The sequence below is a fragment of the Bos javanicus genome, chromosome 2, assembly GCF_032452875.1.
Source record: "Bos javanicus breed banteng chromosome 2, ARS-OSU_banteng_1.0, whole genome shotgun sequence".
In the NCBI taxonomy this organism is placed as follows: Eukaryota; Metazoa; Chordata; class Mammalia; order Artiodactyla; family Bovidae; genus Bos; species Bos javanicus.
This window is the reverse complement of record NC_083869.1, coordinates 122729482-122799349: the sequence shown is the minus strand read 5'-3', so window position 1 is coordinate 122799349 and position 69868 is coordinate 122729482. Positions and strand designations below refer to the sequence as shown.

Sequence of the window (69868 nt, the reverse complement as noted above, 5' to 3'; positions counted from 1 at the left end):
GAAGCAAGTCTGCCTGAGTGACCAAGGCTAGGATCATATTGGATAGAAACCTGATGCACAGAGAGGTTAGAAGCTTGCCTCAGGTCACACAGCTAGTGTGAGGCAGAGCTGGGACTCCAGCTTGGAAGTCTGGCCACACTGCCAGCACTGCCTTGGGGCAGTATCATGGTTGAGGCTCATCGGAAGGGCTGGGCCTTCCCATCACACCCACCTTACCCACTGTTGACATTCAAAACAGCCTGGTGAAATCTGGCTCCCACCCTCAGAATGGTGCCTGGTTTTCCCATCACATCAGTCTTCTTGCTGTTGCCTGGGATTTGGCTGGAAGCAGATCTTGCCTTTTCCATGATTCTTTTCAGGACCCTGATGCTGGGAAAGATTGGGGGCAGGAGGAGAATGTGGCAGCAGAGGATGAGATGATTGGATGGCATCACCAACTCGATGGACATGAGTTTGAGCAAATCCAGGAGATAGTGAAAGACAGGGAAGCCTGGAATGCTGTAGTCCATGGGGTCGCAGAGTTGAACATGACTTAGTGACTGAACAACAACAATTTCTGCCTCTGCAGAGCTGAAGGTTTAGGATAAGGGCCAGCAGGCAGAGGATGGCTTATTCTCACTCCAGCAGGGCACCCAAGGAAGCGGTGAGTGTCACTGTCAGGAGTTGTCATGGCCTATGCCTTCCATAGCCCCATTGCCCTCAACAGTCGTTATGTTTTTAGCCAGGAGATAGTTCAGTTTCTGTCTTGATATCTATTTACTTGTTTAGCCCATTCAGCATTTTGGGGTGAATAGAGAGAGGCAGGGAGTAGTGCCATGGAGAGAGGGGTGGGTGACTTACACAGGGATAGATTTAGGCTCAGCATCAGCTGCCAAATCTCAACAGTGAGACAGTTTGCCCTGTCAGATGATGAGCTCCCCATCCCTAGAAGTGTCCAAGTTATTACAAGAAAGAGGAAGCTTCCTATATTACAGGAGGGAGTTGGGCTAAAGTTATTTCCTGTGCTAATATCCTGATTCCAACATTTCTATTTCAGTTCTGTTCCTCTGAATGCCTTTATGTTGTCCCACGTCTTTTGTAAAGATTCCTAAATCCTCAGAATCTGTGGGCCTGTGAGTCTGTGAATGCATCTGTGCTCCTATAATTCTAGGACTCTGCACAAAGACGAGATGCTCAGATCTTGCAGTTTAAAGATTCTATAAAATGCATCTCTGAGCCTGTGAAAGATGCTCTAATCCCAAGATTCTGTGCATCTCAGACGCTCTGAATGGTACTAGCATATATTCCAGAATGCTCCAGCTACACAAGGGAAGTAAAGGTTCAAAGATCTTGGGCTTCTCAGACTTTTTGTTTTCCTTAGGAGATTATTCGGTGGTTTTTCTCCAGGGACCTCTCAGCACTAAAAAGTGGAGTCCCTGGGTGTTCCCATTCCATTCGCCTCCCTCTCTCATCCCTTTCTGGCTCACCCTGCTCTCTCTCTTCCAGGACCCAAAGCCCTCAGAGTGGAATGAAACATTCCAGAAGTCTCCACCCCCATGTTCACCCCCACCTCCAACTGAGCCTCCACGTGGTTAACCTGCCAGCAGAGCCACATCCCTCCCTTGACGCTAGTGCACAAACTGCTTCTCTGGATTCTCACACATGCACTCCCCCGGGGACCACCCCCCAGCTTGGAGCACCAGGGCTGAGACACCCCTCCCTGCACCCCAGGTCCTCTCCTCCTGCCCTCCCCAGCTCCCAGACGTGGGTGACAAGTGTGGGCCACACCCCTGCTGCCCTGTGGTTGGGACCTTCTCGGTGGGGGAGTTGTCACCTGTGAAAACCCAGGTGTAAGGTCACCACAGGGACGCCTGCACACGCCCCCCACATCTTGGGTAGGTTTAGCTGGTCTTAAAGCCCAGATAACAAAAACCATTAGAAAATCTTTGGGCAGATGTCATCCCAGAAGAACACTTCAGGGATTTTTTTTTTCCTCTAGTGTTAATTATGAGTAGGGACACAGTCTTTGGAAACCAAGTGGAATTTTTCTGGTTTAAGTAAGTGTTAGTCACTCAGTCGTGCCCAACTCTTTGCGACCCCATGGACTGAAGCCCACATCTCCTGTATCCATGAGATTTTCCAGGTAAGGATACTGGAGCGGGTTGCCATTTCCTTCTCCAGGGGATCTTCCCAACCCAGGGATCGAACCCAGGTCTCCTGCACTGCAGGCAGATTCTTTGCCAGCTGAGCTACAAGGGAAGCCCTTTTCTGGTGAGTTTCACTCAAAAGAAACACCTTGGGGAGCAAGAAGCCAGGAGTGCACTTTCCTTTCAGTTCTGTGTTCCCTGATCCTCTCGCCCTCTCTGCAGAGCTTGTCTCCTCTCAGTTCAGTTCAATTCAGATCAGTTGCTCAGTTGTGTCCAACTCTTTGTGACCCCATGAATCGCAGCACGCCAGGCCTCCCTGTCCATCACCAACTCCCAGAGTTCACTCAGACTCATGTCCATCGAGTCGGAGATGCCATCCAACCATCTCATCCTCTGTTGTCCCCTTCTCCTCCTGCCCGCAATCGCTCCCAGCATCAGGGTCTTTTCCAATGAGTCAACTCTTCACATGAGGTGGCCAAAGTACTGGAGTTTCAGCTTCAGCATCAGTCCTTCCAATTAACAGCCATCACTGACCTCGTTTAGGATGGACTGGTTGGGTCTCTTCTAGTCCTTATTTAATCTGGGCTCTCAGTGGGCTCTAAGCACTGGACATCCTGCCGGGTTCACTTTGGTTTTTCCGGAAAGAACTGGATCCCAGGGAGGGACACATGGGAGAAGGCAGGGAGAGGCTGGAACTGTGGAGGCTGCATCTGCAGTTGATCCTCCAGGGCAGCCCCCACCTACCCTGACCTCAGCGGGCAGGTGGGGGTCCTGGAGCCTAGAGCCTGGCAGACTTAGCCGTGGAGGAGAGAACCAGGGGTGGCTGGGGCTAAATCTCCCAAGGCCTGGGTACAGAGACCTACTTGTGAGGGAGGGGGGGTTACTGGGGTTCAGGAGGCAAGAGTGCCCGCCAACCTGCTCTGTGTGGACTGGAGGCAAGAGAGTCTCTGGCAGCTGCCTCCCCAGCCCCTCTGATCAGAGGTGAACAAGAGGAGCCTGCACCTTTCCCAGGCCAAGGCAGGACAGCCATCAGCTCAAGGACCAGAGACCAGGCTGCCTCCCTGGAGGGAGATGGCTGTGAGGCCAGAGCATCAGGGGCAGATGAGAACCGAGCAGCCTCATCACTGCCCTGGCCTGTTTCCCTCCTCCTCTCGCAGGGCTGAGGTGGCAGCTAGAGTGACGGCACAGACAGCCAGGGACAGGGCCAAGGGGAGAGAACCCAGGCAAGGCCTGGGAGCCTGAGGGAGGGGCTGACCTGGGAGAGAAGGGGGAGGAAGGGGAGATGGAGGGGGTTGTGTTAATAGCCCCCAGCCCTCACCTGTGATGGGCACTTCACACACTGTGTCTTCTTTAATCCTCACAATGGCCCTGGGAGCCTCTGTTAATGTCCCCATTTTTCAGATGAGAACACTGTGTCCATGATGATATGACAAGCCCAAGTCCTCAGCTGTTCAGTGACAGGGCCAGGTTCCCACCCAGGCCTGTCTGGCTCCAAAGCTGGTGATTTTCTTGTGCCCCAATCACCACAGACATGAAATAACCAGCACTGAAGCTTTTGAACTGCGGTGTTCGAGAAGACTCTTGAGAGTCCCTTGGACAGCAAGGAGATCCAACCAGTCCATCCTAAAGAAAATCAGTCCTGAATATTTATTGGAAGGACTGATGCTGAAGCTGAAACTCCAATACTTTGGCCACCTGATGCAAAGAGCTGAGTCATCTGAAAAGACACCAATGCTGGGAAAGATTGAAGACAGGAGGAGAAGGGGACAACAGAGGATGAGATGGCTGGATGGGATCACCGACTCAATGGACATGAGTTTGAGTAAACTCCGAGAGTTGGTGATGGACAGGGAGGCCTGATGTACTGCAGTCCATCAGGTCGCAAAGAGACAGACGTGACTGAGGGACTGAACTGAACTGAACTGAACTGAAGACAGGCTCCCTCGGGGCAGACAACAGGGCCGCAGCTGTAGGCTCCAGGAAGGGCCCTGGACTGAGAGTGTGAAACTGAGGCTCAAACAGTGGCCCATCCACTTCCTAGACGCCTTAGGTCTCTCTCAGCCTCAGTTCCTACATTTGTTAAGTGGGAGTGATGACCCTATGGCAATGCAGGAGGGTTAGAGGGAGACCTGTGTGCCTGGCACACAGCAAAACCTGAGCTGAAGCAGGATCCAAGGCTGTGCTCTGAGCTCTCTGCTGGCTCCTTTCCTGGTGACCTCTTGGTTCCTAACTCTTTTTGAATCCTTCCATCCACTCATCCACCTATCCACTTGTCTGTCCATCCACCCATCCATCCACCCATCCAACCATCCAATCACTCTCTTGCTGATTTACAGCAGGAACCTAGAACTGCATTGAGCAGGTCCTGGAGGGAGACAGTAGGAGGGATAAGACCATCCTGATGTCTGAAGGCCCTCCCAGTCCAGTGAGAATGGTCACAGGTGGAGGGACTGCTGGAGTCCCCAGGGAGCACTCTCCCTGGGAGCATCGGGGAGGACTGCAGGAAGGGGGCTAAGTTACCACCAGCCTCAACAGAGGAGGAAGGGCATTCTGGGCAGAGGCACATGTGCAGAGGAAAGGAGGCACAGGAGAGCCTGACTTATTTGAGAAAAAGCTTAGTGTGGCTGGATCCCAGTTTCAGCACTCAGGTGGGTGTGTCAGGAGGGAGCAGGAAGAAGCCGCAGCTTGAAAGGAGGCAGGGCCAGACTTGGAGAAGCCTTAAGTTCCAGGCCAAGAAGGTTGAGCTTGAGCCCACAGGCAGTAAGGAGCCACTGAAGGTTCTTGAGCTGGGGCGTGGCAGGGAAATACTCCTGTTAGAAGCACCCTCCAGCTGCAGGGCAGAAGTGAGGGGCAAACCAGAAGGCTGTGCATCTCCTGGGCCCAGTACTGCAGGGCCCTCCTCTCACAGAGGGCCTCCTGGCACACAGGGACCACAGGCTGGATAGCAGCAGTGTTAGTTGCTCAGTCATTTCCGACCCTTTGGGACCCCATGGACTGTAGCCCACCAGGCTCCACTGTCCATGGAATTCTCCAGGCAAGAATACTGGAGTGGGTTGCCATTCCCTTTTCCAAGGGATCTTCTCAAGCCAGGGATCAAACCGGTGTCTCCTGCATCACAGGCAGATTCTTTACTGTCTGAGCCACCAGGGAAGCCCAGGCTGGATAACTAGTGCTAATAGCTGGGTGGGGGAGGGGAGGTAGCAGTGCAAGGGATGGGCTGAGAAGTGGCCTGGGGTCAGTTCAACCCAGAGCCCCGCCAATGACCCAACACACAAACGCACAGCTCATACCCCCACAAAGTCCAAGGGGATCCTGGAGTCAACCCCTCCCCCAGTTCCCAGCCACCCCGAGGGTCTCATCACCAAGGGGACTGTTTCAGCCCTTCTCTCATGCGCCCCTCCCCTCCCCTTCTCAGCAGGTGAGCTCACTTCTCCGTCCAAAGAAAACCCAAGCCTCAAAATAGAAACTCCCTAGATTTCCCCAAACATTCCACCACCCCTGACACGCCCACCACCACCCTGTCAGCACTCACAGGCCCCTCCTCTTCCTCCTTCTGAAGATGGAGCTTGTCCCCTCCCTCTGCCTGGGCCCAGACCTGCTCCATGAGGCCCCTCCTGCCCCACCTCAGTCTGTCCAGGGGGAGAGGGAAGCACTGCTTTAATCTCTTTATCCATCATCTATCTGTCTGTATTTATTTCTGTCTAGCTCTGTCCCTTCACACTTGGTTCATATTCGCTAGTATTCAAGTCTCTCACCTTGTAACAAACAAACCCGAACTCCACGTCCCGGTCAGTTGCACCCCTCGCTTTCCTCTAACAGCCCAACTTGTTAAACCACTGGCCCACAATGGTTGTGTCCCACCCCACCCTCCGCAGCATGCACACACACACACTCCTGTGCCCACCACAGTCCCCATGCAGCCCCTATGACACTGCACTTGTTGAGGCCACTCTGACCTCCCTGCTGGTTCCTCCAGGAGCCACCTCTAGCCTGCAGCCACCACTTCCTGTCTGGCCTCTTCCCACCCTCAGCCCTGTCCACAGCCACACAGCAGCCAGAGGGACCCAAATCTGCCCAGGTTCCTCCCCTCCTCACACCCTGCGAGCAATTGTTCAGGGTAACATCCCAACTCCCTGGCCTGGCTCCACTGCCCCCACCACCGTTTATTGGATGGATGGGTGGATGGATGGGATGGATGGTTGGAGATGGATGGATGGATGGATGGATGCTGGATGATAGATGAATGGATAAGTGAGACATGGATGAAGGATGGATAGAGGCTGGATGGATGATGGATGGGTGGATAGATGAGCATGTCAAGGACAATACATCCTAACACTCAGAGCTGGTTCAGAACCCCCCAGATTGTGCCAAACTTTCCCTGCCCAACCAGCAGATCTTCACCCCAAGAGAAGACAAATCTCAGGATGAAGTACAGGATGAAGTACAGGATAAGCCCTACTGTTATGGAGACCTGGCCAGCCCTTTTGCCTGCTCTTTACAGCCATGACCCTATGAGGTGGGTCTCTTGGTCTAAAGCTACAGTCAAGGATATGGTGGCTCCAAGCAGCCCAGTGGGTGGCCAAACTGGACGGACACCCAGCCTGCCTGGCCCAGAGCTGTGAACATGAGCAGGGTGCCCCTGGCAGGGGCTGCTCACATGGAGCTGTGCTGAGGGTTCTTCCCAGCTGAAAGCCATGGGTCGAGGCACCCAGAATAAGCTCCTGAGGCTTGCACAGTGATGCTAATACTACCTATAATACCACCACACGCTGTTGCCACAGCTCCGAGCAATGACTCAGCCCTGAGGTCCAGGCCAGCCCCCCACCCGCCTCACTAGGTTTCACCCTGCCACAGCTCCTCGGGCTGCTACGGCTCCTCCCTACATGACAGAGGAGGAAGCTGAGGCTCGCAAGGTGCTGTGAGCTGCCCAAGGTGCCCCCATCCCGCCACCAGCAGAGACAGGCTGGACCCTGGGATCCCGTGGGCCTCCTCCATGTCTCCCAAGCTCCAGCAGCTTCTCTGACCCTCCCGGGGGTTGCCGCCCCCACCTCTCCCTGCACAATATTGATTTTGATTCAGCCCAACCCTTTGACTTGAAATGGCCTCCCTTTTTCAATTTCCCTCACCACAAGCAATAACATCCATGAAATCAAGGTTTAATGCATTAATTACTTGTGAGGTTTTTTTCTGATATTCATTAAAATAAATACATGACTGGTGAAATATAGAATATTAATGTTGGCCCATGCACTACTTGTGATCACCTCTCAGAACCCCCTCCCTGGGAGACTCCACAGCTGCTGCTGGAGAAGAGCGGAGACAGAGGAGGTGGCATCTGAGCAGTGAAGCCGGTCTGGCCTCTCCCAGCCCAGCCCAGCCCAGGACAGCGGCAGTTCTTTCTCCTGGGGAGGCCCCACCCTCACCTGCTGCCTCAGGCTGGGCCTTGGCAAAGGGAAACACCAGGACAGCTGGAGGCGGGCCTGCTGACCACCAGCCACATGAGGGAGGACCCTGGGGAAGGGACCAGAAGGTTGTGATGGCCCCAGTGGGATGCCTATGGGAGTGCTCACCACGTCCACTCCCTGCCAGTCCTGGCTCCTGGAGGAAGCCCCAGGCTTGGGACAGATTTCCTGGCTCTGCACCAAACACAGGAGAGAGGCGGGGAGGGATTGCTGTCCACAGGCCAAGGACTCCTGCCAGGAATGAAAGCAGGAAACTGCAAGGGAAAATTTGATACCAAGAGGAGGGGAAAAGCCTTCCCCACTGTGCTCACACACCCAAGCAGCAGCTGCGCCAACCATGGGGGCAGCGGGGAGGGAGGTGGCAGGCAGAGAGGCCCCAGGTGGGAGTGAAGTCTGCAGGACTGGGAAGGGAGTCTGTTCCAGCCAACACGGTAGAGGGTATATGACCAAGCTGGACGGGGGTCCAGAGGTGGAATCAGGGGAGCCAGGATCCCAGTCTAGGAAGGGGTTTCCTCCTGGAGGAAGGAAGACTCTGGGATCAAGTAGGGTAGACAGGCCGAGTTCAAGTCCCGAGCCTCTACTTGTCTCTGTAGGCCCCTTCTGGCCTCTGAGCTTCACTTTACCCAACCTGTACAATGAGGATAATCATACTTCCCTAAGTGGTTGTAAGAAATAAACAAGGTTAGCACTCTTAGGACAAGGCTTAGCCCACAGTAGGGCTTCCCTGCTGGTTCAGATGGTAAAGAATCTGCCTGCAATGCAGGAGACCTGGGTTTGATCCCTGGGTTGGAAAGATCCCCTGGAGGAGGGCATGGAAACCCACTCCAGTATTCTTGCCTAGAGAATCCTCATGGATAGAGGAGCCTAGTGGGCTACAGTCCTTGGGGTTGCAAAGAGTCTGACATGACTGAGCGACAAAGCACAGCACAGCATAGCATAGCCCATAGTAAGCACAGATATGTGCTAGCTAGTCACAGAGTTATACATGTAATTACTATTTATAGTTACACTGTAAGTGTATTATTGTACATTTATTTATATATTTATATACTGACATAATATATTTTTGTTGTTGTTGTTCAGTCACTCAGCCATGTCCAACTCTATGCAGCCCCACAGACTGCAGCCTGCCAAGTTTCCTTGTCCTTCACTAACTCCCGGAGTTTGCTCAAACTCATATAAATTGAGTCATATTATTTATATATTTATTTATTTATTATTTGCATAATTATATGACATATATTTTATGTCTTAATGTGTTATATATAAGTACATAGTTATACTATGTACATTGTGAAGTGAAGTGAAAGTCGCTCAGTCATCTTCCCGCCAGTCCTGTCTCCTGGAGGAAGCCCCAGGCTTGGGACAGATTTCCTGGCTCTGCACCAAACACAGGAGAGAAGCGAGGAAGGATTGTAGTCCATGGAATTCTCCACGCCAGAATACTGGAGTTGGTAGCCTTTCCCTTCTCCAGGGGGTCTTCCCAACCCAGGGATCGAACCCAGGTCTCCCACTGAAGAGACCTCCCATTGAAGACGGATTCTTTACCAGCTGAGCCACAAGTTAACACACCATAAATTGCAGTTTATAAATTACGTTTTATTATTATCACTAAAAGGCTAGGGGAACCAAGGGAGCAGATATGCTCTGTGTGGCCTGGATGCCTTCATTCTTTCCCACTTTCATTCAACACACAGGATTCTCAAGAGCAACTTGGAGCAACTCTGCCCCAAGAGGCAGAGTTGTGCTCATTCTAGGCCATGACTGCACAGTCACAAGCCCTCAGGTGGGTACCTTAGAAAGGACAGAGGGGCTGTAGTTGTGAGGGTGCCGGGGTTCCAAGGTCAGTTCCCAGGGACGACGTGCCTCGTGTCCGCTTGGGGCAGCCTGCGATAGCATCGGTGCAATGAAGCTCAGGGTGGTGGAGGACTGGCCATGGTCACATGGGGTCTGAGCACAGGCTGGGTGGCCACCCTGTAGACCGTCCCCCTGCAGAGCCCCCTTGCCCCATCACTGGGCCAGGCAGCCACTCACACTTTACAAGGAGGCAGGAGACACAGAAAGGATCCACTTCAGGCCCTGGGACCTGGGGAGGACGTGGAGGGTTATGCCCTGACCTATTAGCAGATTTTCATGAGGGAGGAAAGGACCATTCTTTTTTTTTTTTTCCTTTTTTTTTTTTTTTTTTTGCCATGTGGGATCTCAGTTCCCCAACCAGGGACTGAACCCATGTCCCCTGCACTGGGAATGCAGATCTTAACCACTGGACCACCAGGGAAGTCCCAGGAAAGGACTGTTCTAGATGTGAAGAGATGTGCTTCCTCCTTGAGGCCCTCAGGGGTGATCTGTGATTGAGACGGGGCTCCTGGAAGACCTGTGACTGAGACAGGGGTCCTGGACCCAAACCCCGGCGAAAATGCAGCTTCTGTCTTGAGCCCCTTGGGCCCCTCGCCCTGCACTGGGCACTCACACACTGGCTCCTTTCAGTCTTCACACCCCAGCCAGGAGGAAGTCATTCTCCCCACTTCCTAGGTGAGCAAACTGAGACTCAAACTGAGGAGCCCAAAGACAAGCAGCGCAGGAGGGACAGCACTGGGACCTGGATTGTGAGGTGTCTTGGGGCCCCCAGTCACCTCTGCCCCAGGGTCTCTAATAAACCCTTCCCCGGGCTGCAGTTATTTTTGGCTTGAGAACACATACCTGATTTAGGGACAGAAGACTTGACCACTGCCCACTGAAACAAGAGAGGGTAGGGGAACAGGAAAATGTCTCCTGGAGGGCCTCCTGCTTAGCCCCCACCCTGCCCCAACATTCAAGACTGAGCTGCCACCCCTAGTTCAGCAAAGCCCCTAGACAGGCCCTACGAGACAGGAGGTGACTCCAGCCCAGGCCCTTCTCAGGGTTCAGAGCGAGCGATAAGAATGGGAAGATAACACCCACCTCTGAGACTGACACCCACGGTCTGCCCTCCTGGGAGCCCATGTGTGCAGGAGGGGGGTGCAGTTTAAAGGGATTAGAGTAGGTGCCACTGAGTGTGACGAGTGATGGAACTGCCCCAGCTCACAGGAAGGCGCGCTGAACCCCATTCCTGGGCTGATGGTGCCATCCTGTGGCCAGCTTCCACCATAGCAGCCCCAGGTCTGCAATTCCAGCCCCAATACAATCCCTTAACTCCAAGGTCCAAAGTGATCCTTGAGATCTTCTTGCCCAGTGTCAGGGGTCCATTTCACAACTGGGCAAACTAGGTCACCCAGGTAGCAGCAAAGGCTGAGTGGATGCAGCAGGAAATAGTCCAACGGGTCTGAACAACAGCCAGACGGTACACCACCTAGAATGCTCAAGCATTTTATCTAAGCATTATATCTCCAAGATAACAGGGAGCCTGAGAAGGTTCTTGAGCAAGGGTGTATGTGTGACTGATCAAATGTTCATTGTAGGACAATCACTGCTATCAGTGTGCGGAATGGACTGAAGAACAAGGCGGGAAAGCCAGTTAAGCTGCTATGGTCCCAACCTGTGGAGGAAGAACTAGAACTTCCTTTCATCCTAGGGAATCTGAACCCCAAATAGATCCCCATTCGTGGAAAAAAAAAATATTTAAAAAGATCACTAAGAAGTTTCCATTAGAAATTGCATGTATATTTCAAAGCACCTAACGGATGATCCAAAAAAGGTAATTCAGTGAGTGATCTAAATCTGATTCTAATCCTAAATGTGCGAAGGCTGCTGTGTCCCCACCAGAGCCGTCCCCTCCCCAGGCCAACAGAGCTTGCCGGCGGCGGAGCCCCTCCCTTTCTCCCCTCCTTCCCTCCCCCACCACGCAGCCGCTGGGAGCGGGGAGGCAGCACACTCACTTGGCAGGAGGCTCTGAGCATCTCCTGCCTCCTCCCATATTAACTGCATTTGTATCTGGAACAGATGGGGTGTTGGGGCTTCCCCACCCTCTACCATTTTTCACAGCGCATTGGTTCAGGAGAAAATCGTGTAATTAAAAGAGGAGAAATGCAAAACAATCCCCTTAGCGGGCTTTGCCATCTTCCCTCCCTTGTAAATCCATTAATGAACTGTAATTACAAAGACAAACCCTTTATTGAAACCTGGTAACCAATTCACTGGGGGGCCAAGAGTCTCCTATTGTCAGCCAGGACCTGAGGAAAGAAAGAAAAAAAAAAAAACCTAATTAGTTTAGTTCTGTTTATCTATACAAAAATTTTAAAAAAATATATCAAAAATATCAGTTACAGAGTAACTTGCCGTCTGCCAAAACACTGCAGCTGCCCTGGGGAGATGCTGGTTTTCCTTCTTTCTGGGACTTGTTTATAACCTTCTGTTAATCAAACTGAAAGCAGAGAGATGGGGGGAAATTACAGAGAGGGGGCAGAATGGCAAGGGGACCTGGAGTAGCTGTGGGCAGAATTGAGATGAGCAAGCCGCAAGAGTTTGGATTTGAAAGATCTCAGGATGCCAGTCCCTGCCTTCCTTGGAGTCTGAGACGTGGTCCTTTATGAGCTCACCCCCCACCCCACCCCCATGCCCCCCATGCAGGGAAGAATGATGTGATCCACGGAGCTGTTCCAGCAGGGGTTCCATGCGTCCCTTCCCACACGAGTTGGGACTATTCATTAGTTCTGCCTGCCCTGCTCCAGGCCCCTGCCTCTCACAACCCCTCCTCCTGAAGAACCACTGCTAAGTCGCTTCAGTCTGATTCTTACAACCGACTGTAAGCTCCTCCAGGTTCCTCTGTCCATGGAATTCTCCAGGCAAGAATTGTAAGAGTGGGTTGCCCTTTCCTCTTTCAGGGGGAATCTTCCCCACCCAGGAATCAAACCCGCATCTCTTACATCTCCTACATTGGCAGGCGGGTTCTTTACCACTAGCGCCACCTGGGAAACTCGGGTTTCTGGACCTAGAGAATCCCTTGCAGCCAACTCACCCATCATAGAGGAAAAGCAGAGCCCCAAGCCTGGCCAGTCACAGCCTTGTCTCCCCCTGGCCACAATGATGGCTCAAGGGTGAGTGGAGGACCCAGTCAGATCCAAGGGGACTGAACTGTAGGAATGGCCACACACTTGGAGCGGGCAGAGGGTCAGTGCAGAGTTCATGGGCTGTCTCCAGGAGAGGACGTGCCTGGGCCTGAGGCCATGGAGATGGAGACCAGAGTCAAGAGTGGAGAGAGACCGAGGCTTGACAACATTGTGATCCCTGCACCCGCCCCCCGACCCCACCCCACCCCACCCCACCCCATCCCACTCCCTGCAGCACCTTCAGTCACTGGATCCCACCAACTCCCTTCTCGGGCTTAAGCTGCTTGGTGTGGACTTTCTGTCACTTACCGCCAGGAGCTCTAACACCCTCTTCTGCCCCAGGGTGCCTGTGGACCAGCCTTCCGGTGTTTGAGCTAAGTGCTTCTCCCTGTGTCTTACTCTCCCTCCAGGCATGGAATTCCTCAGGCAGGAATGTTGGAAACAGGAAGCAGTCCCCCTTCCCCACCCCAGCATAATGGCCATATCCTGGGCACGCACCCTTCTCCAATTGTTGCTTTCATAGAAAACCCTGAGGCTCCAGGTCCCCAAGCCACCTCAGCTCAGCCTGGACTGGGGCCAAAGCCAGGCCTGACGAAAATAGCGTCAGGCCCCCTGGTTCTAGCCTCTGAGCTGTGGCCTCCCCCAGCCTTCGTTCTGGGAACCCTCCCTGGCACTGGGTTCTGAGCCTTCTCCATGGCTGGCCCCTTCTCCAACCCCAGTCTGTTGAGGAGGCCCTTACTCCCTGCCTGGGCCCCACCAGTCCTCACCTCTGGGGTCCGACCCTGCCCCCTCTGCCCTCCAGCCTCAGGCTCTTCCACGACCAGGTTTACCCTCAGCCAGACCGTGAGCCTGCTGACTGCCAGGGCTAGGGGCGGGAGGGAGGTCACTGGGGTCTGCCAAGCACCTACTTGGGCTTGACATCTGTTATCACAAGCAGCAGAGCTCAGTATGGGCTGTTCTTGAGAAAAGGCTTACCGTCAGATAAACCAAGGAATCAGCTCTTCCGCTGACTCGGACAAGTCCCATCACACGGAACAGTCATACTGCCTCCGAGGGTCACTGCACAGATGCATCGGGGCCTCCAGCACCATCTTCAGAAGCAGTTTCTCAACTCTCCCCAAAATGTTTAAACCAGCCCGGGTCTCACTGCCTCACCCCGATAGGCAGATCAGCTGCCTGCACCCAACCCAGCTTAGGGATGTGACATGGATGTCTGGTCCGTGCCCATCCCAGCTGAGGTCTCTTCTCAGCCCAACTCACACTCCATCTGAGGATTTGTAAGAGAAACAGGAGTGCTAACTGGTAATTTATAAATCTGGTCCCTTTACCTCCTCACTTAAAACACTTCCATGGCTTCACATCCCACCACAGATGGAGCCCTTGCCCTGTCCCTGTTCCTGACTGTCCCCCGTCCCCCAGGTAGACCTGCATCCAGACCCTTGGAGGACCACATGCCTTTCTGTCTCAGGGACCTTGCACGTGCTGTTCCCTCTTCTTGACATGTTCTTCTCCACCACCCCTTTCACCTTCCTCCTAAACCACCTTCAGATCCATGCTCAAGTCCACCTCTTTCAGGACACCTCCCCACCCCTGCATGACTTGACTGGACCCTCCGTTATGAGCCCCGGTGGCATACCCTTGATCAAAGAAACATTGGCTTATCAAACAAGCATTATACATTTGGTTTAATTATTAAAGAAAAGGGTCTGTTGACTAGAAGTAAAGAAAGTACGTGTTAGTTGCTCAGTCGTGTCAGACTCTTTGCAACCCCGTGGACTGTAGCCTGCCAGGTTCCTCTGTCCATGGGAGTCTCTAGGCAAGAATACTGGAGTGGGTTGCCACTTCCTCCTCCAGGGGATCTTCCTGACCCAGGGATCAAACCCTGGGAAGACACAAGTCTCCTGTGTCTCCTTGCATTGGCACGTGAATTCTTTTCCACTGAGCCACCTGGGAAGCCCTTTGGCCTTTGAGGATGCTTAGTATATGTGGAAGGAAGGAGGGAGCAATCAGACAAGAACTGTCCCTGCAACCCCACAGCCTGACTCATGGCTCCCTTCCTCCCCCGAGCCCTCCACGCCTCCCCCGCAACATGTGGCTTTTCAGCTCCTCTCTCCCTCCCTACACAACTCACTTTCCAGATTTCCCCTGCAGGGCTTTCCCCTGCAGGCCCAGCCCTCCCACTCCCCTCAAATCCCCCTCTGCTGCCTCCTCCAGGGATTCCTGCAGAGCTGGCCACACCCATACCAAGCCCTCTGTCTGCCTACGTGATGACCACTGGGAGAAGCGTGCTGTTGCCCTGCTTACTGTTGAGGAAGCTGACATCAGAGAAAGTAGGAATTTGTTCAAGGCAAAGGGGTTGCAGGGGACTCACGCCAGGGATGTGTGACTCCAAAGACAACCACCTGCCATCACCTCCCCATGGGACATTTCCTTGAACCTTGGGGCCCAATACTTGGTCTCTGCCAGGCCAGAGAGGTTCCCCCTGGGTACTTTGCTATCTTCGTTTCTTTGATTTCATCAAGGAAGTGTTCACAGCTTTGGGTCTTTGAGTGCACACCACCTGCTTCCTTGGAGATTTCTCCTCATTTATTCCATGTTTCTGGATCATCTCTCCATCTAACAGATGAAGAACTAAGGTCCACAGGGAGACAGGGTGACTTGTGCAGGTTCATATAGGCAGAAATAAGTGTGGCTGGAATGTCACCCATGAACACGGGGACCTCGGTCTGTTTTGTTCTCTCTCTCTCTAGCACCCAGAGAAGGGCCTGGCATTGGTGCAGTACAAGTTTGCCAAGTGACTGTGTGATAGAGTGGCCACTGTTCCCAGAGGCCCCCAGGCTGGTACCCCTCCCTGCCTGGCCTCCTGAGCCTTGGCCCTCAGGCTGTTGCTCACACCAGAGGGAAGGCTGTGCTCGCCTCAGCTTCCTGCTGGGGCCAGAGGATGGGCACCTGCTAACGTAACACAGAGGGGCCAAGCTCCCTGCTGAGGAGCAGAATGCTTGCAGGGAGCCACAGTGCACCCTCTGGGGTGGCCTCCCAGCAAGTGGCACAGCCACTGGAGGCCAAGTGGCCACAGCATCTCAAGGGACACCAGTGCCAGATGGGAGCAAGGGAGGTGTTGAGGAGCTGACAGGTGTGGGTGTGTTCCTGAGGCCAGGAAGCCACCCCCAGATGGCATCAGTGATGCCAGCTCCACTCCGGATGCAAAGTGTGGGTGGGCACCACACTGAATGCCTCCTATTTTTTCCTTATTCACATCCTGCAACCTCATAACGAGGCAAGGCTAGTAGTTTTCTTCCACATTTGTAGCCTGCGGGACTCAGGTGAAAGGCTCTGCCAAGTTAGCAGGCCACAGAGGAGCCAGAAGCCAGGATGCTCCAGTCACTTCCCAGAATTGAAAGCGGAGAACCAGAAGACCAAGGCCTCACATGGGTTGGGGGGAGATGCAGGTGAGGAGACAGCCAAGTCAGGGCTTTTGCGTTGCATGAAACAGAAAGTGATTTGACCATGTTTAACTTTGCTGAGGTTCACTGGGTGTCTCATGCATGGCCAGGCAGGGACTGCAGCCAGGCCCAAGTAGGGGGCCAGTGAATGACCCCAGGTGGTAAATTAAATATGGCCACAAATTCCTTGTCCCTCTCCCCCCATGGAGAAGAGGTGAAGTTTATCTCTCCACCCTTGAACTTGAGCTAGCCTGTAACTACTTTGACCAACAAAATGCAGTGGAAGTCATACAGGGCCAATTTGGGCCTCAGAAATTTCTGGAAGCCCTGAGCTGCCATGTAAGAAGTCCAGTTCCCCTGCTGAAGAGCCCATATGGAGAAAGTAAGGCCCTGAGACTACATAGAGAGAGAGACAGACAAAGACAGGGACCCGGTCTGACAACTGTCTCCACCGAGGCAGCAGTCATGGGCGTGGGCCACACTATATGCTCCAGCCTGGTGGGGACTCATCACTGCAGCCGCAGCCAACACCAGGTGGAGCAGAAGAACCACCCAACTGAGCCCAATCAGTCAGAGAGTCACACAATAACAGGTGGTTGCTTCAAGCCACTAAGGTGGCTTGTTGACTTTGGGGTGGTTTGTTTTACAGCAACAGGTCACTGAAACAGCCTTAGACCAGAAGGCCATCAGCAACTCAGCAAATGCTACTTTTCTCCCTCCTGAGGAGGGCAACCACGAATCTCAGCCTTTCAGCACACCTGGAAGAAGAGAGACCGCCCAGCTCCAGCAGCAGCTGCCCCGTAACTAGGGTCCACACTTCGAAATTCCCAGAAGAGAGGCAGCAATTGGCCCAACTTGAGTCACGTGACCCCCTCTGACCAATTAGCTGAGTCCAGGAGCCAAGGTTATCCTGTATTCACATTACCCTGCCGCCCTGCCCCCATGGACATGCTGGGGGTGGGTTGTGGGGATAATCTCAGGAGGCAAGAAGTGTGGACTGAGCAATTGCCACAGGGGCTGTAACAAGGAGCCTCTTCAGATGAGAAAAAATCCTCATCCAGAGATTGGCACAAAAAAAGGGCTTTGCCAATTTGGCTGTGCCAAGGGTAAAAGCTGTGCAAGGCTGTATGACTTTTACATTGCTCTTAGAAGGTTGTGCTGTTTTTACCAACACACAGGTTAGTTCCTGGGTGTTGCTGGTGGTGTTGGTTCTACCTCCTTGATCTTCCTTCTAAGGAAGATCTTTCAGGATGGTCTGAGCTTCTTATAAAAGCCTTTTACAAGCTCTCAAGTATGAATCTAGTACTTATGCTAAAGGTGCTCCATTAAACAAGAATGGGTTCCAAGCTCCCCTGGGGGAGGTACAGAAATGAGACTCCATGGTGGTCAAAGACATTCCTGGTACTGTCCCTGAGGTGGAGGCTGCAACTGTCTGTGTTGGGCATGGGGCTGAGGCTGCTGACCAGGAAGCAAGAGAGAGAACTCCAAGGGAGGGTGTGGTGCGGGGCAGAGGGCAGAGGGCCAGCCCGGGCTCAGGCTGCAACCCTGCTCATCACCAACCTCACACACACACACTCACTCACTCATCCCAGGGGCTCCTGGCAACCTAAACCTCTCACCTGAGGTAACAGGGCACCCTGCCCAATGGAAGAGACGGGACTGTGTCTTTCCCACAGGCCACCACCTCCCCACCACCTGACACGGGCATAGGCTCTTTGTGTGTTGCCTGAATGAATGATGGATGGATGAATGAATGGATGGATGGATGGAGAGTCTTCTCTGGTGCCACTGCCCTTCTTCTCTGATGCCTTTTTCTCTTGATGTCTCAAAGTCCCAGATTCAAGAGCCCTGTCTCTCCAACGAGCTAGTCATCTCGTCACTCAGACACTCGGGTTTCCCATCTGTAAAATGGGAATGACTCAAGTTTGTTCTGGGTAAGGTTGCTGGGAGGATGAACAGAGATCTCATCAATGAATCTGTAACTGAAAAGTCAAGACAGACACGCGCGGGTTGGGGAGCAGTGGCCATCTTCCCTGCTGACACCATTGCTGAGTTCCTCCGAGCAAACTCATCGCCTGCCACCCCCACAAGTTCTTCCTCCTGCCGCCCAAATGACCACAAGGCCACCAGCCTCATTCAGTGCTTACGTTAAATCACATTTAATGGTTTTTCAAAAGGGAATACAGAAACCAGAAAAGAAATTCACAGCACTCACAGTCAAGAAAGAGTGAACTGAAAAAAAAAAACAAACAGGAATATATTAAGCTTTTGATTAAAAAAAAAAGCAAACGCAGTTCCTCCCACACTCACCCCTGTGTTCTCACTCATGTTCCTAGTCACATGCCTACCCTTGGGTGTACACACACACACACACACACACATGTGCGCTCCCGAACAGGCACACTCTCCCAGCACACACACTCAAACACACACTCCGCCCAGGCTCGACGGGTGAGAGAGGAAAAAGCCCAGTCCTGTCCTGGGACCCCACCTCCCAAAGCCCTCTCACTGAACTGGTAAAGCTAGACTAAACTTGGGCTCCAGGGGACACACGCAGGGCTCCGTGAGCTGCACTGCAGACAGGCGGGCTTAGACGATTCTGTTCTCCAGGATGGCCAGCCGCTTACTCACGGCTTCCAGTGGACTGGGAGTTAAGGAGAGGCGAGGGCTGACTGGAGCAGGGCGGTGACAGGGTGGCACCTGCACTCCGGACCCCGCTTCCAGGACTTTCTCTCATCCCTCCCCATAGCGTGTGCTTTCGCCAGGGTCAAAACTTACCCATCCACGGCCCACAGGAGGGTGCTTTCCAAAAACAAGCCAGCAGTTACGGCGGGTCTGGAAAGCCCAGCCCTGCCCAGGTGCAGGTTTAGGCCTGCTGGGTACCTGCCTAGTCCTGCCTGAGCCCGGGGAGCTGTGCGGGGTGCAGCCCCATCTGAGAGGAGTCTGGTGAGTAGGCAGGTCACCGAGCGCCTAAGAAAGCGGAGTCCAGAGGCACCACGTTTTCCCGAGCATATCCAGGACTCCGTGTGTGCCCAGCTTCTAGCTCTTGGTTTCTGCCTCTCCCTTGTCAGTACCAAAGCCAAGGCCAGCCTCCCGGGCCAGGATCCAGCCCGTCTTCAGCAGGAGCCTGCCCGACCCCACCACACAAGGGGCAAGGCTCTCTCCTCCCCGCCACCACAGGGCCCTCCTGACCGCTCCCTCTCCTCGCAGAGGCTTCTGGGAAAGGATATGCTTCCGGGTCAGGGCCTGCAGCAGCCCCTCCACTTTGGTCTGGAATTTCACAATGGACTCGCAAGCACACGGGTCTTCCTCTGGGGTGGGCAGAAAGTGGGGAAAGGGAAAGGAGCTGGTGAGTGGCTGCCTGCCAGGGAGGCGGGTAGTCACTGCTCAGGGCCAGAACTGGAGCGCCTTGGGGGAGTGTGGGGCCTGGGAGATGCGAGAAGGCAGAGAGACATGTAGAGTTCCTGAGACAGAGCTCCCAGGAGTGACGGAGGGGGCCATCCCTGAATGTCTTCCTGACCCCTCAAAACCCTGATAAAGAACTCCAAAACAGCCTCCCCAATGCTGACCACCTACGACGTGCAGGACGCTGTAGTCGGGGGCCCCGAGGTCATCTTGGTGACTCCTCACTCCAACTCTTTGGGTTTGTTATCAATCCCGTTTTACAAATGAAGAACTCAAGAAGGTAAACAACTTGCCCAGAGCCAGCAGCTAGTTAGTGTCAAAGCAAACATGCAAACCCAGGCCTGTCTGGGGAATCTACACTCTTTACCACTGGGAACCAGGAGAAGAAGCAGGGTTCAAATCCTGGCTCCTCCAGTTACTCAGTTGTTCCACCCCTCTGGCCTTGGTTTTCCTGTCTCTAAAATGGGGATAACAATATTCCTACCAAATAGGATTAAATGATTTCACATTTGGAGAGCACTGAGAACAGTGCCGCTTGTAAAAGAGCATTCAGTACATGTTTGCTGGCTGTAAAAAATCAGACCGAGGACAAGAGGAGAGTGAAAAAGCTGGCTTAAAACTCGACATTCAAAAAACGAAGATCATGGCATCCATTCCCATCACTTCATGGCAAATGGAGAAACAATGGAAACAGTGACAGACTTTATTTTCTTGGGCTCCAAAATCCCTGCAGATGGTGGCTGCAGCCATGAAATTAAAAGATGCTTGCTCCTTGGAAGAAAAGCTATGACCAACCTAGACAGCATAGTAAAAAGCAGAGACGTTATTTAGCTGACAAAGGTCCGTCTAGTCAAAACTATGGTTTTTCCAGTCATGTGTACATTCCAGTCACGTATGGATGTGAGAGCTGGACTATAAAGAAAGCTGAGCAGCGAAGAATTGATGCTTTTGAACTGTGGTGTTAGAGAAAACTCTTGAGAGTCCCTTAAACTGCAAGAAGATCAAACCAGTCAACCCTCAAGGAAATCAGTCCTGAATATTCATTGGAAGGACTGATGCTGAAGCTGAAACTGCAATATTTTGGCCACTTGATGTGAAGAATTGGCTCATTGGAAAAGATCCTGATGCTGGGAAAGATTGAAGGCAGGAGGAGAAGGGGATGACAGAGGATGAGATGGTTGGATGGCATCACCGACTCGATGGACATGAGTTTGTACAAACTCCAGGAGATAGTGAAAGACAGGGAAGCCTGGCGTGCTGCAGTCCATGGGGTCGCAGAGTCAGACACGACTGAGTGACTGAACTGAAAAGTCAGATTGGTCAGCCCTCCTCCCAGTTCTGCCAACTCATGATGCTATCCCAGCTCCTGTTTTCCCCATCCATATCTAGTCCAGGATGGTTACACAAACAGACACCCACACGTATCATCAGAGCCCCACCTCCTCCTCCCACTGGTGCCCTTTCTGGTCTCACTCACCCACACAGATCCTCTTCTGCAACTTCTTGCCAATCTGGTTGATGGTCTTGAAGTCAGCTGTGTAAAAATAGTGCTCTGCCACGGGCTCCGAGGCGATTTCCCTCAGCTCATCCTCCACGGCATTGCCCACACCCACAGCAAACATTTTAAAGCCTACCAAGAGGAACAAGGTGAATAATGGTGGCCATGGGGACAGGCAGCTTCCCTGACAGCTCAGTTGGTAAGGAATCCGCCTGCAATGCAGGAAACCCCGGTTCAATTCCTAGGTCAGGGAGATCCTCTGGAGAAGGGATAGGCTACCCACTCCAGTATTCTTGGGCTTCCTTTGTGGCTCAGCTGGTAAAGAATCTGCCTGCAAAGCAGAAGACCTGGGTTTGATCCCTGGATTGGGAAGATCCCCTGGAGAAGGGAAAGGCTACTCTCTCCAATATTCTGGCCTGTATAGTTTATGGGGTTGCAAAGAGTCAAACACGTCTGAGTGACTTTCACTTCACTTCACTTTCACCGTGGGGACAGGCAACCATGGCTAAATCTGGGGAATGCCCAGGCAATCAAACCCGTCACCTCCTGGTGGCAGATGCTGGAATTGCAGGCACAATGCCTGGGACAAAGACATTGAGGAAATCAACATTTACTGAGATGCTACAATATATCAGACTTGTACTGATTCCTTGTACTGAGAACTTTGTAATCTCATGTAACCCTTATAATATCCATCTACTGGTTGCTATTATTTTCATTTAATAGGTGACAAAGCTGAGACTCAGGCTTGTCCCAAAGTGGGGTTGCCTGCCAACAGATGGTATGCTCTTGGGAATATTCAACTGGAAAAGTTCCAAGCCTCACTTACCAAAAGGCCATCAGAACAATCCACTTACTCTTCTGGGGCTTCAGTTTTTTCATCAGTATAAGAAAGAGTTGGACAAACCTCATTTATATCGAACCTGGGTTTAGGGCACTCATCAGAACAGACCTAAGCTAAACTGAAACTGAGCTGTTCCATGAGCACCCCTGGCCACTGGTGGTGTTCAGGGTCCCAGCAGCACCTACCAAGGTCCTTGGCTTTCTTGGCAGCATCGTTAATGTAGTCCTGGCTCCGGCCATCAGTGAAGACAATGCCCACCTTCTGGGCACCAGGCCTAGCCCCGCTGGACACAGTGAAGGAATTGTCGATGAGGTACTTGAGGGCAGCCCCAGTCATGGTGCCCTTCTCCATGTAGGACATGTTCCGCACGGCTGCCTTGATGTCCTTCTTGGTGTGGAAGCGGCCCAGTGGGAACTCCTGGCGCACAGAGCTTGAGTACTGTACCAGCCCCACCTGGGCCAACTTGTCCGATACATCCAGCGTGTCCACAATCTGGTTGATGAACTTCTTCACCAGCTCAAAGTTCTCCGGCCGCACACTCTTGGACCCATCAATGAGGAAGACCAGGTCAGTAGCCGAACTGCCCCCGCCACCGTTGCAGACTGGAGAGGGTAGGAAGGCAGTGAGGTGAAGCTTAAGGACACAGTCATTCATCCCAGCCAGTGGCTGGGTACCCACCACACCCAACAGCTGTTCAGAACATCATCCCATTTGGGCCTCAGAACTCCCTCTGGGCAGCCTAACCTCCAGCATTGAAACTTGAAGCTCTAAACAGGGTTAAATCACACAACTCAGAAGTAGTGGCACCAAGATGTGAGTTCAAGACTATGTAACTCCTTCTACCACACTAAACCCACCATCCACAGTGGCAAAAAGAGGGACAGTGAGAAGAGAACTGCAAGCATCAAACTCTAGAAGACATCTCTTTCTTTTAAATTGGAGGATAATTGCTTTACAATGTCGTGTTAGTTTCTGCTGTACAACAGCATGAATCAGCCATATGTATACACAAGCCTCTTGAGCCTCCCTCCCACCCCTCTAGGCATCATAGGGCACTGAGCTGAGCTCCCTGTGCTCTACAGTAGCTTCCCCTGCCTGCCTGCTCAGTCACTAAGTCGTGTCCAACTTTTTATGACCCCAGAGACTGTGCAGTCCACCAGGCTCCTCTGTCCATGTGATTATCCTGGATAGAATACTAAAGGGGGTTGCCATTTCCCCCTCCAGGGGGTCTTCCCGACCCAGGGATCAAAGCTGTATCTCCTGCAGTGCCTGTATGGGCAGGCAGATTCTTTACCACTGAGCCACCCGGAAAGCCACAGCAGCTGCCCACTAGCTATCTGCTCTACACATGGGAGTGCATACATGTCAATACTACTCTCTCAATTCATCCCACCCTCTCCTTCCCCCTCTGTGTCCACAAGTCCACAGAAGATATCCATTGCAGATTGGTCCAGAGGCAAGGAGCAGGGAGGCTCGGGTGGGCTTCCTGGGGACTGGTCAAGGCCCCATCCCCTCCCCACCACCCTCCCCAGGCTGCCTGTGTCCGGCCCACTGACCATTGCAGGTCTTGCCGTCACTGTTCAGGGTGAAGCCCTCGCGGCAGGCACAGGTGTAGGAGCCCGGGGAGCTGACGCACACCTGCTCACAGTCATGGTCACCCGTGGCACACAGGTCTGACACCACTGCAGGGACGAGAGGAGACAGAAGCACACGGTCACCGGCCCTTGGATATCTCAGCCAGAATCGCCCCTCATAAGCTCAGGGTCACTCGGGCCCTCACCCAGGTGGGGTTCCAGACTCTCAACCCAGGCCAGAATCACTGCAGCCAGGCTGACATCCCTGGAGATGGTGGCATTGCTGTTAATAAACTAAAGCTTCCTGCTGAAATGATATAGGCCACAGGGGCAGGGCCTAAATCCCCTTTGTTCACTGTTGTATTCCAAATGACTAGAACAAAACACGCAGCAGTGAACACAGCACACAGAAGACGCTCAACAAATATTTGTGAAATGCCAGATTTGTGGTACTGTGCATTATGGCCTAGAATTCTCAGTTAGATTCAAGCTCTTCCTAGATCTGTTTTACACGTGGAGAAGAATCCTTGCACTGCCTCCTCCACCCCGCTAAAGGTTCTGAAATTTCTCCACCCCAATGCTCAAGCCCCCTCAGACCTTCCCACATGGCAGAAGACTGGCATCCCAACCCTCCACCCCCCAACCACCACACACACACATACACACCCCGCAGCCAAATAGCACAGGCTTTTTTAGGCCCTCCCCATGTTCCCGGCCAGGACTCTATCTCCAAAAAAAAAAAAGGTCTTTTGAGCGTCACCTCCTCCCCAAGTCCCTCAACCTCGGACTGGGTGGGAATCAGCCCAGATAAGGCCCTGGCCCCGCCCCCAATGTGGTCTCAATCTCAGTCCCCGCCTCTTATAGGCCACCTCTGCCCCCAGTTGTCCGCTCTCAGCCCTGGCCCTGCCCTGGCCCTGGCCAGACACCCGACCGCCTTTCCCTAATCTCCCTTCCCCCAGCACCACCCCCAGCCTGGCCCATCGCCTGCCCCCCGCCACCCGCGCACAGCAGAAGGCCTCCTGGAACTTCTTGGACAGCTTCTCGATGACGCTGTAGCTCTCCACGTAGTCGACGTGCTCGTCCTGCGGCTCGCTGGCGATCTGCTGCAGCGTGGCCTTGTCCACGCGGCCCACGCCGATGGCGAACAGCTCAATGCCGCCGGCCCGGGCCCGCGCAGACACGTCCCGCACGCTGTCCTGGGGCCTCCCGTCCGTCACCACGATGACCACCTGCGACGCAGAGGAGGAACGTGCGAGAGCCTGGCCTCCCTCCCCACACTGGGTGGGCCACTTGGTCCTCCAGTAGCACCACCGCCCCCCCAACACCCCAGGACGGTTGACATAAGAGGAGATTGACCCGGAGGGGCGGAGTGGCAAGCCCCAGTCACACAGCTATTCGGTGGCAGGTGGATATGACTGCCGCCACCACCAATATCAGGCCCGAGAAAAAGAACTCGAATAGTGGGAGAGGAGAAAGGTTTCTTCTGAGTGAGAGGCGTGGCTAGGTGCTCTTCCGTCTGACTAGGGCTTCTGGGTGTCTCCTCCTCCATCAGACAGCTCTGTGACCTCTGAGGGCAGAGCCACCTCCACTCCGTCAGCCTGGGGGTGCTTGCGAGGGCAGGGCCAAACCTCTGTACTCAACTCCATGCAGTTCTACCTTTTGGCCACCAGAGGGAGGCAGACGCTAAAGAGTGGAAGTTTTTCCTCTCTTCTGCCCATCTTCCCTTGTATACCCTGGGAGAGAGGTGGTACCCATATAGATGCCCACGGAATGAAGGAAGATGCTGCCTTTTCTCCCTCCGTTCCTCAAGATACTAACTTCCCTAGGAAGAAAACACTTCCCCTCCCACAAGTCCCCTGTGTGCTGTATCTGGGAAAGGGCCACAAGAATGGACCCTGGTGCCGAGGCTGGCCCTCACCCACCCCCTGTCCAGCCTGCCCTAAGTCGGGTCCTCCAAACTGCTCTGTAGGAGTCTGGGACTCAGCGTCCAGCCCCTTTGGCTGCTTTTCTGCTTCTGACCTGAGTCTGCTTCTGATTCCTGAGTCTCCTCCTCCTGGCCTGGATGCCCGACCCCCTGTCTTGGTGACCTGACAGGCCTGGGTTGGAAATACAGCTCACCTTCCTGAGCCCATGTTTCTTTATCTGGAGAAAGGGGGTGTGGTGAGGCCCCCTGAGATGATTCTTGATAAGAAGCCAGAGGGAGCAGCACTATTTTTAGTATCCCTACCCTGGGTTCCCTGGGGAGCGGCCTTGTACAATCTCCTCCCCTCCAGAGGCCGAGGCTCCTGGCCCTGAAAACCTAGCTGTATCTCTTCATTGCTGCAGGCTGCCACGTTCCTGTGAGCCCCTACCTTGCTAATGTCGGGGGACCTGGGGCGACCACCCTCTGCATCGCTTAAGGCCTTGGTGATGGCGAACTGGATGGCCAGACCCGTCATGGTGCCCGTGGACAGTGGCTGGATGCGGCGCACAGCCTGCAGCAGCTCAGCCTTGGAGCTGTGGGCCCGCAGCGGGAACTCCTGCTTCACGGAGCTGGCGTAGTTGACCAGGCCCACGCGGGTGGCATTGGGCCCCACATCCAGTGACTCGATGACCTGGGACAGGAACACCTTCACCTTCTCAAACTCCACGGGCCGCACGCTGCGTGAGCTGTCGACGACGAACACCAGGTCGGTGGGCCGGGTCCGGCAGAGGTGCCCTGGGAGGGGGCAGAGGTCGGGAGGATGGAGCGGAGATACTTAAGACGAAGGAACAGGGCATCAGGGGCTACTTAGGTCCAGACCTGAGGCCTCAGGCAGACTAGACCAGACATGAATCAGCCTGGCTGGGTCCTGCTGTCAGCATGGGGACTCAGGCAAGCAACTTGCCAGAGGCCCCCAGCTCAGCCCATAGGAAAGACAAAGGTTCAAATGGCACCTTCACCTCTCTGAGCCTCAGTTTCCTGTCTGTACAATGGACAGGCGATCCCTTCCTTACAGAATCCTTTGAGGGCAAGCAAAAATATGTGTAAGGTGCCAACTCAAGGCTGGGCATGTAGGGTTCTCAGAGGCAGCAAAGGAGAAGATAGCCTTCACGTCTCAGGTTTCAGCCCAGAGTGTAAACAAGAGATTCTCTTTGCCCTGCCTGGGCAGGAGGGAACTGAGGGTCGGCCCTCCGGCGGGCACAGCCTTGAAAACCAGTGCAACACCCGTCAACGTGGGCTCTTTCATCTGAGCGTCAAAGAGAATCAGCAAAGCGCACCCAGTTGGCCCCAGTCCCGCAGAGCCTGCTGGCTGGTCTCTAAGAACAGGAAAAACAGCAGGAGTTCCTCGTGGCCACCTTGGCAGTCTGATCAAGTGGGCCCCCAAGACACACCCCCAGGGAGCGATGTCTTTCCAGACAGCCTGGGAGGCAGCACCATGTGCTGGGAGGGACACAGAGCCCAAGTGGGGTAGACGGAGTCCGAGTCCTAGCTCTGTGGCCTTGGGCAGATGATTGCAGCTTTGAAGTTCGCTTTTCTCATCTGCCTGGAGGGGAGGATAGGCTTAATGCTTGATGTTATCACTGGCCTGGCCCTGCAGCCAGTACAGAAGTCTGCACTCTGTCCACCACTAAATCTGGGCTGCTCCCAAGCAGGGATGCAGGAAGCGTCAAGAAAGACAAGGTGTGTGGACAGTCCTATCTCCCAGCCATGGTGCCCCAGGCCGGGACATCAGAAGTCCTCAAGGGACCTCAGAAATCACCTTGCAACTTGGTTTCCTGGTTGCCACTAGCTGAGGCTACAAATGGGTAAACTGAGGCCCAGAGATGGAGAGGGCATTGGCCACACCATGGGACAGTGGACCAGGAGCCATGAGGCTCTGAGGCTTGCTCACTCACTGTGTGGTTTTAGATAGATCCTCCTCTCTCTGGCCTCAATTTCCCCATCTGCACAGGAGGAGCTGGGCATCCTAGGACTCTGTCCTCACAACTGAAACTCAGTGGTACAGCTCATGGACAGCCCAGTCCAGAATATGCTGGAAGCGCTGGTGGAAGGGGGAATGTCATCTTGCCACCCCTCCTCCCTCAGATCTGCAGTCATCAGAGAGTCGTGAGCTCAGCCCTGGGCCTGGTTGCAGCCCCAGGTGACAGAAGGCTGTGCGGTCAGTGACCCAGAAAACCAAGACCATCCCTGCAGGGTGCCTGGTCCCTGAGGACAGCCTGGGAGCTGCAAAGCCGAGAGACAGGCTCAGAGAAGCCTTCTCATGCCCGCTCCACACAGAACAGACAGGGTCAGCCCACCCTGGTCCTTGTGTTTGTCACCATCTCTATCTGTTCCTGCGTCAGCCCTGTGGGGCACCCCTGCCTGCCCGCCCCCGCCCATGCTGGATCCAATTTAGCCTCTGTCTGTCTCAGTGCCCGGTATCCCCCACCTCACATGGGGCCCCCTCACCTCTGGACAGTGGGGCGAGGCCAAGGGCGCATGGGGCCTGGAACAGCAGCAGCAGCAGGCCACAGAGCATGAGGCGGGGGCCACTGAGTGCCCTCATGGTTCTGGCACGCAGGCAGTAGCAGCACAGTCGTGGGGGCCAGTGGGGGCCAGGTCTTATCCACCTTGATGCCTGCTGGCCCAGCCTCCCAGTCAGGCGGGCCCCCAACTAACGTGGGGTCAGCCCCCTTGGAGGGCGGGGCCAGGCTGAATGGAGGTGTGTGTGCCAGGGAGGGAGGGAAGGAGTCTCCCCGCCTGGGCTCCGGAGGCCCCTCTGACCACAAGGGCTCCTTTGCCTGCAGAAGCTGCAGCTGGAATCCAGGAAATATCAGGTGGGTGGAGGGTGGCTCCTCCGGGCCCAGAGCCTGCACTGGCCTGAAGCTGCCAGACTGAGCCCAGGTAAACCTGAGTCCAACAGCCTCACACCCCAGCCCTGCCCGGCGCCCTCATCCTGCGCCAACACTCTTCTCCCACCTACAACTCCAGCCCCAGTTTCCCACCTCCAACCTTGGCTGTCCTGTCTGCTGGCTCTCCACCCACACCCTGTTCTCCAGCCTCACCTGGATCTGAGTGCTCCTCAAGCCTTTGTCCACGCAGGACCATCTGCCCATGTTGCCCCCTCCTCCTGATCACTCTCTGCCTAACAATCTTTCAGAGTCATATCGGAGCGAACAGGTACATGAGCCCCTTGTAAGAGCTGGGCAGGCTTCTGTGGTGGTTCAAATGGTAAAGGATCTGCTTACAATGCAGAAACCTGGGCTCAATCCCTGGGTTGGGAAGATGCCCTAGAGAGGGTGGGGCAACCCATGCCAGTATTCTTGCCTGGAGAATCCCCATGGACAGAGGAGCCTGGTGGCCTATACAGTCCATGGGGTTGCAAAGAGTCAGAGACGACTGATCGACCAAGCACAGCACACTAGGAGCAGGGCAGTAGGGAAGATGGTCGAGAGCACAGACTTAGGAGCCAGATGACTTGGGCGTGCTCTCTACTTGCTGTGTGACTGTGGACAGGTTGCTTCACCTCTCTGTGCCTCATCTGAAAGGTGGGGATGCTAATGGTGCCCACCTCCCAGGGCAAGCAGTCTTACATGAACCATCTCATCGAATTCTCTGGATAACCCTTTGAGGCAACCAATATTATTACCCCCATTTCCAAGATGAGGAACTGAAAACCAGAGTTTTGAAGTAACTTGTCTTAAGTGCAGCTGAGTGTCAATGCCAGAAGAGGGCCCCGGGCCAGAGCTCTCAGGCACCCTGCTTGCATGGGGGAAGCCTGGTGGAGGTGCCTTCTCCATGCCCATCTCTCTCCCCGCTGCCCTGGGTTAGGACCCCTTCCCTGTGCTTCTGTACCTTGTCCGTCTAACCCGTGAGTGGCTAAGTGTCTGGTTGATTCATCTCTGCATCTGGGCCCAGTCCGGGGTCTTCACAGACGAGGCAAAACTAAAGACTTATAAATAAAGGAGTATAACCAGGAAGGGTCCCCATCATTGCATATAGGTCCAGTTCAGTTCAGTTGCTCAGTCATGTCTGACTCTTTGGGACCCCAGAGACTGCAGCACACCAGGCCTCCCTATCCATCACCAACTCCCAGAACTTGCTCAAACTCATGTCCATTGAGTCTGTGATCCCAACCAATCATCTCATCCTCTGTCATCCCCTTCTCCTCCTGCCTTCAATCTTTCTCAGCATCAGGGTCTTTTCCAATGAGTCAGCTCTTCCCATCAGGTGGCCAAATTATCAGAGCTTCAACTTCAGCATCAGTCCTCCAATGAATAGTCAGGACCAACTTCCTTAGAATTGACTGGTTGGATCTCCTTGCAGTCCAAGAGACCCTCAAGAGTTTTCTCCAACACCACTGTTCAAAAGCATCAATTCTTCAGCCCTCAGCCTTCTTCACACTCCAACTCTCACATCCATACATGACCACAAGAAAAACCATAGCCTTGACTAGACAGACCTTTGTTGGCAAAGTAATGTCTCTGCTTTTGAATATGCTATCTAGGTTGGTCATAACTTTCCTTCCAAGAAGTAAGTGTCTTTTAATTTCATGGCTGCAGTCACCATCTGCAGTGATTTTGGAGCCCAGAAAAATAAAGTCTGACACTGTTTCCACTGTTTCCCCATCTATTTCCCATGAAGTGATGGGACCAGATGCCATGATCTTCGTTTTCTGAATGTTGAGCTTTAAGCCAACTTTTTCACTCTCCACTTTCACTGTCATCAAGAGGCTTTTTAGTTCCTCTTCACTTTCTGCCATAAGGGTGGTGTCATCTGCATATCTGAGGTTATTGATAATTCTCCCCACAATCTTGATTCCAGCTTGTGCTTCTTCCAGCCCAGCGTTTCTCATGATGTACTCTGCATAGAAGTTAAATAAGCAGGGTGATAATATACAGCCTTGACGTACTCCTTTTCCTCTATAAATTACACCTCCATAAAAGGAAATGTACGGACATTTTTTTTAAAGTGATTGCCAGGCACAGCTGATCCAACCAACACTGTCACAACCTTCAGGAATAATGAAGGTGACAGTCCCTTGTACGTGTGACGTGGCACACTCACTCACTACGTCACTCTGTGTCTTTTGCTCCCCCAGCAAACCTGTGGGGTCATCAGGCCCAACTCTGGTAGCCCATTTGTCAGATGAGAAAACAGGCGCAGAGAGGTTCTTGACTTGCCTGAAGCCACCCAGCCTCTTTGGAGACAGAGCCAAGCTTAGAAATCAGGTCTCATTCCCTTTCGCCCCTGTTTTAGAGAACGAGGACGTTAAATCCTCTGGCTTTTCATTTTAGTTTCATTTTTTCACAATTCACCACCTCCTGCAATCAGTTCAAGCTGACTTCTTGTCTCTCTGCAACTTGTAAGTCTGCTTCTGTCCTCCCGAGATGCCGCAGGCCATGGTCATTGCGGCCCATATCACTTCCCAAAATTGTGTTATGAATGTAGGACCTGCTCCCCTACTTCCACCCCGACCCTGCTCCAGAGGATATCAGCTCCCTGCCTGCGGGGGTCTTATCTGTCACCAGTGAACTCCCCAGGCCTGGCCTGGTGCCTATCACAGATCTCTGGTGAGCAAATCAAGAAATGAATGAAAAGAAGCAACTGAAGAACTGGGTCTATTTCCATGTTAACCAGCAAAGGTCAGACAGGGCAGGGCGATGGTGACCGATGGCGAGTGTCCCCCACCACTGCCATCCTGAAGGTGGACGAGCAGAACGTGAGCTGGAGTCTCCTCGCCCCCCACCGCCCCTCTCCCAATGGACAGGGTACAAAGCCCTCTTGGCCGGGGCCGCGGCTGGGCCCATGAAACAGCTCTTTCAGCTCCGTCGCTGAATGGCAGGTCTATGGGCTGCTTGGAGGAACACAAGCGCCTTCTCTGTGTCACTTTGCTCATTAGTGAAGCCACAGAAATATGCTACAGGTAGGTTTTCAGGGACGGAGATGGGTTTCCCCCAAAGGGGCACCTTTAACATTCCATAGCAGGAGCTTGGGGAGGGGGAGGAGACCTGGATGTTAAATATATACATTGAGGACAGAAACTAAATATTTGTGTTTTTAAAATGTGAAACATTTTACCCCAGGAATCAGAATGGGGAGCAGTGTGTCCGGTCTTGGCCTAGGAGAAACAGTGCTTTGAGGCGCCTTCCCCGAGGCTGCTCCTGAAGTCAGACAGGCAGCCCGTGGAGGGCTCCCCCGTTCCCTCTCCTTGTTTTCACACACCTCGGGTTTCCAGAGACTTAAAGCCTTCAGTGTTTTATCTGAGAGAGAGAGGTCCACCGAGAGGCCTCTGGGCAGAGTGTGGGCCAGGGGAAGGCTGGCAGGACTCCCCATCCTGTGCCCCAGGCTCAGTTCTTTTCCTGAAGAGCAAACCTGGGTGTCTCTAGATGCAGTGCAGTCTGTGGGTGCCTGTCCCCTTCCTCCTTCCAAACCATTATCACCATTTACTGGATCTGCATTTGTTGTTGTTCAGTCACCCAGTCGTGTCTGTCTCTTTGCGACCCCACGGACTGCAGCATGCCAGGCTTCCTTGTCCATCACCACCTCCCGGAGCTTGCTCAAACTCATGTCCGTTGAATTGGTGATGCCATCCAACCATTTCATCCTCTGTGGTCCCCTTCTCTTCCTGTCTTCAATCTTTCCCAGCATCAGGATATTTCCCAATGAGAGATGGCTCTTCGCATCAGGTGGCCAAAGTATTGGGAGTTTCAGCTTCAGCATCAGTCCTTCCAATGAATACTCAGGCTTGATTTCATTTAGGATTGACTGGTTTGATCTCCTTGATATCCAAGAGACTCTCAAGAGTCTTCTCCAACACCATAGCTCGAAAGCATCAATTCTTCGGCACGTATACCTTTACTATTATTTTTTTTTTTAATGAATCGTTCTAACTTTAAAGCAACTCACTTTTGGGCAAAAATTTCTCCTCCTAATTTGAAATGGTAGCCATGAAATCATTGGTTTGATGTACAGATTACATGTTTATTCCAATATGCCTTCAAATAAATTCAAAACGAATTAAACTTAACTTTTTCATCTACATGTCACGGAAAATTATCTTGATTTCTGTCACTGGTGCTCATGCCAGATATTAAGGAATCCTATGAAGGGAAAAAACTCTTGGCATCAGACAGAGCTGGGCTTGAGGCTCTGTTCTGTTACCTGCCAGTTGTCTTGACATTAGATGAGTCCCCCCACTGTTCTGCCCTTCGTCTATGAAGCTGGGCTCTCAACGCCAGTGTCAGAGGATGGTGGAGAAGGAAAGGTATTGAAGGCCACATCCGTGCTTATGGTTCTCAGAGTGCCTTCTTGTATTAGTCAGCAGAGAACAGGCTAAGTGACAGTAACAAGCAAGCACTCAGGTCACAATCAGTTCAGTTCAGTTCACTTAGTTGTGTCTGACTCTTTTCGACCCCATGGACTACAGCACACCAGGCCTCCCTGTCCATCACCAACTCCCGGAGCTTGCTCAAACTCACGTCCATTGAGTCAATGATGCCATCCATCCAACTCATCCTCTGTCAACCCCTTCTCCTCCTACCTTCAATCTTTCCCAGCATCAGGGTTTTTCAAATGAGTCAGTTCTTCGCATCAGGTGGCCAAAGTATTGGAGTTTCAGCTTCAGGATCAGTCCTTCCAATAAATATTCAGGACTGATCTCCTTTAGGAGGGACTGGCTGGATCTCCTTGCTGTCCAAGATGGGCCCTCTGCAAAGCTGCCACCAGCTTGCTAACCCATCAAGTCCAAGCCTTTTGTCTCCAGCCACACGGACAAGAGAGAGAAAAGGAGCGGACATCACCGGATTCTGCCTGGGGATGGAGTGACTCCAGTGGTGGAAAGTGAGTATCTAGTGAGCAGGACACTCTCTGTCACTCTTCTCAAGGCAAAATACCTTGTGATGGTCTTGTATTGCCTCTAGATGAATATTCAGACCTAGCTGGGCATTTAAGGTCCTTCAAAATCCAGACAGTTGCCAGTCTCTCTCCCTGAACCCTGCCTTCCCCATCTTTTCTCTGCCACAGAACGAGTCACTCCCTCCCCTATCTTCTCTCAACACACTTGTTTTTTTTTAACATTTACTTTTATTTATTTGACTGCCCCAGGTCTCAGTTGTGGGATTTTTTACTTGCAACATGGAAACTTTTAGTTGGCAATGTTTGGGATCTAGTTGCCCCACCAGGGATCGAACCCAGGCCCACTGCATGGGGAGCTCCAAGCCCCAGCCCCTGGAACACCAGGGAAGTTCCCTCCCTGCACATTTTTATTAGCTTCTATCCCAGTTTCTGCCTCCCTCCTGCTCTCACTGTACTCCCTGGGACCACCTCCCAAAAAAACGACCTACACCCAAGTCTATGTCTCAGGATCTGTGGTGTGGGGTGGGCAGGGGGGAGGCGGGGGGGGGGTACTTAAGCAAAGTAAAGGCAAAGCTTTGGGGCCCACCTAGGGGTGGGGAAGAAGAGAACCTCCAAGCGGTGGGACAAGTGAAGGCCAGAAAGGGACATGTCCCTACAGGACCCCAAGGGCAACTGGGATCTGTGGAGTGCTGAGCACAATTCTCATTCATATGCTCTTGCAAGTCACTCTCTGTTTTGTATTTCCTTCAGTTGCTCCCAAGCTATCCAGACAGTTTGTATAAGATAGTTCAGAAGAGGATACAGATTCCCAGGCTCCATTCCAGACCCAGGGAACCTGTATTTCTAAGCTTTCCAGGTAGTTCTGCTATAATTAAAGCACCAATCTCACCCAGCCTCCAATAAGAAACATAAATTCTCTCTCTGTCCCTGGGAAGCTGATATCCAGCCTATGGTGTTCAGCCTCTTGGACAGGGAGCTTAGAGATTCCCCCAAAGTATTGTCCATCCAGCTAAGAGAGCAAGTGAGCCTGTCTCCCCCATGTACCATGTTCTGCAACCTGAAGATCATGGTCACACCCCTACTGAGTCAATTCTTCTCTAAAGAAAACTTCATTTCCTACAACCATCCTTTACAACACATGGATCTCAGCACATGGTGCCAGCTCCCAGTGGTCTCTTTCCCTCTTAAAAAATCGGAGCTCTGAATGTAATGTAATGCTTTAGCTAGCAGAACAGAATATATTTTCTCCCTCATTTTCCGAAGTATCTAACCTCTCTCTTGGCTGCCTGAAATCCCTGCTGTTTTCCCTCAAAGCAGAGCATCTGGAGACCTGAGAAGAGCATTTGAGGATGTGCAAACAGTGGTTGGCTCACCTGTTCCACCCCTTCAGTCTCAAAACTCTGACTCTACCCTGACCAAGACTTCAGACATGCAAGATCGTTGGTGCAGCTGCCACTTAGACAGTGAAGAGGAAAAATAAAACTTCCTCCAAACTGGGAAGGAGTGCTACATTCTTTTCCCTTTGCTGTGTAACAAATTACCACAAAATTAGCAGCTTGAACATAGCAAACAAAGTTCCTCACAGTTCCTAAAGGTCACAAGTCTGGGTTCCCAGTCCCTCACGAGGCTGAAGTCCAGCTGAAGTCAAGACTAGGCCTTATTCTTCTTTTCTGGATCTCAGGATCCTCTTTCAAACAGTGTGGCTGGCAGGATTCAGTTCCTTGCGGTTGTCAGACTGAACCTCCCCCCTCCGCTCCCCTACCCCGGCCTTGTTCAGGCTGCTACCCAAGAGACACTCAGCTTCCAGGAACCACCTGCCGTTCCTTGTTATGTGGGCTCCCCCAAGGCCTCTTACTGTTCACGTCTCTCCCATGCCGAACCCCCTCTTCCAGAAGAGCTCAGTCCCTTTTAAGAGATCAGACTGATCCAGTCTGGCTCACCCAGAATAATCTCCCTTTCTTAAAGTCAACTTGCCAGATAAGATAACCCTAAGCCAGGAGTGACTGATTAGAATCCCAGAATGCACCCACACTCGAGGGGAGAGAACTAGACAAGGTCGTAGGTCATTGGAGGCTTCTTAGAATTCTACCCACCTTAGGTGGTATATGTGGGCATAGAACAGGGGGAGAGAAAAACTTCCCTGGTGGCCCAGTGTTTAAGAATCCACCTGCCAAGGCAAGGGACACAGGTCCAATCCCTACCTAGTCTGGGATGATCCCACATGTGGCAGGGCAGTTAAGCCCGCAAGCCACAACTACTGAACCCACACACGGCAACTACTGAAACCTGTGTGCCTAGCTCCCGTGCTCCACAACAAGAGGAGCCGCTGCAACGAGAGGCCTGTGCACCCTAACTAAAGAGCAGTCCCTGCTTGCCACAGCTAGAGAAAAGTGCGTGCACAGCAATGAAGACCCAGTTCGGTTCAGTTCAGTGGCTCAGTCGTGTCAGACTCTTTGCGATCCCATGAACCTCAGCACACCAGGCCTCCCTGTCCATCACCAACTCCTGGAGTTACTCAAATTTATGTCCATTGAGTCGGTGATGCCATCCAACCATCTCATCCTCTGTTGTCCCCTTCTCCGCCTGCCTTGGAAAAGATCTTTCCCAGCATCAGGATCTTTTCCAATGAGTCAGCTCTTCGCATCAGGTGGCCAAAGTATTGGAGTTTCAGCTTCAGCATCAATCCTTCCAATGAACATTCAGGACTGATTTTCTTTAGGATGGACTGGTTGGATCTCCTTGCAGTCCAAGGGACTCTCAAGAGTCTTCTCCAACACCACAGTTCAAAAGCATCAATTCTTCGGCGCTCAGCTTTCTTCACAGTCCAACTCTCATATCCATACATGACCACAAGAAAAACCATAGCCTTGACTAGACAGACCTTTGTTGGCAAAGTAATGTCTCTGCTTTTTAATATGCTATCTAGGTTGGTCATAACTTTCCTTCCAAGGAGTAAGTGTCTTTTAATTTCATGGCTGCAGTCACCATCTGCAGTGATTTTGGAGCCCAGAAAAAAAAAGTCTGACACTGTTTCCACTGTTTCTCCATCTATTTCCCATGAAGTGATGGGATCAGATGCCATGATCTTAGTTTTCTGAATGTTGAGCTTTAAGCCAACTTTTTCACTCTCCTTTCACTTTCATCAAGAGGCTCTTTAGCTCTTCTTCACTTTCTGCCATAAGGGTGGTGTCATCTGCATATCTGAGGTTATTGATATTTCTCCCAGCAATCTTGATTCCAGCTTGTGCTTCATCCAGCCCAGCATTTCTTATGATATACTCTGCATAGAAGTTAAATAAGCAGGGTGACAATATACAGCCTTGACGAACTCCTTTTCGTATTTGGAACCAGTCTGTTGTTCCATGTCCAGTTCTAACTGTTGCTTCCTGACCTGCATACAGATTTCTCAAGAGGCAGGTCAGGTGGTCTGGTATTCCCATCTCTTTCAGAATTTTCCACAGTTTGTTGTGATCCACACAGTCAAAGAGTTTGGCATAGTCAATAAAGCAGAAATAGATGTTTTTCTGGAACTCTCTTGCTTTTTCAATGATGTTGGCAAAATGTTGGCAATTTGATCTCTGGTTCCTCTGCCTTTTCTAAAACCAGCTTGAACATCTGGAAGCTCATGGTTCACATATTGTTGAAGCCTGGCTTGAAGAATTTTGTGCATTACTTTGCTAGCATGTGAGATGTGAGATGAGTGCAATTGTGCGGTAGTTTGAGAGAAGGGAATGGCAAACCACTTCAGTATTCCTGCCTTGAGAACCCCATGGACAGTATGAAGACCCAGCTTAGCTAAAAAAAATAATTTGATTAATTAATTTTCAAAAAAAAAAAAAAACAAAGAAGGGGCAGGGGATTGACAAGTAAATATGAAATTTTTATAATACAAGTGAATCTATAAAACAGAAAGAGACTCAGACATAGAAAATAAACTTATGGTTACCAAAGGGTGGGGAAGGGATTAGGAGTATAGGATTAAAAGATACACACTTGTATATAATGTAGATAAACAACAAAGATTTACTGCATAATAATACTCAATACTTTGTAATAACTCATAAGGGAAAATAATCTGAAAAAATTAAATGTATAGATCACTTTGCTGTACACCTGAAGCTAACACAATATTGTAAATCAACTATACTTAAAAAAAAATGTGATTCAAAAATGAACAGAGGAAGTGAATACATATTTTTTTCAAAGAAGACATCCAAGTGGCCAGCAGATACATAAAAGATGCTCAACACCACTATCAGAGAAATGCAAATCAAACCATAAGTTATCTCTTCACACCTGTTAAAGTGGTCATCATTAAAAAGACAAGGTAAACCAAACATCCGTGAGAATGTGGAAGAAGAAGGATCTTTGTTCCCTGTTGGTGGAAGAGTACATCATTTCAGCCACTATGTAAAGCAGGATGACGTTTCCTCAGAAAATTAAAAATTGATTTGGAACCTTATATTCCAGGAATGCCACATTTAGACCTATATCTAATAAAAATATAAAAGTGAAAGCCGCTTAGTCATGTCCGACTCTTTGCAAACCCATGGACTATACAGTCCATGGAATTCTTGAGGCCAGAATACTGGAGTGGGTAGCCTTTCCCTTCTCCAGAGGATCTTCCCAACCCAGGGATCAAACCCAGGTCTCCCGCATTGCAGGCTGATTCTTTACCATCTGAGCCACAAGGGAAGCCCAAAAAATATAAAAAGCAGATCTTGAAAGAAATACAGCACTTTTCAGTTCAGGCAAAGTTGCTTCAGGGTCAGTATGGGGAGGTGAAATTGAAAAGTAGCTCAGTCGTGTCCGACTCTCTGCGACCCCATAGACCATACAGTCCATGGAATTCTCCAGGCTGGAATACTGGAGTGGGCAGCATTTCCCTTCTCCAGGGAATCTTCCCAACCCAGAGATCGAACCCAGTCTCCCTCATTGCAGGTGGATTCTTTACCAGCTGAGTCACAAGGAAAGGACTAGGTGTTAATTACAGCAAATCTGCACTCGGTGCTTACTGAGTCTTCATGCCCTTCCCTCTGCAGTGCCTTCAGTGATGAAGGGTGTTGGGGAAGCAACCCGTGGAATCTGATCGCCTGAGAGCAAGGTCTGGCCCTGTTCTTACAGAGTGACCACAGAGGGCCACAGAGGAATGTTACAGTGTCAAGGTTGTTCCACCTCAGCCTCTGTGCACGCATGCATGCTAGTAGCTTCTTTCCAACCCTATGGACTGTAGCACATCAGGCTCCTCTGTCCATGAGATTCTTCAGGCAAGAATACTGGAGTGGGTTGCCATGCCCTCCTCCTCCAGATGATCTTCCTGACCCATCTGCTGCATCTTCTGAATTACAGTTGGATTCTTTACCCATAAGCCACGTGGGAAGCCCACAGCCTCTGTAAGGATGCCCAATGCCAGGAACATCTGAACCTTTCCGTCCCACTCTCCCCTTATGACACTTGACATCACTTCTTGGGACAGAGGAGCTGGGAAGGTGCACAGTGACATTCCTTTCCCTCCACAGTTCCACCTGTAGCCCCTTAGAATACCTTGGCTTTTCCCCATGCCCTCGGACTAGAATTCAGCTCCACCTCCATATAAAGTGTCAGCAGCTTGGCCCTGGCAAGAGGGACAAGGCTGAACAACTTGCGGTGTCTGTCGTAAGTTGTGAGTTCTCAGAGGGGAGACTTCCAGACTGGAACCACCCTCTGACCTGTGATCAGCATCTCCAGGTCTTTGCTTAGGCTGTCCCCCAACCTGGCCTGTCCCCCCAGCATGTGGGCAGAGGAAGCTTCAAGGTCAATGTCCTGCTTGACCACCTGGACCAGGGAGGAGCAGGGAAACTGTTTACCAGATGGACTCTGTTTATTTAAGCCTGCAGCTCCCCTGTGTTGGCCGCTCCCTGCCAAGCCCACTGCCTGTTGAAACGCCCTTGCTGGCTAAGGAGGCCACTTCCTCCTGGAGTCCCAGGGGAGAGGTTGGAATGTGAGTGCTGGCTCCAGAGAGCCCGTCCAGGAGGGCAGGGGCCACAGAGACCCACAGAAGCTGCCTTGCACACGCAGAATAGGTACTCGCACACCACCCAGACTCAGCATCCTTAAGCCTGGGAGCTACTCACCTTGTGAGTTAAGACTATTTCATTATAAGCTGGAGATTTCTTTTTTTTCCCCTCTCTCTCTTTTTGTTGTTGTTTTATTTTTGGCCATGCCACATAGCATGCAGGATCTTAGTTCCCTGACCAGGGGTTGAGCCCATGCTCCCTGCAGTAGAAGTACAGAGTCTTAACCACTGGACTGCCAGAGAAGTCCCCAAATTGAAAATTTCATGGCCAGATTGGGCATGAATTGCTGGTCTCCCCCAGATCTCCCCACAATATGGAGAAGTTGCCCATAAGCAGGGCAGAGCTCCTTCATCGGCCGTGGGGGCGTCACCCGTTCCCACCACCCCAGGCTGTTGCAGTGTCGCTGTGTTGCGCTTCCAGCTTCCAGCCCCTTCAGGTCACAGCCCCTGTGTATGGGAACCACTGTCTCCCACATGTCATCCGACCAAGTGCTGTCTTGGTCTCAGGCCCTACAAGCAGTCAGGAAGGCTGGAAGCCAGAGGCTGGATAGGGCAAGGGGGCAAGTGCTTATCACATGAGAGCATGCCCTGGGAGGCCACGGGCCAACATTACGTCCTGCTGATGGGTTAACACCTCTGTGAACCCTGTTGAAATGGTATATATGAGCTTATTTGCAAAGCAGAGAAAGAGAAACAGATGTAGAGAATAAGTGTATGGATACCAAGGGGGAGAGGGATTGGGCGGGAGGAACTGGGAGGTTGGGATTGACACATATACACTATTGATGCTCTGTAAAAAACAGACATCCCTCCTAAGGGAATCAGTCCTGAATATTCATCAGAAGGACTGATGCTGAAACTGAAACTCCAGTGATTTGGCCACCTGATGCAAAGAACTGACTCATTTGAAAAGACCCTGATGCTGGGAAAGATTGAAGGCAGTAGAAGAAGGGGATGACAGAGGATGAGATGGTTGGATGGCACCACCAACTCAGTGGACATGAGTTTAAGCAAGCTCCGGGAGTTGGTGATGGACAGGGAGGCCTGGAGTGCTGCAGTCTGCGGGGTCACAAAGAGTCGGACACGACTGAGCGACTACTGATCTGAACTGATGAAATAGACAGATGATGGGGATATACTGTAAAGCACAGGGAACTCTACTTTGTGGCCCTAAATGAGAGGGAAATCCAGATGGGAGGGAATACATGGGTATGTGTGGCTGATTCATTTGTCTGTACAGTAGAAAGGAACACAACACGGTAAAGCAGCTACAGTGCAATAAAAATTAATTTAAAAAACAGCCCTGATGACACTGCACCCCCATGACATCCCACTCACGTGTCCACGGGTGGCACTCTTATCCTAAACCCCTCCTCCTCCACACTCCTGCCTCCAGACCTGTAGGTACAGTTGCCCCCGAGCACCTCCCCTCACGTGGTCCCCCCAGGCAACTCACATGCAAACAAAGCTGATTGCACCTCCTTTTGTCCACTCTCAGGTGTCCTCAGCTCAGAGCTGGGCAGCACCATCCCAAAGGCTCTCCAGACCTGGGCACCAATCTCATTACCCTCCTCTTCCTCACTTCTGCCTCACTTGGGTCCTGCTTCCCAAATGTCTCATGAATCTATCCAGCCCCATAGCGAATCCATGCTTGAGTTTGTGCCCCCAACATACCTCACCTGGGCCACCTCCCTGTCACCTTCTGTCTGGGTTCTGCACCCACAACAGACCCCCAGCCTCTACCATAAGCAGCGCAGGGCTCTGGAGCCAGGCCTGAACTCAGTGCCAGGCATACAAGGGTAATTATGCCTCTGTCCCCATCTTCAAAGGACTTTCCAAGGTCATCCTCAGGCCATCATTCTGATCACCGGCAAGGTGGCCGAGGTGGGCCAGGAAGGACCAGATGGAGAAGCTCAGTCTCCATCAGGCGTGTCAGAGTCAAAGCCCAGCTCCAGCCCTCAACTGCTGGTGACTTTGACGGTGACATTGGACTTGCCCGCCTTGAGCCTCAGGAAGCAGCATCGTGCGGCGCCTGCTCGTGAGGCCAGTGGGAGAGTCGCAAAGACGACACGCTAAGCAGCCCACTCCGTGACTGTTCCTGCCACCGTCACAGCCCTGAGAAACGGGTGTTCCCTCCCTTCAGCCACAGGGCTTGATTTTGTCGGCCCTCCTCCCCTCCAAGAGACAGCCCGTCTGGGCGGCCCTCACCTGCCCAGCCCACACGCAGCCCCTCTTTCCTGGGGCCAGCTCTTTTCCGGGCATCTAGCTCAAATAGGCCCTCTCAGTGGGTTACCCGACCCCGTCAAAGGATCCCTGTACAAGCCTCAAACGGGGCATTGATGGGGCTGCGGTGAGGACTGCCCAGTGATGGCAGGCTGGCTTGGCTTGGCCCGGGCCACATGACTTCCCCAAACCCAGCTATTTCCTGTTCCTCGGGCCAGCGGCCCCCACCCCCCACCATAGCCGCCTGGCCACAGGGCACAATTCCACTACACATCTCTGCCAGTTCCTTGGCTTCAGGCCAGGGGTGGGAGTGGGAAGGAGGATGAGAGTGTCATCTCAGCGTTTGTCCTCAGGACACACGGCCACTGCCCCTTGACAACTTTTTGATGAAGACACAAGGCTGGAGGCAAAGCCAGTCCCCTCCTCCTGTGACCTCTGCCCCCATTTACCACTTGCTGGGGGTTTCTTGGGGCGGGGGGGTGGTTCTCTTCATATGAATCTTCATAAGAAGCAGGAGCTCACACAGACTGCGTCCCCAACCCCTAAACCTGCACTTGCAAGTAGAGTAAAAAGGCACCCAGTCTAACTCCTGACTGCCGTGTGGCCTCAGGAAAGTCACTTGATGTCTCTGGGCCTCATGTGTGAACAAACGGGAGGTTGCTGTCCATCTCCATTAGAGTCTCGCCTTATCAGTTGTTCGGGCATTAGATAAAGAGCAGGTAAAATCCATGAAGAAACCTGCCAATCTCAAGAAAAGCTGACAACTCCAACAGATTGACAGCACAGCTCAAATTCCCTTCTCTCTTTCCCTATAGGGGGACATTGCCAGCCTTTTTATGGGTCCCAGAATTTGGTCTCTTCCTTCCTAAAACCCAAGTCTGATCCTGTAACTCCCCTGCCCAAAACCCCTCAAAGAGTCCCGTATCCCAGGATAAGCCCACACTCCTGGCCATGGCATTCAAGGTTCTGTTAGGTCTCCTTTGGTGCTGGTGACAGAGCCCAACTCGGACTGCCTTATGCTGTCTGCCAGCTTCACTCTCAGGCAACTCAGCCTGAAAGGAAGAAGGCTAGAGGTGGGAAAAAAGAGAGTATTAAAGATTTTGATTCCTGGATCCAACCACGCCTGAAGCTGAAATTCCCTTGGATTTTCATTTATGTGAGCCAAGAAACATCACGACCACCATTTATTTCTGATTGCTATTTTCAGTAAATTTGGTTCACTAAATTTTCTGTTACTTGCAACCATCTCCTTCCTGTAAGTGCCCTTCTTGGCTGAAGTTAGCCAGGGTGGGCTTGCAGCCACAGAACCCTGATGTACACAAAGGCTCTGCATGACCCAGGCCCCAAGACACTGCCAACCTCCTCCTTACTAGCAGCCACACTGGGCTGCCTCCCCCAGGTCCTCTCCCCGCTCCACAAGGCCTTCTACACTCTGCCACTTCAGTCCAGAACATCCTTCCCCACTGTGCTCACTGCTGTCCTTTCTTCCTTCAGCTCAGTGAAACCTCTTCCAAGAAGTCTCCTCTGGCTGACAGGGTCCCTCAGACTTTCCCCATGATGGTGTTATAATAATTACAGGCTATTTACAATCATTTATGCTTCTGCCTCCTCTTACCCGACTGAAGGGTAACTGGAGGCTACTCAGATCCGCTGTGGTCACCCCAGTGCCCAGCATGGGACCTGGCTCCAGGTGGGTGCTGTCCAGGTGAGTGCAGTTCCTACCATGTCTGGGAAACCTGAGGGTGTTTACAGGGTCCATGGTTTGTGATCAGAAACAGTGCCAGGTCATGACACTCCCTACCTGGACATTGGCCCTGTGAGTTTCTGGACTGAAAGAACAGTGTGTGTGTGTGTGTTGGAGTGATGAAGGTTGACTTTCCAACCCTGGCCACACACTATATTTTAGGAACCACATGAGCCAAAGAGAAGCGTGTTGCTGCTTTATTAAAACTTCTTCCCCATCACACAAAGCAGTAGCACAAGGGGTGTTGGTGGGGAGCCCCTTGCACAGCCCTCTCCCTCTGCACCCCCTCACAGACCCCAGAGAACCTGCTTCTGTGGCCTTCTCTCCACCTTTGGGTCTGTGCCCTCAGAAATCCTGGCCCCCAGGGAGGCAGACAGAAGAGGTGGTACAGGTACCAAAACCTTCCCTATGGCCCCACCAACATAAGCCCCCAGGGCTGGGTCTGTGCCCACAAAGGGTTGGCCTGTTTTGACTGAACTAACCTGTGGATTTAGTCCAACAAATGCATTTGCCTGATTTCAGGGCTGAATTTCTGCTTGACCCAAGTGTCAGGCAGAGCTGGGTGGCCTCAGCTGACTGGCGGTGGACAGGCTGCAGGATGGGCCGAAAGTGCATTACTAGAGATGACCGCGGTTGAGGACACCTGTTTCCCAGGACCCATGGCTATGTGACCACACTGGCCGTGAGTGACTGGTTGTTGAGGATGACTACTCTTTAGCAAACCTATTGTGTGTCTGTAGAGGCTGTTTGATGATTAAAACAATGGCTACTTCCTGTTTTGGCAAATGCTTGACTGCATTTTCATTTGAATGAACAATTATTCAGGACTCACAAGGACTGAATTGACCACAGCAGGCAGTTGGGTTATTGGACGAGATTGAATTGAATGGTTTGGGGGCTAATTTGAGTTTTTTTTATTATTGGATGTCATCACTAAATTAACTGAGGGTTGGCTAACTTAATCATTGTTTAAGCAACTATTGGAAGGAATTGGACATATGTATTTGGTGGGGAGGACCAACTCATGATTACTTGACTAAATTGCTCTGTGAATTGACAACTATTTACAAATCAATGCAATGGACTTTGTTGTTTGACCACATTATTTTCACCGAACTGACAAGTGTGTTTTTGATTTGTCAGCCCCTTAGTAAAACTGGTCAAGTTGAGAGTTACATAACCAAACTCACTGACTTTAGAAAGACCAGTCATGTAGACCAGTGTCAGAGCCGATCGAAAGAAGCCAAGGGCTGTTGGACTGAATTTTCGAGACCCAAGGAATCATTCAGCCTAAAAGGGTTGACCCATTGTGAGCATCTCCCAGGCCCCACAGGAAAAGCAGGCCAGCGAGGGGGACACAAGCGGATGGTCCTGAAGTCAGCCAGGTGGTTCACCCAGGCCACGGGGGCCAAAGCAAAGAAGCGGATTGCGAGGCAGCTCCGCCCCTCCCAGCACCAGGGCTGGGGCCTGGCGAGCATCACACCTCTGAGTACGGGGGTGGTGCTGGGCCCCCTTCCGGAACCTTGTATGGCAGAGACACGGCTTCCTCATAAGATGGCAGGACCACCTGGGAGAGACAGAGAGACGAGGACTGAGAATTGACCAGTTGGGACCACCATCCCAACCCGGGGTCAAGGGGCTCCAACCCCCAGCTCTGACAAGATGATGAAAATGATGATGAGGGTGACGACTATCATGCTTTGGGTACTAACTATGTGCTGGGCAGTACACGAACAAGACAGGTGCAGACGGACTTGTTTCTGCCTGTGCAGCACCTAGCCCCCTTGTTCTGAGAGCAGTACACCGTGTTCCCTGGGAAAACATTCTCAGCCCGTGTGCTTTCAGAAGAACTGATCATCCTTCTGACCTAAGGGAGTGGATATGAGACCTGCAGTGGTCACTCAAAGTAGGATTTCATCCTCCCCGGCAATCCATCACTGGTTTGGGGATAGGCTTGTGACCCAGGCTGGCCCAATCAGACATGCTCCTGGAATGTCTTTCTTTTTTGGGGGGTTACTTAGAGGGTGGGATGTCAGTCTAGGGCTATTGGCAGCTGTTTTGTCACCATGCAGATAGGGATGTCTAAAAATAAAATTTCTGGACATCAGGCCTCAGCTGTACCTGAACCAGACCTAAACACTGGACTTTCAAGTTCTATAAGCTAATAAATTCCCTATTTTTTTTTAACATAAGTAAGATTAAGCTGGGTGTCTAACACTAGCAACCCAAAAAAAAGTCTTAACCAATACAATCCCCATTTTACAGATGAGGAAAGTGAGCCTCCAATAATTTAAAGCAGCTGCAATTTTGCATCATTTCTCCAATCATCTGCTTCTTAGTGCACTTCACCCTTCTTCCTGGAAGATCCCTTCCCCTTTCTCAGCTAACTTGTACCAACTGACAGTCTAAGATTTGGTCAGGTGCCACCTCCTCCAGGAAGCCTTCCCTGAAACCCCAGATGAGGCTAGGTGCCTCCTCTGTGCTCCCATTGCCCCTGTGCTTCACAGCAAGTTGTAATTGAATCTCCATGTCTAGGTTCACTCTGGACTATGCTCTCCTCCAGGACAGGGTGGCATCTTAATTTTCTCTACATCCCAAGGGTTGGATGTGAGGCCAAGAAAGAGTAAGAGGCAGACAATGTTTAATGCATGAATGAATGAATTGAATCCTAGACAATCAGAGCAGAAAGGGATCTTCACACTTCTTCTGGTCCAGCTCTTATCTTACAAGTGGAGAGACTGAAACCGAGCAGGGCAGAGAGACCTGCCCCCAGTGACACAGTGGGGGCAGACCTGGGCCCTGACTGCCCAGCAGGCTCACCTTCTGTAGCATCTTGGAACCACTCCTCTCCTCAGCCGAGTTCGTGCACTTCATCAGTCTGTAGCATCTCCACACACACTTGAACATGTAGACCTGGAAAAAAGGCCCAGGTCAGGCTATGCTTCATGATCCCCTTCTCACCACCCCAGCAGGCCTGGGACAGATGCTACCTGCTTCCTGTGGAACCCCAGTTGACCCCCCAAAGCCACATTCAACTGCTGCTGCTCAGACGCCTCTTCTGGCTGGAGGGGGCCTCACCTGCCAGTCTCAGCTATCCAAGGTGCTTTCCTTTTCACTGCCCCACAGACTCAGCACAGGGAGGTTTCTGGAGGCTTCTGAGCTACCCTCCAGCCACTCTGGCAACACTCCTGCAGATCCTGATTCTTCACCCCGGGGACAGGAAACTCACCACCTCTTAAGGTGGCTCCACCTGTCCTGAGACAGAGCTAACAGCCAGAAAAGTTTTCTACAAAATCGCTTATGATATGTTGATTTTTTAAAGCAAATTACCAAACTGTACACAGTAGTGTTTTATGTTTATCGATGCGTAAAAATTATATGTACAGATGTATATATCTGTCAGATGACATGAGCAATAGTTTTCTCTTAGCAATTGATGTAAGAATTGGGGAGAAGTTTTCCAGGGTGGGGAGTGAAGTCCCCAGGGTGCATTCAAGGAGCAAGAGCCAGTAAATCTCTCTCTGCCCCTAAACTGCCTTCTAAGGAAGAAGAGCGGGTCCTGGTATCTGGAATGTCCCCTGCCTCATGGATTCCCATGATGGAGACTTAGAGGGAGAAGAAATAAATAAAATGAGCCATGAGAGAATGAAGTATGAAGGGCCAGGGCAAAGCAAGCAGGTGGAGAGTGGTCACTGAGGCAGAGTTGGGCAGACCTAAGATGTGTGAATAGGTCTCCATGTTAACAGAGAACAGCCCCCCACTCCCACTGGATGAAAATAACAGGAGAGGGCTGGGGGAAATGGAGTTGTGTTTGGGCAGTTTTTCTCTAGCAGCGTGTATGATGTGAACCCCTACTTGGGTCCCCGTCAGCCTTCAGAAATGTTCTCACTGAGCATGACTGATGCACTTGTGATAACTCAGTCCTTTGAGGAAGGGTTAAAAGGAGTGAAGCTGTTTCCAGTTTGGCATAAAGTGAGAGCAGAGACTGCTCAGGACCTCAGATGAAAGGAGGCAGTGATGTCTGGTAACACCACCCGTAAAAAAAAAGAGGGGTGGGGCAGAAATGCACCCAGACATCCGAAGTGCTACTCTCTGAGAGGCGGTGGATGATGGGCTGATCATCTTCTTTCTGCTCATCGGTAGTTTCTAAATTTCTACAGCGATCATATGTTACTTTCACAATCAGAAAAGAACGCTTTTAAAAGCCCTTCCTTCTCTTGAGTCGACACCAGCCTCCCTGTGGCTTCCGGCCACAGGTCCCCACTGTGGCCTCCAGAATCCCCATGAGAGTCCTTCGGGTACTTGGAGACAGTGATCACATCCCCCTTGAGTCATTTCTTTCTCAAGCTGAACTGCCCCGGTTTCACTGACTCCCTAAGACGGCAGAGTTTTCTTGCCGTTTCACCTTCCTGTTCTGCTGCTATTAACACATTATTGACCAGAGACGTATTAACATATCTTTCGTTACTCAAATGTTACTGACCATTGCAGGCAGGTTCTTTACCATTGAGCCACCAAGGAATCCCTTCATTGACCAGAGATGTATCAATATGTTTTTAGAGACTGATACAATTAACACACTCCTGTCTGTCACCATATCTCTAAGAACTGGGACCTGAAATGGAACTCTGTCCTCCGGGCCTGACTGCTCCTGAGAAAAATAAAACCGATCTCCTTCCTCTTTCTCATCACCAAACCTCTAATAATATGACCTCAGGACCTGTCTACATTTTGGTGCCTGAATCACAAAAAACTGTTGACATGGGCAAAGCAAGACACAGGATGTACCTTTCACAGGTGAGATCCAAGACCCAGAGAGAAGTGACTTGAAAACCAACCGTATAGCTACAGAAGGGAAAGCTAGGATTCAAATCCAGGTCTTTCCGAATCTAATTCCAAACAGAATAGCTCCTCTTTCCCCTAGATCAGGGTTTCTCTGAGTCACACACTAAGTCCCTAACTAACACAGCTGGGTCTTCACATATCCACTTGCTCTAACTTGGGGGTCCCTGAGGATCCCATGTGGGGTCAAAGGAGCTGGTGTGGGGAGCACTGGAGTTTGGAGCCCACAGCAAGGAAGGCAGACGTGGAAGACACGCTTCCCTGTCTCCTAACAGCCTGGCATGGGAGGCCCTGGAGCAGCACAACCTCATCACCCCTCCCTGAGCCGTGGGGCAGGGACTACTCACCTTCAGGATGAGGACGGTGACGAAGGCGATGGAAAAGATGATCATCATCTTGATGAACTGGTTGTGAGTCATACCGTCCTGGCTGGGAAGGTAATTCTGAAACAGATTTGGGGGCCGTTTCAGTGCCTCTGCCCTAAGGAACTCTAACAGGAATAAAAGCCAGCTCTCCATACACATAGGAACACATTATCTCAGATGATCCTTGCAAGGGCCCTGGGAGGCCAGTGCTAGCTATCATCAGCCCTGTCTGGCAGGGGAGCAAGCCCAGAGAGGCAAATGCAGCTGATGCCCATCCAGATGACCCCTATCCGGCTGGTGCCCCCATTGTTCCCATCATGTCCTTCTCCAGAGGGTAGTCTTGGCTGACAGATCCACCTAATCCTGAAACACCTGGGGGGCATGTCCCCTCCCCAGGGGCAGATTACAGCAGGACTGGTTGATGGAAGGTCCTGCTCTGAGGGCACAATCTCTGCGGCATACGCAAATATGTGCACATATCCTTTGACACTCCGCCCTTGAGTGTGAGTTAGACTTAGAGACTCACTTCTCACAGACAATAGGATGTGCCAGAGGCAAGTGTGACCTCGGAGACCATGTGGCTGTCTCCTCCTTGCTCTCACTTGGCTACTCACTGGGGGAAAGCTGGCAGCCATGACATGAGGATGCTCAAGCAGCCTTCTCAAAGGCTCACATCGTTGGGAGCCAAGGCAAAGAGCCCCACAGCCATGCCAACAAGCCAGCCTGGGAGGGCATCCTCCCGATTTAGAAAAGCCCTTGGTGTCCACAGTCACATGCCCTCAAGGCAACCTCAAGAAAGACCCTGAATCTGAACGACCCAGCTAAGCCACTCTCAAATTCCCAATCCTCAGAAACTATTCAGAAATCAATTGCTTATTGTTTTAAGTCACTATGTTTGCGGATCATTTGTTAGAGACCAGTGAAAAACTATCACCATCTCTGCACTGCAGTTCACACTGCAGGGCGCCCTCTGGGATCCTTCAGGGCTACTCCTAAAGCCACATATCTGCCTGACTTCTTCCTTTTGTCTAACCTGCTTCCCTGGCTCCTTTCAGATTTCTTCCTGAGAACTCTCCTTCAGGAAATCACTCACGCAAGAATCTCCCCACCCAGCTCTAATTTCAGAGAACCCAGCCTAAGCACTGAGGCACAGAGAGAGGAAGCAACTTGCTCAAGGCTACACTGTCAGTGATGGCAGCGAACCCTCAGCTCAGACTCACCATGTGGTTCATGGACTTGAAGTTGAGATAGGTGGGCACCTCCATGTAGGAGCTGCAGAGGGTCAGGATGCTCAGGCAGAAGTCCAACAGCTGTAGGGTCATCAGTGGGACCTTGGAGGGGCTCTTTGGGGGAAGAAGACAGACCAGAAAGTTAGCCCCAACCCAAAAGTCTGGGTTCCATGGGGCACACAGTGGACCCTCAGTTTGAGAGACTGCCAGCCAGAAACATCAACAACTCTCTGGTCCATGGTGCCCAGAAAGAAACAGAAGCTCATTCCTCAGACATTGCCACCATGGACTGGTGCAGACCCAGGACAAGAACCAGGGTGTCCTGACTCCCAGCCCAGGGTCATCTGCCACATAGCTTGTCAGTCTCCTCAAAGGCCACAGTCAGGAGAAGTGTGAAAGCAACTCTGTAAAGCTGAGTCAGTGACTGGCACCAGGTGTCATGGGCATTCCCACCAAGGATGCTCACCATCTTCCCTTCCTTTCTTCAATGTGGTTGAGGGACAAAGTAGGAGCTCGGGGCAGAAATGGGGCGTCCCCTTTCCTATGGTGTAAACTCACCTTTGTTCCATGCTTACCACATGCTGGGTGTCCTGTGCACGTATACCCCAGTTAATACTTAGATGTATGGATGAGACGTGATCTCAGACACATTTTACAGGAAGAAATGCGGGCTGATTTGAAGGGGCTCAGAGACTTGCTCAACCTCACCAACTAGAAAGGGGCCTTGTGGGCTCCTGCCATCACCAGCCTGAGCTCCTCTGTCTCCCCCACTGGAGGTTGGGAGGCACGGGACAGGGACACGGGACATACTCACCACCCGCCTGCTGCTCCGGGAGGCAAACTTGAGGTAGGCGGGCAGTTCGATGTAAGAGCCCATCAGGGTGAGCAGGCACAGGAGGAAGTCCATGATTTGCAGGGACAGGAAGGGCAGCAGGTACTTCTCCCGGTTCTGAAAGGCAAGCCCAGCATGGTTGGGGTCCCTTGCACAAGGGGTCTTGTGCAGCCTGAGGGTCTCCGGCACCCCATGGCCTGAAGCTCCCTTCCCTCCCTGAGAACCTGGTGCTCTCTTAAATCATCTGTGCAGCTCAGCTGAGGTCACCCCATGGGGATCCACGTGCCTTCCTCTGAGCGAGCGTCTGGACATGGGGAGAAGGCAAGACCCAGGCCCTGAGGGTAAGCAGTCTCAGTGTCCTGGGAGACAGCAGGAACACCAGGAACAGTCCTCATCTACACAGATAAGTGCTCGGGGCTATAGGACCCGGGTCTGCCTCAACTCGCTCTTAAGAACCCAAGAAGGAAAGACTTTGTGTCCATTTGACAGATGAAAAGGAATCTGAGAAGACTTCCTGGAAGTGGAGTCACTGGGACTAGAGCTGGAAAGAAGCAGGGAGGGAAGGGGTGGGCATTGGAGGCAGCAGGGCTGGCAGGAGCTAAGGCCTGAAGGTGGGAAAAAGAAAGCTTGTGCTGTTTTAACAATGGATCTGACCTCTGGGTAGCATGCTTCCCAGGATGTTCAGTCACAGTGAGAGGGCCTGGGAGGTCAAGGCTGACATCCCTCTCCTTCAACTGCAAGCAAGTGACCACTGTGACCAGTATTAATTCGTAGGAACCCACAGCTGGGGACAAAATCAGAGAAAAGGTGGTTTCGTGGTTTCTCATGTGGTTATCCAAAATTGCTCAGGAGGCAGCCGAATCAGCCCAGGCTAAAGCTCAGGGACTTCAGTGACGAATCCATTTTCTTAGCTGGACCATTTGTGTCTCTGCACGACCCCCCAGGAACCACCAGGAACCAAGGCGAAAGCCCTCCCTGGGTTGCAGGGCCCCTGAGAGAGTGATCTTAGCTAGGGAGTGAACAGTGGTGTTTGGAGCAAGGTGGAGACGATCCAAACCAGCACCAAATCACCACCCCACCCTGCTGGCCCTGGGATACCCAGCCCACTGTCTGCCCAGGCCCACTCCCATGACTGTGTGACCTGGGCCCTGGCTTCCTGCCCACTCCCGGGACTGCCAAGGGACAGATAGGTTCCTCTTTGCAGGAGGCTGAGCCGCAGTCCGTCTCTCTCATCTGCTAGCTGGTTGGCACTGAGCTAGACGCAGCTGCACCTGCCCCTCTGCTTGGGCTCCTCGCACTGATTACAGAATCCACTGCTTTCCTCCCTTCTACCTAGGCCTCAAAATGCCCCTTCCTTTTCTCTCTACCAAATTCCCTGCCACCACCTGCAATTCAAAAGGATGTGGTTTGGCAGCTAGTTCAGCCAAAGCGTCAGTGATGAGCGGCGGCCACAGCTGGCTGAGCACACCCTTGCCCACGGAGGACAGATGATTTTCATAGGAAACTGGGGCCTCCAGCCTGAGGGGTCTGGTGTGGAAAAAAGGTGGAAGGTTTCCAAAAGCTAAGTTTGAAGATCTCAGGGTGCAAGTTGGATCTCCACCAAATACCTGCCTCCCACCTCTCAGCATCCAGGGCTGCCCATGTAGCGGGTGTGACTAGGAGAGGGCAGGAGGGCAGCGAGGGTTCCATACCCACCTCCCAGGTCCCAACTCCCCTGCCCTCCCCAGCCAGGCCCTCACCTTGACCACGCCAACCAGCAGGCTCAAGCTGATGATGAAGAGCATGGTGATGAGCAGAAAGCTGGAGACCAGTTCAGCTGAAAGGCAAAGAGAGCGGTGAGGGGCCCAGAAGCGCCCCCTAGGGAGGCATTCCAGGTTCCAAGGGCCACACTCTGGGAACCTCTGGTGTGGGTACTATGCCAGTGAGCAGGAAAGCCCAGGCCCTGCCCTCCTGCGGTTCTCAGTCTTGAGGGGCTACCAAGTTGCAAACAGAACATTTCAGGTAACAAAGATGGCGTAAGAGAGGGAGAGGGGTGGCAGGGGCCTGGGAAGGCCTCTAAGGAGTTGGCCTGTGAGCCAGGAGGCCAGGCAGGGACCCCGAGACAGGGCCCAGCTCGGTGTGGTGGGTGCAGCTGGGGGAGGGTAGCGTGGAGGGAGCAGAAAGAGATGAGAGGTGAGACCAGAGAGGTGAGCAGGGGCTGGAGCCCACGGTGAGGAGCTGCGTGACGGGCGCCTGTCTGGGCTAAGCAGGGGGCTTCCTGCTGCCGCAGCCACTAATCCAGACTAGAAGGGCTGGTTAGGTTTGCAAAGTGGGTCAGTGGCTCGGTCATGGCCGACTCTTTGCAACCCCTGGACTGTAGCCCACCAGGTTCCTCTGTCCATGGGATTCTCCAGGCAAGAATACTGGAGTGGGTTGCCATTCCCTTTCTCCAGGGGATCTTCCTGATCCAGGGATCGAACCCTGGTCTCCCACACCGTGGGCAGATTCTTTACTGCCTGACCATCTAGCAGCCTCCTATTTGCTCTCACACCTGGAGACCTCGTGCGGACACTTGGGAATTTCTCCACTTGCAGACGTCAGAAAGGACAAGTGGCAGGGCCTCAATTCCAGCTGCTCCACCCCTGGCCGGTGCCCCTCCCCTCACCCCTCCCCACCCTTTGGCTTCCCCTGGACCTACCGATCCTGAGGTAGCCCGTCTTTGAGAACTTGCAGGAGGCCTTGCCGTGGGCCACCTCCACCGAGTGCTCAATGAACAGCAACACACTCATGATCTGGGGGCAGAACAAAGCATCAGTGAGCCGGAGTCTGTACAGTCCCACCACCAACCACTTCCACCCCAACAGTGTGCAGTCGGGGCCCGTAAGGAGAGGTCCTGGAGGAAGTGGAATGCCAGGCAGTGGGGCATCCCGGATACAGTGTGGCCTAGAGAGAGACAGCTCAAGCTCTTAACCCTCCTTCTTCTTCTTCCTAGCTGTGTGAGCTTGGGCAAATTATTTGACATCTCTGTGCCTCCGTTTCCCCATCTGTAAAATGAGGATAATCCTGACAGCTACCTAAGGAGGCTAATGGGGGGAGTAAAGGAGAACATCGCAGGACAGCACTTAGAACCACACCCAGTTCTTAGCAAAGCTGTAACTGTGACTACTGAAGGTTAGGCTTGAGGAAGTGGGGGAAACAGAGGGCTCTCGCCAGGGACTGGGCCCCTGCTGTGTACCCTCTTTTATAATAACAGGCTCTGGACATCACGGGGTCTTAGTCACAGCATCTGAGCATGACAGAAATTCAAGTTCTTGGAATCATCAACTCAGACCTGGGAGTCTCTGATCTATGAATGCCAGTCCTCCTGGCTTTTCAACCCTCGTGTGCAAATGGAGATAATACTCATATTTGTCTCATAAGGTTGTAGTGGGGCCAGGTGGCATGATTCACTTAAAGTACCTGACAAATAATAAGCACAGTCTGTGCTATTATTATTATTGTTATTATTCTCTCTGGATTATAAAAGATGCTTGCTCCTTGGAAAAAAAAGTTATGACCAATCTAGACAGCATGTCCATTTTAGTCAAAGCTATGGTTTTTCCAGTGGTCGTGTATGGATGTGAGAGTTGGACTGTGAAGAAAGCTGAGCACCGAAGAATTGATGCTTTTGAACTGTGATGTTGGAGAAGACTCTTGAGAGTCCCCTGGATAGAAAGGAGATCCAACCAGTCCATCCTCAAGGAAATCAGCACTGAGTATTCATTGGAAGGACTGATGCTGAAGCTGAAACTCCAATACTCTGGCCACCTGATGGGAAGAGCTGACTCATTGGAAAAGATCCTGATGCTGGGAAAGATTGAAGGCAGGAGGAGAAGGGGATAACAGAGGATGAGATGGTTGGATGGCATCACTGCCTCAATGGACATGAGGTTGAGTCAGCTCCGGGAGTTGGTGATGGACAGGGAGGCCTGGCGTGCTGCAGTCCACGGGGTCGCAGAGTTGGACACAACTGAGTGACTGAACTGAACTGAGAAAAGGACTGTGTCTCTCTTGTTCACTGCTCTAGCTGCTATAGATGAACAGACGGATGGATAAACGGATAAACCCTATTCCCTCAGGGGACCCTTGCTAAGAATGACAGAAAAGGGGCAAACCTGACGGACATGAGCATTGCTGTGGTCCTGGCAAGAGCTGTGGTTCAGCCACAAAGCTACAGTTTCAAAGGACCTTAGAGGTCACCTTATCCCTGCCCTCTATCTTCTAAGGCAGGAATCCTATACCATGCATCCTCTACTTGAATGCTTCCAACCACAGCGAACTTAATCTTCATTGAGTTCGTGTCCTTACAGCAAGCCTTCTCCCCATCATACACACACACTTCTCCAGTGCCATCTGACCACACTGTGAAAAAGACTGTCTCCTCCCTTGCAGTGGATGGCCTACCTCTATTAATATGGCCTAAGTTTGCATGGGCTTTCTAGGCGGCCCTGCACTAGTAACTGATGCTCAGCTGACAAACAACTAGACACCCACCATCTGTTTCCCCCTGGCTGACTTGTGATGGGTTTTTTTTAGCTCAGACATAGGTTTCAATTTGTCTTCCTGCCATATTACATCCTGTTCAGGGGGTAGAAAGGAACAGCAAAGAAGACTGATGAGGAGCTGGGCTCCAGAGTCAGGCAGCTGCTAAGTCACTAAGTCACTTCAGTCGTATCCGACTCTGTGTGACCCCCATTGACGGCAGCCCACCAGGCTCCCCCGTCCCTGGGATTCTCCAGGCAAGAACACTGGAGTGGATTGCCATTTCCTTCTCCAATGCATAAAAGTGAAAAGTGAAAGTGAAGTAGCTCAGTCGTGTCCAACCCTCAGAGACCCCATGGACTGCAGCCTTCCAGGCTCCTCCATCCATGGGATTTTCCAGGCAAGAGTACTGGAGTGGGGTGCCATTGCTTTCTCCGAGAGTCAGGCAGAGATGGATACAAATCCAGGTCATTATGTGACCTTGATCAAGTCACTTTACCTCTCTGAATACCCTCATTTGGAAACTGGCAAGCACTGGATTTAATTGGAAATAAATTGTCTTGTATTTGCAAAGCACTGAGCTTCAAGCCCTGCAGTGGGTACTCAGCAAGTATAAGCTGCTTTCGGCTGCTGTGAGTTGACATGGGCCCCCTCTACCTGATGAAAAAGGCTTTGTTTCACCAGAACTGTGGAAAGCAGCTCACAGCAGAAGGCAGATGTGGTGGGGGCTGTGGCTGATATGCACAGGAAACAGCTCAGAGAGAGAAAGGCTGCTTCCTCACCTCCTAAAGACTAGAGTTCCAGGCCCTTTTCCCCCAATTTCCCCTGTAATGAGGGAAATAGAAAGGGAGGCACGCGACGGCTCAGTTCAGGACAGAACAGGGCTCCCTGAAAGATGGTAAGCTCTGGGGTTCCCTGAGATGTGCGAGCAGAGCACAGACGACTCGCCACAGCTGAGCTTAGAAATGCATGATTATCTATCAGCCGTGATACAGGAAGCCTTTTGAAGTCCCAAGAGTCCAGGATTGTCTGAGTCTAGGACGAAACTCAGAATCAGACAGTCTCGACCTCTAGCTGCTAGAAAGAGTCTGTCTGCTTCTTTTATAAACTCCTTCTGCTCATTTTCTGAGCTCAGAGAGGTTAGGTGGCTGGACCAAGGACACACAGCAAGTTGGGGACAAAGAGGAGCCTGAAGCCCCAGTTCCCAGGGCTGTCCTGATGCCTTCCCACACACCCCAATCCCCAGGTCTCCTCGGAGCCCTGCTTTTCCTGACTCCAGAGGGCTCAGATACTTTGATCATGTACCTATGTCAATAAAACCATTTGCACACACTACTCTGTTTCTTGATTTCCAAATTATACACATGTGCCACCGTCCTGGTTTAGAGTGAACATCATAAAACCTACACGCAACATACCCAGAAATGAATAAAGAACATGATTGAAAAATTTAGAAATTGTAATATTGTCATTCTGAGGCCCCAGTGGTCACCTTGGGTATCACCCCACTTTGGAAACCGGTGCCAACCCACAAACCATTCCCGAGATTCTCAATTCTGGCCCTGACACTCTCCCACAGCCCTGCTGCCACCTCAGCAATCCTGCCACTAGCGTCCTAACTACCCCTCTTCAACCATCCCCTCCTGAATATCCTGGGATCCCAGGAACGAGAGCGAAGAGGGGGGACCTTTATACAGCCTGATTCCATGCCTTGTTCACCGCCCACACCATCCCTGTGATCCTCCCAAATCCAGCAAAGGGACTGTTCTTAATGCTCCCACCTCCATTTCACAGATGGGAAAAGTGAGGCTCAAAGAGGTCCGGTAACTTGTCCAAGGCCTTTCAGCTGATCATTTGTAGGACCTCAGGCCAATAGGCGCTGGATCTGATTCTCTTCCCCTGTCCAGTGTCCTCCCAGCATCTCCCCACCTCCTGGCTCTGCCTGAGGTCTGCCCTCCCCCACTCCCATGTGAGAGTCCAGCAGAGCCAGCAGGGCCCCACCTCCCCTTCCCTCTGCCGCCTCCTCCGCCTCCCACAGCTTGTGCTAGAAGCAGCAGCAGACACTAGAAGCACTTCTACTTTTGTGAAAAACCACCTGTGCTTAAAACCAAGCCCCTCCTTTACCCCGTTTCACCTTCTCATCCGACCATCCTGTAGGAGGAGAGTGATAACCCTGTCCCCACTTGCCAGATAAGAACCTGGAGGCTCACAGAGGCAGGAACCAACCCCAGAGCAACCTCAGTCTGACTCAGACCCTCTGCTGGCCTCTGACAATCAATGGAAGACACCAGTCCCTGATCCAGGAGGAAGATAGGCATGTCAGTTCTGTAGGAGATGAAGCGGAGAGGAACTCACATTCCCTGAGCAGCTACTCTGTGCTCAGAACTGTATCCACAGGCTTGTACCACCATCTCCCAAAACCCTGCAAGAAAGCCAACATCTTCCCCATGTTAGAGATTAGGAATGGAAACTCAGAGAGGAAAATTCACATGCCCTGTGTCACGTGGCCTGGCTGGGATATGAACCCTGTTGCCTGGGCTCCCAGAGTCCAGGCTCCACTCCAGGCTGAGTAGTTGATCTGGGGCCAAGCCCTGGTCTCACCAACCATCCGCCCACCCTCCCCAGGCCACCGACCGACCCTACACCCACAGCTCAAGGGACAACAGCTAGGGTAGAAGAGGCCTCTCCCACTGTCTCACGGCTAGATAACCCTGGCCAAGTCCTGGCTCCTCCCTGACCTCAGTTTATCCCCTCCAGTCAATGAAGAGAGTCACCCCTATTCTCACTGGAATGACTGAACTCCTGCCACCCATGGCATGTCACACCTAGGCTGCCCAGGGTCTCCCACCCTGGAATGCACCCCACTCATCAGAAAGTCCTCACTGCTCCACCCAAGCCCCCAGACAAGAGCTCTTTGTAGTTCAGAAAGTACCTGACTTACCTATAGCATAAGCTAGGAGAGGCCAGGAAACCCCAAGAGTCCAGACTACCCAGGCCACCTGGCCCTCCCCTTCCCCTCATCTCCCTCCTCCCATTAGAGCAGGGATGTCCTCTCCCTGAGTCTGAGCACCCGCCTGGGCCATGATTCATGCCCTCCTGGGACAGGAATGGGGCTTCTCTCCTCCCACAATGCCTGGGCACACGGCATTCACTTGCCCACCTGTTCCTCCATCACGGCACCTTTGGTCAGTTACAGCTAAGAGCCAGGGTGCGGGACTCGAGTGACCCTGCCCCAACCCCGGCTCTGTGCCCTTGAGCAAGCTCCCAACCTCTCTGATCCTCAGTCTCCTCCTCTGGGAAATGGGATAATAATTGGACCTGCCTGGCAGGGCTGCTACCGGTCAAATGGCACTCCAGCCCTGAGCCTGGCACACAGCAAGTGCCCATCGGTACACACTGTTGGGCAGGTATACACCTGCTCCCTTGTTTGTTCATCCAGTAAACACTCTCTGAGCACCCACCAGCTCCCAGCCCTGTCTGGAAAAGTCACTGACCCTGGCCTGCAGGTGTCACAGTCCCCAGGGGAACCCAACAGGCGACCAGAGTGTTCAGAGCCATGTCATGGGACATGCAGGAGGCTGAGAGTCCCTGACGAGGGACTGATCATAGCTGTCTGGAAGGCCCCGGAAGGTTTCACAAACAGGAAAAGCTTGACCATGGCTTTAAGCATTTCCAGAAGAGACCTGGAGCGTGCCAGGACAGATCCAGGGAAACTCGGGGGCAGGAATGACTCTTCCCTGAGAGAGGGGATGTCACCCGTGGGCACGTGGAGCCCAAGGAGAGGCAGTGGCCAGCCCAAGGCCACACAGCAAACAGACTGCAGAGTCAGAGTCAGCTTGAGTCCTCCGGACGCCGCACTCAGGCGCGGGCTCTGTGGCCGGTGAGTTCCGACCACACTCAGCCCACCCACTGCTGCCTTCACTCTCCATTCCCCTTTCTCACCTCTTCCCTCGCCTTCTCCCTGGTTTCAGTTCCCACTTTCATCCCCACCCCAGCTCTTCTTTCTCAAAAACAAACACACAACTTCCCTAAGCCGTGTGATGGGGGAAGTGGCCAGGAGGCCAGGAGAATTTCTACTTGTTTTCCTGGCGGTTCTGAGGAGCAAACCAACAGCCTGAGCTCAAGTAAAAGGGTAGCTGAAGGAAAGGTACGCAGCTCAAAATAGCCTGGAGTTAAAACTCCCCTCCAGGTCCTCCCCACCATTCTAAGCAAAACAAAGAACTCTCTCGCAGGAAGAAAAAAAAATGGACATTAAGGTTGATTACCCCCAGCTTCCCGGAGAAGGCAATGGCACCCCACTCCAGTACTCTTGCCATGGAAATCCCATGGACCGAGGAGCCTGGTAGGCTACAGTCCATGGGGTCGCTAAGAGTCGGACACAACTGAGTGACTTCACTTTCACTTTTCACTTTTATGCATTGGAGAAGGAAATGGCACCCCACTCCAGTGTTCTTGCCTGGAGAATCCCAGGGACGGGGAAGCCTGGTGGGCTGCCGTCTATGGGGTCGCACAGAGTCGGACACGACTGAAGTGACTTAGCAGCAGCAGCCCCAGCTCCCAGCCGGTCCCAGCCTCTGGCCGATCAACGTTTAAGAGATAACTACTCCGAACAACCTTGGAGAAGAACAGGCCCCCTTAAGACAGTAGCTTTCCACATACATGCCTACATATACTTACTCTTTTCTTGGGTAAGTGCAGCAGCTCACTAATCTGACTGCTGCCCCTTCTCGCCTCATTAAAGGTGATCTGTTCCTGTACAGTGCCCGTCTCCTTCTTTTTTCCGAAACTTGCCTTCCTTAACCTACAGCAGCAGTTGTAGGAGGAGAGGAGGAGGCCAGGAGGGCAGGGGTATGGGAGCACTATTGAACATGGCCGTGGCCATAACGGCGGTGATGCCACAGCTGAGTGGAGTAGACACAAGGGTCAGGTGGGCTTGACAATGGTGCAGGAGCTGGGAGACAGGGACTGGCTGCCCTGTGGCTGGGCTATGATCCTATGGGCAGTGATGATAGAGGTGACGGTGGAGTGGCAGGCTGGTGGTGATGGAGGTAGCCACAGGCCTGCTGGGGCTGCCGATGTCCACGGCACTCCTGACAGCATGACATGATGATGGTGGTGATGAAGATCATAGCGATGGTGGTGATGACACCAGATCCCCTGACTCTGGGGCTCAAGCACCATTTCCCAGTTGAAGAATGGGGGCCCCGCTGGGGCTTAGGATCTGCGTAAGCATGCAGGCAGAAACCTATCCTCTGAGCTTCCAGGGGGTAAAATTGACAAAGCGATCTGACACTCAGTGAGCATCTACTACATGAGAGCCGGTGCGTGGGCCATTTCCTGTCTGTTAACTGAAATGACTCCTCCTCACAAGTCTGTGAGGTCAGAACTGCTGACCCACTTCCAATCCGAGGAGAACGGGGCCTGTGAGTGCCTCAGCCAAGGTTGCACAAGGAGTCAGGACCCGGTTCGTCCTCCGCCCTCGACAACAGAGATGAAGCGATTCGCACAATGGGAAGCTGGTCCCAAGCGCACAGTTCTTCCAGCCTTCCAGGGCTGCTCCAACCTGACCCCGGGTCCTCCGGCTCTGGGGGCCAAGGAACTCATGGACTCCTGCATGTTCAGGCTGTCACAATTGTTATCTTTCTCCTTCCCATCATCATCATCATCATCGCCCCCTCCCGAAAGCTCACTCCCCTCCACATCACCCACCCACCCTGCTTTCCCTGTGTGTGTGGAGGGGGGCCCCCTGGGGCTGTCTGGCCAGAGGATGGGAGAAAAGAACCAGATGCATCAGCATCGGGAGGAAGCTCTCCTCCCCAACCCCACCCCACACTTCCTGTCGCAGCTTATCAGGGGCAACTGGGTGGGGGCCATTCCCCCCTCCCGCCTCTGCCAGCGCTATCTCCCCAGACACCTCCCCAGCCGGCCTAGATACCATCACGGGGCGCCTTCCCAGAACCACGGCTCAGAGGATGCCCCAGCCAGGCTGCCCTCACTTCCCTGGGACCCCAGCTGCACCAGCCTCCTTCCCATCCCCGCCCCCCCGCCCCATTAACCGCCCCTCCTTCGCCCCACCTGGCCTCTCGACTCCTCTGCACCGGGTTTCCTCATCTGTAAAAGAGAAAGAAGGCTCCACCCACTAGCAGGGCTGTTGTTCGGAGCAGATGAGGTTGACAGATGTCTGCTACCAAAGACTTGATCTTCAGAAAGATCGAGGGACCGTGCCTAGGGCAGACACCAAGCCACGGGTCCCCATGGCCACTGTAAGGGCCCCACGCTGGAAACAACCCCAGTGTCTTTCCCCTCCCTACAAGAGGCAAACATACAGTGATATATTCATGCAGTGAAATAGTATACAGCAAGGGGGAAACAAAGTGGATACACACAGTCATGCAGAAAAAGCTCACAAACACAGTGTTGAGAGAAAAGAAGAGCCCGTGATGTGTAAACTCATCCCTGGGTGCTTCTAGAACTACGAGGGTTGAAGGAAGTCAGTGAGGGCCGCATAGTGACGAGCGGGGGCCACCAGGGGCCCTTGGGGGCTGGTCCCGTCATATTTCTCAGTCTGGAGGTTACCTGGATGTTGCTCTCTGAAAAAGGTCATCAAGACATCCACTTATAGAAACTATGCACCAATAAAAGGTTTGCAAAAGTAAAATACAATTGAGATTGGCAGCCACCTACTCCGTGTCAGGCCCTGGGGATGACGAAGATGAATCAGGCAGGGCCGACCCTGGCCTTCAGGCCTCCAGGCCAGACCACAGGACCCCCAAGGCCCCCACAGGTGAAGGTGGGAGCCACCCCGGGATAGGGGGAGATGCTGAGAACTCAGGGTCTAGGAGTCGGGGCTCCACAAAGGCTTCTGAGAGGTGGTGAGAATTAAAGATTTCAACCAAAGGGCAGTGGGAAGGGTGTTCCAGGTAGAGGGAACAGCAAAAGCAAAAAAGGATGAGGTGCGTTTAGGAAACTGCAAGAAGCTTCTCTCGGGGAACTGCAACTTGGGCTCAGCACATGCCCGACACACAGGAGGCCCCCAGAAAATGGCAGCTGCCGCTGGGTGGCTGGACTGGTGGAGGGATGCAGGAGATGCTAAGGGGACATGTGGTTTTCCAGGGATGTGACTATGAGGTTGGCAGAAAAGGAAGAAAGAACACTCCAGGGAAAAAAAGGAACAGCTCACGCATAGGTAGGGAGCTGGCAGAGAACACGGTTGGGATTGCACGCCCCATGGTTCATTACCCTGCAGTGGAAAGTGCCGGCATGGGAGCAGCTCGCTCTGGGCCCACGTCCGGGAAAACCAGTGTCTCAACCTCCGAGCCCCGTCCCTTGCCTGTGCTTCGAGTGTGACAGCCCAGCAAGGCCTGTCCTCTGCCCTCTGCCCTTTGACCTTTCAGACCTGCCCCTGTGAAAGAAGACAGAAGGGCAAGACTCCCCCTGAAGGAAGAGGCACTGAAAGTGAACTTTCTGACCCGCTGAATCCCGGGGGGACTCTGCTCTTCTTGGAGGATGGGGGGTGGTCATCCTTTATGGGCACCCATTTGGGGGCTCAGAATGAGCCTCCAAGCTGAGTCCACGCTCCCATCCTCCTCCACTTTCGGAACACCCCCAAACATCCCCACAAAGCGTCAATTCCTTATTTACCTTCAGGGCAAACGCCCCTGCTGTGATAATAAGTGTTAGTATGACTGGAGCATTTAGAAGAGGTCAATTCCCTCTAATTTTACAGGTGAAATAGAGATTGCATCTTTGCACATGGGCTCCGTGTTTCTAAGAACAATGCTCCCCGGATACTACTGTTGAATCCCACTCCATGGCTACCAAGAAGCCGGCCCTTCCCCCGACACAGTCTGGAGTAACAGCGGCAAAGCCTGGGCCTCGAGCAGGACTCTTGGGCTCTTGTTCTGGATCTACCCTGGGCTGCAAAGTCGCTTGGCCTGTGCAAGCCTCAATTTCCTCTTCTGTCAAATAGGGGCTCCAGGGTAGATCCCATTTGTTGGGTACTCGCTGGGTCTCTCACCTGGTTCCCTTTGAGTCTCTGACCATGCCAGTCATGGTTATTGGCCCCCAGATGACAGGAGAGAAAACTGAAGCTCGGAGAAGGAGAGGGACCCACTGGGCCTGCAGCAGGGCTGAGGGCTGGAAGGCAGGGAGCCAGCACCTTCGCTCTGCAAGCTCCCTGCTCAGCTTCCTGCCTCGTTAAAGGCTCTGTGCCCCTGGTGGTGTGGGGTCCCCTGGGAGACCAATGCAGGCCTCAGTAAGCTCAGATAGAAGTCCTGGTTCTGAGCCACTGCCCTGGGCTCAAAATAAAAGCCTCCCTTCCGGTTGGTGAGGGGCGGCAGGGCCCTGGACTAGGGTGCTGACCGAGAACGTTGGCCCACCCAGGCCCTGCCCTCCAGCCATAGGGCCAGGTCTGAGTGAGGCCCCAGCCCCTACACCAGGGAGGACCCTCCCCGGGGCTGGTATGGCTCTCTGACAGCAGTGGGTCCCTCCAGCCAAGGTGACCCCCAATGGATGGAACCACCGTTCACCACCTCTCATTCCCAGAAGCCCTTTCTTTCTCTTTCCTTGGGCTTGAGAACCAGGAAGTGGGGATGGGACAAGGCTCACTCTGGGGTCTGGCCTGTCCGGGCCCACCTGTCACAGATGACTGGCCACCATCACTCAGCCCACCAGGCCTAGGGTAGCAAGAAGAGCCCAACTAACTCTGCTCCCCAGAAGGCCCTGCCTGCCACCCTACATTGGGGCCAGTTGGTCCAGAGGTCCCCTTGAAGGCCTCTGACATTTTATAAGCTAGAAGGCAGGGTGCACACCCTGGAGATGGGGAGCACAACTGAGTTCCCACCAGGGCGCCTTGGCCATGGCTCTGGAGAGGGGCCATGGCTCCCACCCTACCCCCGCTGGCCTCCCCCCGCATTCAGGCAGCATACAGAGCAAGTTCTTTCTGCCCCACATGGGGCCACTGGGCGTGAAGGCAGAGGTTTTAACAGATGGACCTAACAGTTAGGACCTATTTTTAGACTCTAAACAGATGAGCTCTAGAAAGGGGAGTGGCCTCTGGTCACATCCCACAGCCCACACTGGGCACTTGCCTGCCAGCCCCGTCTCTCGTAGGGCCACATCAGCTCAATATTTCAAAACCATCACCCTTGAGACAGGGACCACTGGCCCCATTTAACAGATAGGAAGCTGAGGCCCAGACAGCAAAGGCAATTGCCTGCTCAGTCACATTGTCAGTGAGTGATGGAGACAAGTCCACAATCTTTTCAGGCCCCAAAGTGGAGCAGAAAGAGAGAAGCCAAAAGCCACTGCAGTTCTCAGGAGGACAAACAAGAGGGCTTCCCGGAGGAGGAAGCTTCCCATGAGCTGGACCATGAAGAAGAAATGAACGCTGGGTGAGAGAAGGGCCTCTCAGACAGACGGACCACCCCTGGGCCATGGACCAGGTAAGGAGTTCATCTGTGCACCCACGGGCTCACCCCACACACCTGTGTGCTGGTAGCCGAGGTCCGGAGCAAGCCCCTCCCCACCTCCCTGTGTGACCTGGAACTAGTCAGGGACCCTCTGGAGCCTGTTCACTCCTCTATGAAATGAGAGAACTAGGGCAAGCAGAGATCCATGAAAGAAGCCAGAGCTTCATTTCAGTCTTGCCCCTGCTGACCTCTGCAACCTCCCCTACCTCATAAGCATCACTCCCTCCATCCCAGCTCCATGAGCTTCTCAGTACTTCCAAATCTTCACCTGCTGCTCCCTCAGCCAGCATGCCCTTTTTTTCCTCTACGTTCTGAAGCAAAGTCCTGCTCATGCTTAGCACTCAGGCCTCCTCCCAAAAGCCTTTCCTGAATCCCAGCCTCCACCTGGTGCATGCTCAGTAGAGTCCAACTCTTACTCCAACTCCATGGACTGTGGCCTGCCAGGCTCCTCTATCCATGGGATTTTCCAGGCAAGAATACTGAAGTGGGTTGCCATTTCCTCCTCTGGGGGATTTTCCTGACTCAGGGATCGAACCCATGTCTCCTGTGCGACTCAGGGATTGAACTCATGTCTCCTGTGTCTCCTGCCTTGCAGGCAGATTTTTTACCGCTGAGCAGCCCGAGAAACCCATAGCTTCTACGCCAGGGCTGACCTAAGGGGGCTTGTCTGTGCCCCCATCTGAGCCAGCACTGTTATCCTTCAGCACCATTATCACAATTTTTCCTTGGTAGGTTGGAACCCCTAGAGGACAGAGGCCATGAAAGAGTCAGGCCAATGTGCTGGCCTGGGGCTGGGCACGGAAAAGAAAGACATGTTGAGAGTGAATCCACATTGACAAGAGGGTCCTTTAAGTAATAGAGATTGAGTGCTTTCTTATTAGCAGTGCCTCAGACATGGAGCCTGCTGCCAGCAGACCTGTAAGTCAAGCAGAACACTGGTGAAGAAGCAGTCTCTTTACAGTGGAGAAACACAACAGACAGGACCTCAGCCAGGTGATCAAGGTCAGAATCAACAGTGATAAGGCATGTGCAAGCATATACCCTCAATATGCAGTGCGGAGAAGGGCACTTTACCTCTGCGATCTCCTTCCCGAAACATGTTGTCCAAGTCTAACCAGGAGAAAACCACCAGATAAGTCCCATTTGATGAATATCTGACAAAATGCGTGACTAATATTCCTCAAAACTGTCTATGTCATCAAAAGTGAGGAAAATCTGAAAAACTATCACAGCCAAGGGAAACCTAAGGCGGCGTGATGACTGTATACAACATGGGATCCCGAAAAAAGATCCTAGGGAAAATCTGAAGAAATCTGAATAAAGTATGGGCTGGTGGTTAATAATAGTAAGTCAATACTGACTCATCAATTGTGACAAATGCGTCATGTTAATGTAAGATGCTATCAATCGGGGAGTCCAGAAAGGGGGTATACAGGAACTCTGTTCACAGTTATCCTATGAATCCAAAACTGTTCTAAAATAAAATATTTATTTTTAAAATGTAATACATGCTCATTGTAGCAAATACTGAGAATACAGAAAAGTAGAAAAAAAAAAAAATAGAGCTTTCACAACCTGTAACCCAGAGACAAGCCAAGGCCAGCATCAGTCTCATTTCCTCCTGGCCTTGTTTCGGCGTATCCTCTTGCTACAGGATTGAAATCACCGTGGGTGTAAGCTTTTTATCAGACAATGAATTTCTAATGGAACTCCAGGCACCTTGGGAGGGAGATATTTCTGGGCAAAAGGGTCTTCTAGGGTCCTTATCTCCTGCCATTAACTTGGGACAGACATGCTTTGGGCTGCCAGATAAACCAGAACCAAAGAGACCAATTTACAAAAGTTCTCTGACTCCTCTAGGTGTGCCACTTTGGGTCAGAAATCATTTGTGACCCAGGGAATCCTCTGCACAAACCCAGGGAAGTGGGGAAGAAGGTCCTCCAGCCGTTGGGCGTGGAGGTCCTGCAGTAATAACACCCCAATGACTCAATAAACGGAGGTACTGTCTCAGGATGCCAAGAGCCCAATTTAACCCTCCCTAGAGGGGCCCAGTCCACGAATAGCTCTCCGTGTGCAGGGCTGTCACCCACGAATGGCTCCAGATGACACCAGTCTAGGTGATCAATACATCTGGAGGGCAGAGTCTACTTTTCTATCCAGATGTTCAAGGCCCTGACAATACACCTGCTATGTGACTGCCAGGCCACAGAGAAAGCCCTGCCCTTTCTGGGAAGGAGCAAGACCTCTCACGGAGAGGGCAGGAGGACCATCCTCCACTGGAATCTATCAAGCATTCCAGCCCAGAGAAGACTGCCTGGGCCAGCTTCCAGACTTTTCTTCCGTTCTCCTGCCTTCGGCTCTAGGACATCCCATGGCTCCCCATGACCCACATGAAAGATGGTGGTTTTCAGCTGGGTGTGATTTCACCCCCAGGATACATTCACAGTGTCTGGAGATATTTTGGGTCATCACAGCTGGTGGGGAGTTATTAGTATCTTGTAAATAAAGGCCAGGGGATGCTGCTAAACATCTGACAGTGTGCTATTCATGCTCCACAACAAAGAATGCACCAGCCCCAAATGTCAAAAGTGCCCTGTCGTGAAGGTCCAACCTCTAGCTTATCAATCCAATCCCCTCCCACCTCCTACTCCCCAACAGCCTCCAGTTGGTCTGTGTAGGGTCCCAAGCACAAGCCACGGTCCTCAGCCTCCACAGCTTTGCACACCTCTCCATCCCAGATCCACCCTCCTCATAACCAAACTACACCTCTGCCAGTGGCACTCCCCCAAGAAGGCTTCCTGATCACCCGCGCACACATTCTTCAGCTCTGTGGGCAGAGGCTGATGTCATATCGCTGTGTACAGGTGAGGATCTCAGATGGCATGAGCAAAAGGAAACCTCAAGAGTCACAAAGTCAGGGGTTTGCGAGGCAGACTCTGGGCCCTGCAGCCTGCAAGTAGATTTGACTCGGTCTGCCCAGGGATTTCTTTTTTTCCTCAAATCAATCACCAACATGGAGACAGCAGAAGTTGTGGCATAAAAGCCCATGTTTCCTGTTTCTCCAAATGTCATAAGAGCGGCTGCTGGGGCCCACATAGCAACAATCGGCGGAAACAGAGAGCAGCTGCCAGAACAGACGCAGAACAGGCTTCCCAGGTCACAGCAAGGTCCACAGGCCCCAGGGTGCTCACTTACAGGAGCTGCCTGGCCCCGGACGCATCAGCGTTTGAGACCTCTGAGCCAGTCCACGCCCCTTATCCATCATCTTGTAAAGGAAAAACTGAGGCCCAAGGAAGCAGCCTGTCCAAGGTTGCATGGCTAGTTAGCAGCAGAGCAAGGGTAGGGGCCCAGGGGCCTGCTTCCCACGGGGACACCCCTGCTTAGGACACTGTGTTTCCAAGAACATGATACAATCTCAGAGCTTGAAGAGGCCCTAAGGACTTGGTCTGGGGACAGTCAAGTGCCTTTCACTTCTCTCAGAATCACTCTCATATTGGCAGGAGCCCGGCGGAGCAACCTCTGAGCTCCACCCAAAACCAGTGTTCTGGGGATCTGACTACTTGACTTATGGGTGTGCCAGCCTCAGGCTCTGTGTCTGAGGCCCTGCTAATAATAACTTCAACTACCTGTCAGGTAATAGTTCCCACTACATGCCTCGTAGATATTTATACCCTTGATCCTTGCAACAACCCCATCAGAGAGGTATTACTATTCTCAGGCTCATTTTTTTTTTTTTTTTAGACAAAACAGACATTCATAAAGGTTAAGTAAGTGGCCCAAGGCTGCACAGCTAGGAAGTGATGAGGCCAGGACTGGTACACAAGAGTCCGGATCCAGAGACTGTGCGCTGAACCCTGAGTGGCACCAGCGCTCTGAAGGTTGGGCTCTGGCCACAGCCCTGCCAGCTCTGCCTGCGACAGGAAGCAGATGCAACCAGGTCTGAACAGTTTATAGCAGCCTGCCACAGCGTTGCCGGATTTAGGCTAATTTTAAGGAAGCCCTTCCAGGCTCATAAAAGAACTGTTAACCACAGGCCCTGAGTCACCCTGGGAGGGAGGCGCTGGGTCTGGGGAGCTGTGTGTGTCTCAGAACTGTAGGCTGGGGGGATGGGTCTGGACAGGGCCCGAAAACAGAACCCCAACCTTCAGCCACCTAGACAGAGGGAGAGCCTCTGGCCCCCGGGGGGCTACGACTTGCCCAGAGTCACTCTGAGTTTATAAGAGACAAGACTCAACACCCAGCTGTGCACACCAGCCTCCAAAGGGGTACCAGTGGGCCCGTTCCTCCTCAACTGACCCAAGTCTCCAGGGCCAGGCCAGTCACCCTGCTCATATGCAAGCCAAACCGAGAGGACTCAGGCCCCTCTGTTCCCTCTGGAAGCACAAAAGGGAGATTCCCGTTTCCCATCCCTTCCAGTGGCCCAGGCTCCAGGGAGAGTCGGCACAGCCGAGCCTGTGACCTGACCCCATTTCCTGACAACACTCCTGGCTCACATTCTTCCTGAGATTCCGGGTTTCCAAAGCACTTTCACATCTGGGGCTGTTTGCACCTGAATAAGCTTGTGGAGCTGAAGGTCCCATTTCACAGAAGCAGAAACTGAGCCTCAGAGAGAATGGCAGCTATATTGGTTTAGAACAAGGACCCCCTCCTTCCACTGCTGCCACTGCCGCAGAGCTCCCCCCGCCCCCAAACCCCACCCCCGGCACACACTTTGGACAGAGAGGGACCCTAAGGCCCAGAGCAGGGAAGGGACCGCCGGGGTTCTACGAAGAGGTGGTGAACAACGGTCCTCCCATTCAAGGGGGTTCAGTAGATGGGGGTGGGGCTCGCTCGCTCTCTGTCTTACACACACACACACACACTGCCCGGGGCACCTGCACACTCACCACATGGTAGATGGCCAGGGCGGTGGTAGCGATGCGCACATTGAAGCAGCAGCAGGTCTGGCGGATGGCGGCCGCGCGGGGGGCCATGATGCTGCCTCCCCTCCTCCGAGGCACTGACGGGGAAGGAACGAGGAGCCTGGAGCAGGGGCAGAAAAGGGGAAGCTGCCGGCTGCCCTCCTCACTTCCTTCCTGCCCCTCAGACAGGCAGGGGTGTGGGCGTCACAGCTGGGGCGGGGCGGCAGGGGAAGGGCCCCGGCCTGCCTCGAGTAGGACAGCGGGGGGCCGCCGCCACTCCCGGAGGGGCTTCCCTTACGTCTCCACTGCCTGCTGTTTGCCAGGGCTCAGGGCTGGGGTTTCAGCAGTTTCACTCACAAAACCCCGCTGACAGGATGCTCACCACCACCCTGGATGCAGGGACTGTTACCAGTCCCATTTCCGGACAGAAGTTAGACCCTCAGAGAGGTCAAGGCATCCACCCAAAGTCACACAGCAGTTAGTGCCGGTGGCAGGATTCAAACCCAGGTCTGCCCAGCTACAAAAACGG

The 69868-nt window shown here is 52.6% G+C and overlaps 2 protein-coding genes and 1 long non-coding RNA gene across 5 annotated transcripts; 1 reads left to right on the top strand and 2 right to left on the bottom strand.

Annotated features, from left to right (window-relative positions):
- Positions 1-18193: 18193 nt before the first annotated feature.
- MATN1 (matrilin 1) lies at positions 18194-27887 on the bottom strand. Of its 2 annotated transcripts, XR_009731212.1 has the most exons (8): positions 27791-27887; positions 25731-26077; positions 24386-24608; positions 23362-23487; positions 21991-22407; positions 20941-21093; positions 18573-19369; positions 18194-18290 (listed from the first exon to the last, which is right to left on the bottom strand). XR_009731212.1 is itself a non-coding variant. In XM_061390220.1 (7 exons), the coding sequence occupies exons 1-7, from the start codon at positions 27885-27887 to the stop codon at positions 19098-19100; spliced, it is 1635 nt and encodes a 544-aa protein (XP_061246204.1). In that variant the 3' UTR covers positions 18194-19097. The 2 variants fall into 2 exon arrangements, 1 of the variants encoding a protein (XP_061246204.1); XM_061390220.1 differs by having other exon boundaries at positions 18194-19369.
- LOC133231735 (uncharacterized) lies at positions 25961-34678 on the top strand. 2 transcript variants are annotated; one of them, XR_009731220.1, is made up of 3 exons: positions 25961-26048; positions 27428-33163; positions 34496-34678. It is a non-coding gene; the product is annotated as an uncharacterized LOC133231735 (long non-coding RNA). The 2 variants fall into 2 exon arrangements; XR_009731221.1 differs by having other exon boundaries at positions 34493-34678.
- Positions 34679-43381: 8703 nt separating this feature from the next.
- On the bottom strand, positions 43382-69510 carry LAPTM5 (lysosomal protein transmembrane 5). Its single transcript, XM_061390235.1, has 8 exons — positions 69325-69510; positions 53146-53239; positions 52208-52284; positions 50451-50585; positions 49628-49750; positions 48390-48485; positions 46021-46113; positions 43382-44767 (listed from the first exon to the last, which is right to left on the bottom strand). Exons 1-8 carry the CDS (start codon positions 69409-69411, stop codon positions 44678-44680), a joined length of 795 nt encoding a protein of 264 aa, XP_061246219.1. The 5' UTR covers positions 69412-69510; the 3' UTR covers positions 43382-44677.
- Between the last annotated feature and the right edge of the window lie 358 nt (positions 69511-69868).

Bases quoted from the DNA above. Each gene is read 5' to 3' on its own strand.
- LAPTM5 (XM_061390235.1), bottom strand. From the start codon at position 69,411: ATGGCCCCCCGCGCGGCCGCCATCCGCCAGACCTGCTGCTGCTTCAAT. The intron at 53,240-69,324 runs GTGAGTGTGCAG...TTCTGCCCCCAG, and splicing joins CCCTGGCCATCTACCATGTG to ATCATGAGTGTGTTGCTGTT. The intron at 46,114-48,389 runs GTGAGTAGTCCC...CCTTTTTTCCAG, and splicing joins TCACCGTCCTCATCCTGAAG to GTCTACATGTTCAAGTGTGT.
- MATN1 (XM_061390220.1), bottom strand. From the start codon at position 27,887: ATGAGGGCACTCAGTGGCCCCCGCCTCATGCTCTGTGGCCTGCTGCTG. The intron at 24,609-25,730 runs GTAGGGGCTCAC...TCTGCGTCGCAG, and splicing joins GGTCCCCCGACATTAGCAAG to GTGGTCATCGTGGTGACGGA. The intron at 22,408-23,361 runs GTCAGTGGGCCG...TACCCTCTCCAG, and splicing joins TGACGGCAAGACCTGCAATG to TCTGCAACGGTGGCGGGGGC.